Source organism: Mauremys reevesii, linkage group 3, assembly GCF_016161935.1.
Source record: "Mauremys reevesii isolate NIE-2019 linkage group 3, ASM1616193v1, whole genome shotgun sequence".
NCBI classification, from domain to species: Eukaryota; Metazoa; Chordata; order Testudines; family Geoemydidae; genus Mauremys; species Mauremys reevesii.
Genome location: NC_052625.1, coordinates 189,124,618 through 189,196,706, shown reverse-complemented (window position 1 = coordinate 189,196,706; position 72,089 = coordinate 189,124,618). Strand labels below are relative to the sequence as shown.

General features: G+C 44.7%; 1 protein-coding gene across 1 annotated transcript; it reads right to left on the bottom strand.

Moving 5' to 3' along the window:
- Positions 1-53,457: 53,457 nt before the first annotated feature.
- LOC120401188 lies at positions 53,458-66,185 on the bottom strand. The gene is made up of 6 exons (XM_039530841.1): positions 65,934-66,185; positions 59,008-59,056; positions 58,708-58,762; positions 57,825-57,926; positions 55,146-56,210; positions 53,458-53,509 (listed from the first exon to the last, which is right to left on the bottom strand). Exons 1-6 carry the CDS (start codon positions 66,183-66,185, stop codon positions 53,458-53,460), a joined length of 1,575 nt encoding a protein of 524 aa, XP_039386775.1.
- Positions 66,186-72,089: the final 5,904 nt, after the last annotated feature.

Sequence of the window (72,089 nt, the reverse complement as noted above, 5' to 3'; positions counted from 1 at the left end):
AACAAAAGGGAAAATAGAATGTTTGAAATAAAATGTTTCAGGTATTCCGTATGTGGATTCATGTTTCACTAACCTCCTAGAATGTTCTGGACAACTCTATTGGAAAAGGCCAAACAAAACGGTATATGAATGTTTTGAATGAGAATTAAATAAAGCTTCAGGCCTGCTGCAGCCAAGGCTATGACAATGGTATGAACATGAAGATGCCAACACTTGAACATTTGCACGGCCAACTGTACATGTCAAGGGGAATGTTCGAATGGCAATGAGAAGACCTCTATGTCGAATTGGACAATATCCATCACATTTTGCAACATGGGAAACACTCTCCACTCCAAGTTCTCCAGTTCATTCATGATGCAGAGCTGAAGGACGCTTTTCCTAATGTATGGATAGCTTTAAGGATTCTGCTCATGCTGATCCTTAATTCTGAATGTGACAGTCACAGTCACAGTCACAGTCACAAGTTGTGAGTGCAGCTTTTTGAAGCTCAGGATCATTAAAACATATCTTTGATGGACGATGCCTGACCAGAGATTGACATCATTTGCTATTTTATCACTTGAAAATGCCTTTGGCCAGTCTCTGGATCTCTCTGATGCTGAATTTCAGTTCATGTGGGCAAAGGCAAGAAAAGCAACCTTTTGAACCAAAGGACTAGGATTAACATTCTTAGGCTGTCACCTATTGTAACACTATTTAATATGATCCACCCAGTGCTGGTGCACAGTTCAATATCTTGAACTTAGTTCATTTCATTTATTCTTAAAATTGAAAAGTTTCTATAAGCTTAGAGGAAGCTATTATTTTATTTGCTTATATATGGCATGTTTAAATAGAGATGTACAGATCCTAGTGCGTAAATCATGTATCAAAGTCATGAAGTGGGCTACAAATGCAATAAAAAATGAGGATTAAAAGTTGAACAAAAGGAGGTTTGGGGGCACTAAAGACACTCCTCACCCGGAGTGCCATTTGGTCTAGGGCTGGCCCTGCATTCAGTGGTTAGGGTTCTAGTGCACATTTAAAGCCAAGGAACAGATTATTTCAGAGAGGTGAATTTCCACGGGTAGGCAAATACATTGTTGCTGAAAGACTAGCATGGGATTCAGGTAAACAATGCTTTCCTCTTCATATATATATATGGCTTTTTGTCAATGGCTCTAAAAGCAGTTTGCAAAAGTAATTGATTGATTACGATAACCCTCTGTGAGGTAGTCAATTATAACACTCATTTACAGCATAAACAAGAATTCATCTTAACTGACTAGCCCAAGGTTAATCAATATCAGAGACAGAACTCAAGACTCTTGACTCTCAGTTCACTTCTGTATCTTCCAGACTATACTCTCTTCCACACTCATTTAAGCTGGGCAGACCACAAATATGGTAAGTAGATTTATACCTGACTTACCCACTAACCACCTCTAGTCATCTTCTAGCTAGAATTACCTGCTCCAAATGAATCCTGAGCTGAAACAAAGGCCTCTGCCAAGTCAAAAGGGAGCTCCCTGGTGACTGCAAATCAACAGGGCATACAGAGAAATAAAAATTATTTTAATGATGATTCCTTTTGAAACAACCATTCAAGTTGCATGAGAATTCATGGCTCAAATAGTGTTGCATGGTCTTATGAATAATAATGAAATAAAAGCCTAAGTAGAGGTATTAGATTTTAATCGAGCTATCCTTTAAAGAACTTTTTTACACCGTGTCAAGGTCATTCTCATAGATGAGAAGTTTATTATACAAGAGGAGCAGTGATAATAGGCACAGGAGACATATTGAGGACAAGTGGCATGCTACATGAAAGAAGAGCGAAAATATACTAAAAGCAATACTTGAAGTATACACAGAAGACATTCCCATTGATAATTAGTTTAAATTATTAAAGCACAGAAGAGGTTATCAACTAGAGGGTGTATGAATTACTTTTTTGCTGAATATGACTTTTCAAACTCTCCAAACCTTACTCTTTTTTTTAAACAGGTTTTAAATATAACTCAATTAAAAATGTCTTTGAAAATTACCCACAAGATGGATGAATGAATAGTTAATTGATGCCTGGTGAATTTGTAATCAGATTACCTGCCCAACGTGTCTAAGACCTGTAACAGTGAGCTTTAACATTGCCAGGTACCCTGCCTGTGCTGACCCTAGAACATTGGGGGAAGAATCCATGGGAAAAAAAGGTAACCTTATGTAACAAGGGCTCAGAGAACTCTTTGACCTTCATTCAGTGAAGCACTTAAGGATGTGCTGAACTTTAAGTACATGAGTAATACCCTGTTTATTTAGCAGGGCATTTAAGCAACTGAAAATTATTGACGTCAATGAGCATGTGCTTATGTGCTTTGCTGAATCAAGGCACCGTTGATTTTGTTACTTCTCAACATTTCATTCAGATTTGAATCCTGCCACCCTGCATTTCCTTATGGGGTTCCTGGCACTCATTCTCTGCCTTGTCCAATATTTGCACTGCCACTTTGCCAATGTTTATTCACACCCTTGTCCTTTCTACACGGCAGAATATAGCCTACCATCGGATATTTTTCAAAATACTTGCCCTGGTGCAATCATTCCAAAGGCAAATACAAATAATGCTGGGCAGACATCTTTTTATGAGCAGCAGGGAAAGGACATCGGTGGCCGGTTGGCTTACCACAAGTGGGGTGAACTCAGTTAGATTATGGTCAGGGGCAGCTCTAGGCACCAGCAAAGCAAGCACGTGCTTGGGGCAGCCCATTTGCAGGGGCGGCAGGGATCCAGCATGGGAGCTAAGAACCAACAGGGGGCCCTGGGAGCTGTAGTTCCTTGGTTAGTTCCCTGCCTATAGAGCTAGCCCTGGAGCAGGGAAAGAACTATATTTCCCAGCATTCCCTTGGCCACTACCAACAGGAAAGGAAGGGGGAGGAAGTGAGGTAGCTGAGACCTCATGCTGCAGCTTGCTGTGAATGGAGAGCTGCACTGTGAAGGGTATTGATACCATATTTTAACATTCAAAAAATAGGACACTCCACAGGGAGGGAGGGTAGCCCCACCCTGCCACCATGCCCCACCCTGCCACCATGCATTCCCTCGGACTGCCCCCCATAGAAACCCCAACCCATCCAACCCCCTCTGCTCCCTGTCCCCTGATCACCCCCTCCCGGGACCCCTGCCCCTAACTGCCCCTTGGGACCCCACCCCCTAACTAAGACTCCCTTCTCCTTGTCCCCAACTGCCCCCTCCTGAGACCCCCCCCAACTTCCCTCCCTAGGACTCCACCCCCTACCTGACCCCTGACAAACCCCTGGGACTCCCATGCCTATCCAGCCGCTGCCTGTCCCCTGACTGTCCCCCCCGAGCCCCCGACCCATCTAACCCCCACTTCTCCCTGCCCCTGACTGCCCTCCTGAACCTCCGCCCCATCCAACCCCCCCAGCTCCCTGTCCCTTGACTGCCCCCTCCTGGAACCCCTACCCTTCTCCAACCCCAACCCCTTACCGTGCCACTCAGACCAGCGTGTCTGGCTCCACGCAGTGCCAGACATGCTGCTGCATACATGCTGCCGTGTTCCCCGTGGAGCCACAGCCCCCGCATCTGCCTTCCAGATTTGAACACCTCAAAATTCAGGAGTGCTCAAGCTCAGTTTGGGCAGCTGTTACTTCATTTCTCCCAAATCAAATATACTGATCCACTGTAACTTGCTGTAGAAAAAGTAGGATAAAATTGAGCAAGAAATGCTTCCCAGTGGTTATTAGGACTGGAATTGCTATTTTCAACAGCCATTGCCTTTTTTTTGTTTGTTTGTTTAAAAGGAAGACAGTGATATTGCATTAGCAAATTCCCCATAGAAAGAAAGAGTGGAACAAAAGAATAATAAAGGCACCTCAACTTTTCCTCATTTATGGAGGAGAGTCTTATAATATGCATCCAATCACACAAGCTGAAAATTGTTCCACTTTACTGCAGTTCTGTAACCATATGGGAACCAATCCTGTCTGTGTTCTGTGCTCATCTAAATTTCCTGCTGAATGACCTGTCCTGGAAGCAAGTTACCAGTCACCCAGGGCTGCGGTGGAAGGAGAGTGCATGTGTGGGCGGGGGAGCCCAGGCCTGGGGCGGCAGGAGGTGTGTGTGGGTGGCAATGGTGGGGGGGGGGAAGGAGGGAGCCCAGGGCTGGGGCAGCAGAGGGCTGGGACGGGGGGGGGGGGCAGCCAAAAATTTTTTTTGCTTGGGGCAGCAAAAACCTAGAGCCGGCCCTGATTATGGTGTTTTAACATGAGGTGCCAAAGACTAAAGAAGAAAGATAGAGAAAGATAGAGAAAGATGAGTCTTTCAGAACGTTACATGCTTGTGAAAACAAAATGTTATAAGTGAAACCATTTTTCATCCTTACATTTAGACTTTAGTACTGACCCAATGCTGTAGTTTAAATTTTTTAATTAGTTAAACTACTCTACTTCCCTTCCTCCATCCTGCAGCTAGAGCTTCCTGGCTTGTCCATTTCCCATCTTCCACCAAGAAGTTGTTTAAATCCTACCAAAATATATCTTATCAAATAATGGAAATAAACTGTAATTAAAAGAGGGCTAGAATTCTGGAGCGGCTTGGTTTTAAAGATAGCTATTTGCTGAGTTGTTAAACTGACAATTTCTGGTGCAAAGGCTCAAGCTAGCTCTCAGAAAATGGAGTCCATGTATTGTACCTTCTCCAGAACATTCCTCCTGAATGCATACTGCACCATCTCCTTTTCGATATGCAGCTCTTAGCAGATAATGTGCTGGAAACATTGTGCGTGTCCCAGTTCTTTATGATTCATTGGTATAATTTTCATTGTCTTTTCTCATTTAACCTTCTGATAAGCATATTTTGTTTATTTCAGCCAGGGGCAGCATTAATAATTATAATAAAATGTGTTCATATAAAGAGAAAGATAATATTCATGCAGCAAAATTAGAAAAATATTCATGTGCCCATATGGAACAGAAATTACTATCCCATTAGCTACTAGCTTTCAGTTAGTAAAAATTGGAATCAATTTACCAAACTGTCATGTCCATGCAGGAACTCAAACTTCCATAATATTCAATAATTTCCTAGACATAAGTCAGTTCAGCTGAAAAAACAAAGTATTACAAAACCAGAATTGTAAAAATTTCTCTCGTCTCTTCGCCTCATCTACGACTATTGACACACACTAGTAATCATAATTGACATCAGAATTTGCAGAGGGATTGGCCTTATCTCAGTATTTGTCTCATTCACAGTATTTGCATACTTTCTGTATTTGCTTTATTAAAATATTTGTCTTATTTCAGTGTTAAGCTCAGGAATAAGCAGCTGTCTATATCAGTCCCACATGCAGATTGTTTATGGATGAATACATTTAAAGTAAGATACTCACTACATTTCTAGTTTTCAGATGAAAGCTCACTGAATGTAGGGATTTTACAATATTTTTTTTTCTTGGATGGCACCATCAGAAGTATTTAGAAATACCAAATTAAATATTTTGTTCTTGCAACCAATGATGTTTTCAAAAATGCAGATTATTTAGTAATTCAGAGTGATAGAATTTAAAGGTAAAAGGGACCATTAGATCATCTAGTCTGACCTCCTGTCTAACCCACACCATGGAATTTCACCCAATTCCACCAGTAATGAGCCCAATAACTTCTATTTGACTAATTCTAGAAGAGGAGATTGCTGAAATTAGCTTTTTCCCTACTCTTCTTCTCTTGCACCTTATCGTTATTTTCCTCTGCACACTCTTTGAAAAGTTCTTTACTCTATACTGTAATAGCCTATTGCATGTCTGTGATGTTACACCCGATATTCTTCATAGAAATATACTAAGATATATTTTATGCAAGATGGCTCATGTAAGGTATCATAACAAAGGTTCTAATTTACTGAATGTGGTTATCCAATTTGTATGCATGTATCATTTCTATATCTAAAGTTAGGAATATTGACCATGTATCTGTATTTCAGATGTGCTACTTTGGGTGACACCCACAACTAGCCCTTCAGGTAGAACAATGAAAAAGTTAGACAGGGCTGATAGACTGAGATAATGGACTGCGAAAGAGTTTAGTCTTCCTGTGGACGCTCCAGACAGCCTGTGAGTAATGGCTGCTACAACTCTGCAGATACATGTGACTGAGTCACCTGGTACTGGACCCCCTTTGGTATGCCAGTGTTTTTCCACTGGAAGACAATGGGTTCCTGCCATACACAAAAGCTATATAAGGCAGGGGAGTGACATCATCATGTTGCTCCTCTGCCTCCCCATTCAAAGAGACACTGGAAAACACCTGGAAACAAGAACTGAACTGGGGAGAGAAGAGTTGAGCCCAGGCTGGAAGGTTGTCTAGCCTGTGAGTAATAATGCCTGCCGTTTCAAGCTGCAGATCAGTGCAGCTGGCTTTCATGAATCTTTGTAATCTGCCTGAAACAACATTTAGGGTGAAAAATTACATTTAGTTACCAGTTTCTTTGGTGAATCAAGCTTAGTTTGCATGTTTTGTTTTATTTACTTAGTAATCTGCTTTGTTCTGTTTGCTATCTCTTATAATCACTTAAAATCTGCCTTTTATAGTTAATAAATTTGTTTTGTTTATTTTTAAAACTGGTTTGTGCAATTTCTACCTGGGGAGGCAAGAAGTTGTGCATATTTATTTTCACATTGAGGGAGGGTGCATTTTTATGAGTTTGTGCTGTGCAGATTTTTCTATACAGCACAAGACATTATACCTTTGGATCTGCACTCCAAGGGATGTGTTCACCTGAGTGCTGGGGCAAGTCCCTTAAGCTGAGTCTTCCTAGAGCTGATCTCAGTGTCTGTGCCTTTCTGCAGCTGGGTGTGGCCCTGCCCATGTGTGTGCTAAAGGAAGCTTAAGAGCCTGGCTCAGCAAAACAGGTTAAAGGGGGCCCAGGCTGACAGACCAGGCAGGCTTAGTGGTACCTCAGCGCCTTAAAGGGGGCCAACCCATCACAAAGCCATCCATGTTTCAGCCAAGAAACTCTAATCTAATCTAACATTTTCTGATTACTACTCACTGATTACTGATTGCTCCATGAGAGAAGGAAATCCTCTCTGAGATTTCACCGGAGCATTCTGAAATTCTTGTGACATTTTTAGGATAGGTGAATACTATCAAGCTAAATTCTTCCCTGCTTTGCACCCCACATACTCTACTTGGTTCTGTTTCAACCACTGTAAAAGCAGAGTGTGGCCCTTATTCCTAGTCTTCCATCAACAGGAGAATTTACACATTTTTTTTATGAACTTGGCATATTCAGTGATTGACAATAAACGAGATCAATATTTCCAACAATTCTCACACATTGGTATCTTCTAGACATTTTCATCATGGCTACAATTAAAGGTAACGATGAGATCTTACATACCATTGTGTGGTAAGTGGTAAATGATTACTTTAAATGGTGATAACTAATTTCTGCCACTGAGCTTTATGCACGGTGCCCCACTGAAGTCAGTAGGAAGCTCTGTGCCCAAACTGATGACAAAACGATGGCCTTCTGAGAAGTACATTATTTCTCTGTCATTAAATACCTTCTCTTTAATTGCACATACCAGTGTGGTCTTTTTAATAAATGTGGAGTGCCCAAGACTTGTCAGCTGGAAGCCCGGGCTGAATGCAGCTTGAAAATCAGGACCCACTCACTGTGCTCAGAGCAGTCATGCAGCTAGATCAGCACCATGTGTCTGACAATGGCCAGTATCAACTGCTTCACAAGAAAGTGCAAGTAGCCTTGCAGTTGGCAATTATAGGATAAGTTTCCTCCTAACCTCCAGTAGTTTGCCACGACTTAGCAGGATTTATATCCCTTTCTTATTTTTGTTATTACAATTCAATTAAAGCCATTGTAGTTGTCTGAAAAGCTATATTTGACAGATTGGATTTTAGGGAGACATAACAATTTGCATTTGACTTTACAGCAGTAGCTAACTGAAGCAGAGAATGCTGCTTTTTGGTGGTTATTTATTTTTGGAATGAACTTTTGATTTCCTGGATGATCACAAAATCTTCTTTGCTGTTTTTTTTTTTAAGTATCTATTAAGACCAACACTTGTTTTTAGAGCTTTTGCATTTTGTCTCCTGATATCAACATGGAAAGGCCATTTTCTAAAGAAGGAAGACACTTTGTCTTTGCTATTATGTGGCTGGGCACCTAATAGTGGAAAAACAAACTTGGGTGCCATCTTCCGACTAGAGATTTCTAAGTGGTGACTTTCTGACATTTAGTCCATGGCTTCTTTTGAGGGCGATGTGGAGTTGCACTGCCAGAAGTGGGAAAGAACTGTGTCTCCTGAATAATGATTCCAATGTGATCTCCAGAAGGGGTGTGCGTCTTGTACCATCTCTCTGTGAAGGTGCAATCTGCTCCTCATATTGCATCTGGATAGCCACATGGTATGTTACAGAGCAGATTTGGGATGAAAACGGTTCCACTTCTCTCCACACTGTCTCTTCTCCATTTGAGGTGATTTATGGTCAAAAAGGTGCCCAGCGGGAGCAGCTGTGGGGTGTCCCTGGCCCTTGTGTTATATGAAGACATAGTGAGGCTCTTCATGGCCTTCATCCTTCCCATGCATCAGCACAACAATCCAGGGACAATCTGATCCTCAGTATGATGTGTACTATGTGCCCAGGAATTTGTGGAACTGCTTTGTATAGATCACATATATACAACTGCACTTCATATATCTGCCAGAATCATGGACTGAATTCTCTGATCTCCACTTAGTATTACACCATCACCTTTCCCCATGGTCATTAATGTGATGTACCTGACCAGGTCTGTGCATGGCTTTGTGCTAGAAGAGCACATAGGGGGTGGAGCAGCAGCTTCAGGAGAGATACAAGCATATTGTTAATTGTCCATTACAGGCACAGAGTCAGAATGATTCAGCAGACCTTTCATGAGATCACTTGTGCTGCATAGCACAGGAGCAGAAGCAGCAAGATTTGGTGCAGCAGCAAGTCCAGGACTGAATTACTGACATCTGCCTCTTCACAGCAAAAAACAGTGCAGCCTCTTTCTGCCAGGTGGCCTGCAGCTGAAGCAGACGCTTGCCCTTTTCTAGTTCCTGCTCACACACTGCCTGCAGCCCCATAGGTTTTTTTCTAGAGTGACCACTGCATTTCTGGTCTCTCCAATGATGCTGACATCAAAGCAGCAGGCACATCCTCTGTCTTCACCACCACCTCCTGCTACTGCAATCTCTCTCTCCCCCTTATTCTCATGCTCCCACTATACTACTGTGCCTCCCTAATCCCAGGAAATGCCACTGCCTGAATACCAGTCAGCTCTCTCTGTGTAGGCAATGGTCAATGAATATGGTGAATGCTACTGTTAATGCACATCTGTTACAGAGCTCTCATCCCCCCTTCTCACTTCCTGGTCACTGTCCAGGCACACCGAAAAATGACCAGGTGAATCTCTGGTCCTGAAGAGCAGCCACATGTTGAATGTCAGCCCCAATGGTGGTAAATGTTTGTGCATCCCATTCTATTTTCTCTGTGATGTTACACCCCATATTCTTCAGAGAAATATGGTTGATATGAATATGGCATAACTAAGAGATCTTTTATGCAAGAAGGGGCATGTGAGATATCATTGGAAAGGTTATGATTTACTGAATGTGATTATCCAATGTACATTCATGTATCGTTTCTGTATCTAAAGTTAGGATTATTGACTATGTAACAATTACAACTGTGTGTGTATTTGGGAGACACCCACACGGCAACAGGCCATCAGCCTTCATGGGCCATTAGGAAGAAACAATAAGACTTGGAAGATACTAATCTTTCTCCTTCCTGAGAGGTGTCCTGAGACATACTTGTGACACTGTGGTGATCCGTGGTCCTGTCACCTGGTACTAAACATCATCTTGAACTTCTAGTGATTTTCCACTAAAAGGAGGGAGAGGTCAAGACTGGGAAACAAAAGGCTCCCACCTTATTTAAATTTTATTTAAGGCTAGGAAGTAAGTTGATCAATGTTGACTCTTCACTGAATCCCCACCAAGGATGGATGACAGATGGAAAGATCTGAGAAACAAAGCCACAGGGGGTTGAGAGTTGAGACCAGGCTGGAAAAGGGATCTGGTCTATGAATATGGTGTCTGAAGATTTGAGCTTCAAGCAGGGTAGTTAACCTTCAAGAATTTCTGCAACCTGCCCAAAAGGAACATTTCGGGTGAGATATTACTTCTTGAAACCAGTCTCCTTAAGATCTTAATCTTAGTATGCATGTTTTGCTTAGTAATCCGCTTTGTTTTGTTTGCTATCCCTTATAGTCACTTAAATTCTGCCTTTTGTAGTTACCAAACTTGTTTTTGTTTATTATAAAACCCAGTTTGTGCAATTTATAATGGAGGGAGGGGGTTCAAACAGTTGTGCATATCTTCCTTCAAATTGAGGGAGGGGGCAAATTTATGAGCTTACATTGTATAGATTTCGCGACAGCGCAAGACAATGTTACTTTGGGTGTACTTTGCAGGGGAGAACTGCACTTGAGGGCTGGGCAATTTCCTAGCTGAGTCTTCTCATAGAGAGCTGTTTGCAGACTCTGTGTGATTCTACAGCTGGTGCATCCCTACCTGTGTGTGTGTGCTGCCAGGGGCCAGAGAGCATGATTCAGCAAAACAGAGAGAGGGAGCCCAGGCTAATGAAGTAGGCAGGTGCAGTGAAACCCTAGTACATCAGGTGGCACTCAGGAAGCAGGGTCTAACCCCATCACATTCTCCACAGTTGTTACTCAGTTTACTGTATTTTTTGCCAGGAATGTTATTCCAGTTGTTTCTCTTCAGTCAGGAATTTTTTGACTTTTTATGTAAATGTATCATATTTGATGACAATTGAGTTGGGAAGGTTTCTGAGGTCCAGGATGGTTGACTGGAATTAAAACAAATTTTAAAACCTTGTCATTTTTGCAAAATAAAATTCTTGTTTTCCAGCCAGCCCTATTTCTCTGTTTTAGTCTCCCTCCTTCCCTTTCCAACTCCCACCCCAAAAAGAGCTTTCCCATGAGCCATGCAAGTACTCCTGGTATCCATGTTTGCAAGACTATGTACTTGCTTGTGTATTCATGACAATTTCACATTTTACAAATATTTCCTGTGATCAAAATTTCGCGCATATGAATGTTCATGAAAAGCAAATAAAAGGGATCATGAATATTTACAAAGTGTGTTTATCGATGTTATTGGAAAGAATATTTGCAAATACTGCACTGTATTCATCCAGCTATAGCCAGAATGGGCCACATCCTCATCTGATGAAAATTGCAGACAGTGAGCAAATAAAGTTAATGGAGCTACCCCAGTTTATACAGCTAAGTGTTCTTAGGAAAAGATACACTATGTGTACTGCATGCAACATACCCAATACAACATTTCACCAAGATTACAAGAGTTTGTCTGTACATCAGATAGTCCAAGCCTAGAATACTGCAACTTTATCTTTGCAAAGTGAGGCTGCAGCAAAATGTTATTAAGAAATTCGTTACCACAGCCCCACTCCTGTGAGAACACCAGAAAGGAATGAGGAACAAAATGATGATAATTTGATAGACAGAATGTCCTCTCTCATATAGAGTGTCGTACAGGAAAGATGCACAAGAGAAAGCCAATACACCTAAACACAGGGACAGCTAGAAAACTCATTAGAAAGAGCTCCATTTCCTCACTGCAAGTCTCTGAAGTCCCACAGAGCTTTATGAGAGTTTCTCTGTGGGGTTCCATAGCCCTGTAGAAACTCCATGCGGAGACTCCGGTATGAATTCCTGAAGTTCGGGTTAGTTTGCCATATTTTTGCATTCATGACCGTCTAAAGGCAGATCTTGACCGCTACTTCTGTGGTAAGTGGGAGTAAACACACTTGCACTAGCTATGCCCACTCAGGCACATGACCGTCAACTAAATGAATTAAAAAAGCAACAAGCAAAAAGACATGAACTAACATACAACATATGCAGTAGGGAAGGCAGTGTGGTCTCAGGGACAGGGCACTCACTGGGAGCTACGAGCCCCGAGTTCTTTCTTTGGCTCAACCACTGACATCCTCTGTTCTTCTATTTCCCCTCCGACTCTTTGTCGGCTTAGAGTGTAAGCCTTTTGGGGCAGGGACTGCTTCTTTCCATGTTGCTAGTGTCCAAGCACAATGAGCCGCAATATTGGATGCGCAAGGCTCCGTGTCAGAGGGCAACCCAGCTGGAGTGTCCTCCTCTGTCAAGCCACAGCATGACAAGTGTGCCTGCCTCAGTTTCCCTCCTCCTCAATCACCAGAAATAGTCGAAACAGTCTTTCTTAATGCAAAGGGCCCTGGTGTGTTAATTTATTACAGAAAAAAAGCTCCGTGCACACGAGTCCCATAAGCCAAATACAACTCCAGGATCCCTCATCATACCCTAGCTCTCCAGCATAACTCTGGCATCCCTCACCATGCCCCAGCTCTCTGGTTTCAAGAGCCAGCAGGTATCTTCCTCTGTTGCTCTCAGCCTTTAGCCCTGTCCATCCTTCTCTGACCTTGGCTCTCTTGGGCTCACTCCCCCTCAGTCAGTTCCTTCTCATATCCAGCCCTTCACTGGAACACACTTTAACCCTTTATAGTCTCAGATGCTGCCCTGCCTCCTTTACTGGCCAAACTGAGAGCACCTGCTCTGGCACAGGAGAGCTGGACCTACTTCAGATACAAGGGCCAGCCACCCTATGTTACCCCAATAAGTAACAAACAAACAAACATGCTCTTCGGAAGTACCAATGCTTTCCCAACACCATTAGACCCTTTCCTTTGATTTATTGCCATCTTTCTCCCTTGGCTTCCCACACAATGCACTATGGTCTGTTATCACAATTTTTCTTTTCACAGCTGGCTAACTTGGGGTCTGGTCCCGAATGCTTCTCTACACCTGACGCCCGTTGGTACTAAATGGAGATGCCAGGGCTCAGTGCCTCTGAAGAACTGACCCTGGAGCGGTAAGGGTGCCTAAGGGAATTTAGAGATCAATTCCCACTGCTAGTCAATCCCTAAACTCCTTGATGTCAGGACCTCCTCTTCATATGTCTGCAAAGTGTCGTCTATATCTACCATAAGGCATAATATAATTAAATATTATAAAATGTACTTAAAGTAAAAAAATATTAGACAAATTCTGCTTGCAGTTACACCTGTAGAACCCAAAGAAATAAATAATAATAATTGGAGATATACCAATCTCCTAAAACTGGAAGGGGCTGTGAAAGGTCATTGAGTCCAGCCCCCTGCCTTCACTAGCAGCACCAATTTTTGCCTCAGACCCCCAAGTGGCCCCCTCAAGGATTGAACTCACAATGCTGAGTTTAGCAAGCCAATGCTCAAGCCACTGAGCTATCCCTTGTTTCCCCCCAATTCAACTGGATTGCATTGACCTAAACTTAGAACACATACCTGCATTTCTATTTATATTGTATCCTTTATCATGCAAGCAAAATTAAGGCAACTATTCCAAAGAAAATTCCCAACTACATTCTCAAAAAAACTACAGGGCAGCTAATGCAAGTGCCAGATGGGCTGGTTGCAGAAAAAGATTGGAAGTCTGATTTTAGTTTTAAAGAGCTGGCTGAAATCCACACCAGTCTACCAGTACTTGGGCTTGTGGGGCTTGGGCTGCAGGGCTGTTTCATAGTTGTGGATCATTCCGGGTTTAGGCTGAAGCCTGGGCTCTAGGACCCAGCAGGCGACAAAGGTCCCAGAGCTCAGGCTTGAGGCTGACCCTGGAAGGCTAAGTAGCAATGACTCAGCCCTGCACTCCAAGCCCCACGCACCTGAGTTGGCTGGCATGGGCCAGCCACGGGTTTTTCTTTGCTGTGTAGACATACCTTAGGAGGAAAGGGAGTGTTACAGTTAAGAAACAGCCTTTTACAGGGACATGATGTTATTGTAGCTGAGGAAGAGAATCAGCACATATGTTGGCTGTGATGCTATACATTTAGGTAGGTGCCAAACTCAAAACATCTAGGTCTGAACATCTTGGCCATAAAAAAAAGAAACTGAATGTAATATCAAAGCATCTTTACACCGCAATCTATCTACTCTATAGATAGCAGTAAAATTGCTGTAAAAAAAAAGGGGGGGTATGAAAAGGAAAAACATAGTTGCCTTCCCAATATACCTCCATTTGGCTCCCCACCAAAAATAAATACCAGTTGAAAGAGCTTCTGAATTTGGATGTCAAGCTTTGAAAATATTCTCTTTTTAGAGAAAAATCTGCACATTTTTGTCAGTATGTTCCTTCTTCTGTGTTTATTGTGTGGGATATTTTCCTGAAAGCTCTGAAAGCTTATTTTCCCCACATGAAGTCTTCATCTCATGTCTGTGGCAGCTGTGATCTCCTCAAATCAATCAGAATGATGTCACCAACAGGATGAGTGTTTCAAGTGATTAATAAGCAGCAGGGGGGAAAGAACACCTATGGAACAAAAGGTCCTATTTTCAAATAATCAACTCTTGTAATAATATTCAGGAGAAAGAGAACTTCCAAAAATATACAGCAGCTGGGTTCTCTAAGTAGAATACTTTTCAGAGTTTTCTGTGATATGTCAGGAGCTCTTTTAGGACGACAGTTTGTCAAGAAGGTAAACATGGGGTGTAAATCCATCCCTATTCAGTTAAGCACTTGACCATGTGCTTAACTTTAAGCAACTGCTCAAATGCTTTGCTAAATGGAGTCCTTTATGCTCGCTCCGGCTAAGTGCTTCATATGTTCAGAGAGGCAGTAAGCACCCACAATTCATACTGGGTGAATTTCATCTAGGGAGAAGCTATATTTTGAAGTGTGAAGTTGGAATTAAGTGGTGCATTGGAAGCTGGTCCTCTGCACATGAATGAATATCACCCATTGTGGGTGCTAATCTCTTCTCCCAGGAGGTATTAAAACTCTGAAAGATTGTGGCTAATCTGCGCTCCTGTATGTAGAATTGGGGGTCAGGTAACAGCTACTTCCCTTTGGCTCTGCGGAACTGAGAAGTTTTAGTATCATTCTTTTTTTCCCATAAGCACTTTGAAAAAAAAAGAGCGCTAATGTCATTAATAAACCCAGTATAACTCATGAATGATGGATAGAGTGCTGCTGTCTTTTGGTTGTACATTGCAGATAAAGAAATGTTAGAAAATGAGTATCTGGTGTTTTAACTGGCAGGGAATGGTGTGTTTAATTCTGTTTATGGAGGAGAGGACCATACAATCTATAATTCCCTGACGTTTTTTTCCTGGTTAATGCTTATCACTCATTTGTAGCCCTGGTAAATCATGAGATTTGAGATGAAGCCATAATCTGACAATGTATTAAAAAGAATCAATCCCGACTGTGCCTTTTTCAGTCTCATTAAGCGTGGAGTGTACATCCTTACGTGATCTTTGCTCTTGGAATCGGGTTTTAGGAACTGTGATACAAATCATTGTTGAATGGAGTATCTCCACCTCTCATTTCTGTTCAGCATATTTTGTTTAAAATTTTTCTATTCAAACCAGGATCGCTGCATTGGATTTAGTTCAGAGGTTTGTTAGATTAAACAGCTCAGTGCTGAAAATTGAGCCTAGTTATGTTGAATCGTTCAGTTCTACCTTTCAATATTGACGTGTGTGTGTGTGTATTGTTACCTTGTCATATATATATATTCAGTACTGTACAATTTGTCCCCCCATCTGAGAATGTGATTCTAACAACAAGACAAGGTAAGTAAAATAGGCTAATGTGTAGAACATGTAAACTCTAGCACTGAATAAGCAGAGCTTAGCGTCTCTGTGCAATCACTCTGGTCCACTTACTGGCATGTTTTATGCTGCAATAAAATAGGGTTTTCTGGAAAGAAAAATTACAGTATTTTGCAGTGTGTGGAAATTATTCTGTAGTTTAATGCTCTGGTTGTCATTGTATTATACCCTCAACAGCATCCATTGTACAGCTAAAGCCCCTTCACAATATACCTTAAGTGATACTCTTTATGAGAAAAGAAACAACGTGGTAACTTTTTTCCTCTTGACATTATCAATCTTTTCTATTGAACTATGGCTAGGGATGGTCAAATACTATTCAATGAGTCCACTAGTCAGTGCTTTGGCTGTTTTGTTTTTGTTTGTTTGTTTGTTTTTGGTCATGGAGTTTATTTAAATCATTTTTGCTGTATTCCATTACCATGTCTAGAATATATTATTTATCAAATACCGTTATTTGATAAATATTTTATTCCAGTATTAGCCTAGTTCTATGTGAGGTCCCTAATACTAGTGCACATATTTTCTGCTGTTGGCCCATTCGCACCATTTTTTATGGCCAATATGGAATTGCTTGGTAGCCATAGGGTTCAGAAGGAAGAGGAGGCACATGGCAATTCACAGAAGTTCTTGCACTAATTAAAGTTCTCACGTATCAAGGTATTATTATTTTTAAATGGTTCTTTGTATTACAGGAGCACCTACAGAGCCTGGCTGAGATCAGGGCCCCATTGTGCTAGACACTGTACAGACACAGGGTAAAGGACAACTCCAGCTCCCAATAGCTTGTGCTGTTATTAAACAAGGCAGTCAAGTGGAGGAAGGAAGGCTCACTGTCCCCACAAAACAGATGGGGAACACAGACATGGAGAAATTAAGGCACAGTCCTGCATTCAAATACATACAGTTGTGCTTAACTTTAAGCACTTCAAAAGGACTGCTCGTATGCTGAGAGTATATACAGACCTACAGGATCGTGGCTAAAATGATTTGCATGAGGTCACACAGAAAGTCTGTGGTGGACGTGGAAATGAAACCAGATCTTGTGAGTCCCAGAATGGTGCCTTAATCACAAAACCATCTTCCCGCTCTATAATCTTCTGGACCATGGGGTGTTTCAGTATCTATAGTGTTTACTGTTCTACTACTATGGCATCTACTGATAGTTACCTTCCTTGAGAGTGCAGTGACTGCAGCCTTAAAATGTTCACTAAATGTAGACCTTCTTCAAGGTGAAGCTGTCTCCTCTTTAGATAAAATGATTATAAGTGTTTGCTTTTGAGACTGTAATATCCTCTGTATCAGTTCTCCTGCAAGTACATAATTAACCTGTCAGCCCACCCTGCAGTAATAAATGTGATAGACAGGAAATATATTAGGAAGGAACTTGTGTGTGATATGCTTTCAAGCCCTTCTTTATCCTTCAACTATCTTTCCCTTTAATTAGCGTTCAGGTAACAGCTGACTTAAATGAATTACCATATAACCGTTATCAATATAAATTATTTTTTTGTTCTGAAGTAGTCAATAAGATGAAATGTATAAGACATGTTCTGGATATTTTGGGGAAGGTAACCACTTGAAATAAGACTGCCATTTTGTGATGTAAACTTAAAAAGAACTGAGCGCTCCAATTCTTGTGAAGCCTTGTTTGATAAATAAGAAGCAGCACAAATTGCTGTCTAAAAATACCGAAGAGGAAACTCTGAGGAAAATATTGTCTCAAAGAAGAAATAAAATCAGAAATAGAAAGAGTTTAAGCGTCATGTCGGAAGCATGCACAGAGTCAAACTCTGAGATTAAGCATTGTCACAACTACCGGAGGGGAAAACAGATGCAGTTTGGAGGAAGATATCAGAGTCGGCTGAGAGTTTGTTTATACTTTTTGCTTTGTGCACTCGCTTCTCCAGTAAACATCAGATGAAAATACTTGTCTTGTCTGACTACCTACCCCAGTCGATAAACATTTTGGAAAGTATGTGACTCCCAGAATCATGGGAACTCACAGCCCCACTAAGGTGGCTTTAAGCTAGTTTGGTGCCCTCTCAAATCTGGGCTACTCCACAGCTCCTCATGCAACAAACAACCCTGAGAGGTCGCCTATGGACTGCGTTGCTGCTTGAAATCTCAGCCCCATGATGCAACCCCATCCCCAACAGAGCCCTCTATTCTTAGACATGCCCCTCCCATCCTCAACCCTGCCTCCTGCATGCCCCCTACACCAGGGCTTGCAAGAGCGTGATTGGAAAGCAGCCTAATGACTGTCTTCCTCAGTGCCTGTGCAAAGGAATCCTTGCCCAGACAGATCCGCATAGCAGTGACCACTATATTTGACCCTGTGTTCACATTTCCATTCTAGTCCTCTATTTTCAATGGCTGAAAATTCCAAAACATTTCCTTTAAGACTATAATTTTCCAGGCTTGGTCTTGTCCCTCAGGTAAATACATATGAAATGTGGGCACCCCCTGTTAGAGGGGCCTCTGAACTTAACTGGGGGTGTTCCAGTCAGAAAGATCCCGAGTGCTGCGGTCCAGCCTTGTAGTCTACACCTCCCATGATGCCTTGGGGAAGAGAGAGACTTCTGCTTCCAGGTGAGGGGATTTTCCTTTTGGATGCAAAGGCAACATGGGGTGGGCTCCATTTTGTGAGGAGCTGAGATCCTTCTCAAGGGATGGGAGATGGCTTGGCTAGCGCTCCACCAAGCAAGGTGCTGCTGCTGCTAAGAAACTGCTTGGCCTTTGACCAAGCAGGGGACCCATGGAGGGTATTGCTGTGCTTCACTGGAGCCAGGCAGAGACTGTTGCTGAGACCAGAACTGACTGAGGTTGGCCTGCAGTGAAGGCAGCATGAGTAATTACCATGTTTGCTATTTGTGGAACTGCTTTCAGAGGAAGGGGGACAGTGAAGGGACCTCATGGAGTTTCCCTGAGACTGAGAAGAGAAGTGGTCTTATTGGCTAACCAGGATCAAGGGTTACTGACCTCTTGTTATACCAGCTCCCATCTTCTGAGGGGTTGTGCAGCTTGGATTGATCCCCAGTTAAAATTACTCTGCCCCTTGGGGCTGGACTACTTTTCTGGACCAATAAAGTGTCCCCAGCTTCGTGATCTTCAGGCACACCCACACACGCAAGCATCTCGAACTGTGAAATTCAGAGGAGTGCACACTCATGGGCGCGGTACTGGTGGCAGAATAAATGTAAATTTGTTATATTTTATTTACTACTGTAAACTGCATTTATTAATTGATTTAATGAAGCACCCTCTACTGATTTAAAGTGGTTGTGACATTTTAATTAATCTCAGTCATTATATCCCTCTTTTTGAAAGACAAGGTGGGTGAGGTAATATCTTTCATTGGCCCAACTACTGTTGGTGAAAGAGACAAGCTTTCCAGCTGTGCTGAGCTCTTCATGTCTGGGAAAGGTATTCAGTGTCACAACTAAATACAAGGAACAGATTGTTTAGCATAAGTAGTTAACACATACTCTAAGAAACCATTCAAGCCGAAGTGGCCCATTTAACCTCTCCAGTAAAATGACAAAAAAAGGGGAGTTGTAATAAACCATAAATCCAGTGTCTTTATTAAGACCATGATTTTTGTGTGTAACAATGTTATGAATTTAAGCTCCCAGGCTCGTCTTTCGAAGGCGTTATGCAGGTGTTATGCAGTCCTCTGAGAATGAGGACTGAGAGGTCAGTTACGGAGTGATTGCTTTGTGAAAAGTGTTCTCCCTTGAATGATATGTTTGTTTTCTTTCTTTTATCATTTTTCTGTGTGAGTTCATTCGAGAGTGTAGTGATTACCTGCTTTCACCCTTCAAAAGATGAACCTGGCATCTTAAATTCATAACTTTACTAGACACTAAAAATCATCATCTTAATAAAGACTGGACTTATGACTTATTACAACAGTCTGGAACCCACTAACTTTCTTCTATGACTGGAAAGGGGATAACTGGTCATGTCACCTTGAATGGTCTCTTAGAATATATGTTACTAATAATGCTAAACAATTGGTTCCATCTTGTCTTTAGCTGGGTGTCTTCCTAGACCTGAAGAACTCTGTGTAGCTAAAAAAGCTTGTCTCTCTCCCCAACAGAGATTGGTCCACAAAATATATTACCTCACCTATCTGGTCTCTCTAATACCCTGGAACCAAGATGTCTACAACAAACAGAGCAACCAACACAGCATGATTTTCTAAGTTGTTAAGTAAAGGTGTGTTAACTCTAATCTAAGAGTATATTGTTTGTATAACTTGTACTTTTGGGTTAGACCCAGGGCATAGATTAACTCAGATTTATTCCTGGAGATTCCCAAACCACACAGTGTGTGTGAACAGGGCCCAGCCAGGTGGAGCCACCACCCAGATTAATTTCTTTTATAAGCAAAAGGATAAAGGATTCCCACCTATTTAACATCACAACTGGGATACTTGGCTCCCCTTTAGGGGGTGCCTGGGAACACAGGTGAGTGTTGCCTACCCCTTAGTTACCAGGGAAGGAAAAGGGATGTTACATAATGTGTAAGCAGAAATCTTTTGGCCATTTCTGTGTATGAGAATAACAATTACCTGATTATAAAAAGCATAAATCTTGAGACTTTTCAAGTGAACCTAGCTTCTTATTTGAACAAACCTTGGTTCCAGATAAAAGCCACACTAATCTCCATGGGAATTTGCAGTTGGTACTTCATGCAGGGATTGAACACAATAAATTTTAGGCCCAGATTGTCTGTCTATGACCCTTCCTATGGCTGTGCTAGGTTGAAGGAGAGAGCAAGAAACTCCTCCTGCCTTATTTTTGTTTCTATGTCTGTGCAACAGCCATGCAATATTGTGGTCCCTGCCTTCTAAACAGCTCAGCCCTCTCTTCTTCCCAGGGGAAGGACTCCAAAGAGTTTATACATCATCTGGCAGAGTGGGGTTGGTTGGTGCACCGGGGGAATAAACCACACCAAAGGAGAATACTCAGGAGGGGTTGTGTTCATTTGGGGTGAGCTGGCTAGGCAGAGCACTCATGCTGGGCTGGGGTACAAAGTCACAACCTAGCCCTAACGAGCATTGTAAATACAATCTTCTGCTATCCCAGAGGTAATTTTGTTACAGAACAATGCAAGGGATAGCACTAAAAGCCCTGGATGTGGGTCAAACTGTATCCTACTGACCACATGACAAAAGAGACATTTTATATAGGAGTCACTTCTTGCACCAAGCATTCACAAACAATGGAGAACTTCCTACTAAGTTGAGGTAGCTGTGTGGAGAGAAACGGTGAGGTTCCATTCGGTTTTAACTTGAACCTGTGCCTCGGTTATCTTGTCAAGTGTTCATCTGGGAAAACAAAGGAGAAGAAAGAACAAGAGATGAGCAGCATTTGTATAAACAGTCACAATTTTAAAAAGGTTTTAAAACTTCTGTGGGAGATAAACTTGGCTCACTCTGACCACAGTTACCAGGGATTAGAAGGAAAGAACTCATTGGTTATTTTTTAGCCATTTCCCCTTTTTAAACTATACAGTTTAAAATACACAAGGGTCAGTCAAGAGTTCATCCTTGGTAACGTTTTTCAGCTAAGATAAGCCTACAGCAGACGCCATGGGATGGATAACTGACATGCTTTCATACATACCTAATATTTTACACCTTATGTTTGTCCTCCAAGGTGATTTTCCTGTTCATTTTATTAAACCCCATTAATACTAAAGAGAGAAGAATAAAATACAAATGTGTTTTTTCTAGAATGTATAAATGGTATAGCTAATAATTTCCCAACGATTATGGTAAAACAGCAGTGACATTTTCAGCTCTTTAAAATTATGCAAATTATTGAGTGGGTAAGTACAGCAGCTCTTTTCTCTAGTGTTTAATGTGGTATTGCATGTCAAGCAGGGCAAGGTGTGAGAAGTTTGATTAGACTAATCCAATCCCCCACCCTGTCTTTCCCTTTCATGTAACCACATGACATACAGTCATCCACTGTCCTTAAAAAATCTGACTGTGATTTAATAACTCCCAGAGATGTGTCAAAGAGGCAGTGTTTTTGTTTCACAAAGCTCAAATTATTGCAGGGATGATTCAGATCTGGGTTCCTTTAGACTTAAAGCATCACAATTTAGTGTGGCTGTAAGGATTGGAGGCAGAGTTTCCCCTTATATATGATGGGCAAAATTGGGGTCACTTGTCTATCAAGTTTTGCAAAAGCTTTCAAGTGAAGTTTGGGTTTTGAAAAAACAAATCGAGGGAAGCCTGATTCTCTGATCCACTAATGCTAATTTGCACCACGTAAGCATTCATGCTCCTCCTATCTGTTTTTTATATCTGTTGTCTTTTAACTGACACTAATGCTGCCTTTTGACGCACTGGTGCAGCAGTCTGGCTACTCAGATGGCAGTGGAGGATAAGTGCCTTAGATGTAACTCTGCGGGGTAGGGACTATCTCATCAATATATGCTTATATCATCTAGCCCAGTGGTGCCCAACCTTATTAAACAGGAGGGCCACATAAATCTAAGCACAACTTTATGATGACCAAATAGATTCTGTTTTGTATGGTATTTAGATAGATTGTTTCTATATACAGTATTGTCTATTTAAAAACAAATAAAGAAATCAGTGCATAAAATGTGTCTCAGAATTATAAAAAACACAGTAAAGAACACATAGCTAAACTAAAATAATATAAACATGATGACAAGGCCATTAATATATTGTGGCCGCAGGCCTTATGAATATACCGGTGGGCCATGTACACCCTGCGGGCCATAAATTGGTCACCCCTCATCTAGCACAATAGGGCCTCAACCCCTGATTGAGGCCTCTAGATCCACCCCAATATAAAATAAAATACCATTCATTGGAGGAGGTTCTTTATTGTTTAAAAACTAAATGCTAGTGGCTTTGCCATGTTCTTCTGAACCAGTCACTATCTAACATTGCTAATAAGTGGAACGATCACTCCATTTAACAAACTATATATGAATGCTGTTAGCACTACCCAATGTGTATTTGCATTCTCATGTACTTTGACACATTCAATTCTAATAGTTAAAAGGTCTAATTTCTTTTCCAGCATTTTGGACAGATTGATTTTTTTTGTACAATTTTTCAATAGAAGAAATACAGCCAACTCTCACCCTTATCTTTTATTTTCAATTTAGCTTCAGAAATTAAAATTTCTGCTATATAATTGAACCAAAATTATCTACAGCTTTCCAGGGCTTTTCATTTTGTATAACCGTACTGGGAATAGCAATCCAAGCCAGTGATCAAGTACAAGTCACCTGTTATCAGTGAACAGTGCATTAGAGCACAGTGAAGTATTCCCCTCCATTTTAGCTGCTTTTCCAAAAGGATTTTAACAGTCACAATGGGCTTCTATAGAGCTAGAAAAAACTGTAGCTTCTTCCCCCCTTCCCACCCCTCCAAATACTACTATTGCATTTATTTCCAGTTCACCCAAAGGAAAATGATTGGCAAATGTATGCCATTCATGCTTGGTCCTCTGCTGCACAGCACTAGAAATTGAATTTGTTACAGAAAATGTTAGAAAAGAAAGGTCTTTGTATCCAGTTTATCCAGAGCAAATGGAAAAATCAAATCCAAATCTGTAGTTACAAGCTAACTTGGCCAAATACTAGAGCCATTGGACTAGCTGCAGTAGCAGATGATACACATTACAGGAATGGATTGAAGTGATGTAATCTGATGATAATAATAATTAGTTCTTATATGGCACAAAGAACATGATATTTGGGATATTCCAGTGTTTTTATTTAAGGGACTGCTTTAATCAGTTATCGTCTGTTTATTCAGAACATATATATGTGGCCTATAATGAAAGCAACGGACCAAAGTAAAGTGGTAGGGAAGATGCTTGTAGTATTATCGGATCTGCGAGCTACCTTGATCAGAGTATAAGTGTTCAGCTACTTCCCACCCCATCCCCAAGTGGGATCATGTCTCAAAACACATTCAGGAAAATTATGTGTTATGGGAACAAATCTGGATTTTGAATTATATGAAACAAAAATAAACACACTAAAGAATATGTTATTTGGGAAAGAGTATATTCCAACAATATATTAACATTAGCTAATACATATAGGTTTTACACACACACACACACACACACACACACACACACACCATTAATAGGTGTTCTACTCATGGTATTATTGAGTGTGTATGTGGAGGGGGAGCTAATCATGCTAAATAATATTATGCTTACTCATGCTATGTATCCCACAATGCCTTGTACAGAACCACTCAGTATCTGGTACAGGCAGACAGGAACTTTGTCAGGGACAAGATACGTTAATGTTGTACAGTGGCAAAGGTAGGGGAGTGCCTTTGTGGCCCAGGTAGTTTGGAATGCTGTGTTCAAAAACAAGAGACGAGGGAAACACCATAGCACAAGAAAAACAAGATCACTGGGCAATATATTCTGTGTAACATATAAAGTGCTATCTAACATTATCTAATCTAGCTATCTATTTATATATGATGCTCGTTTACAAGTGGTTTTATGGCCATATTGTGGGGTGCATATAATCTGTATAAGGTGAACTGAACACAGTGCGAGACTGAACTTACTTCCTGGGAAGGATTGGTGATGTATTAACTTTCTTTCCTGTACTGTATTGCTTTGTCTTTAGACAATACATTTGGCTGATCTTGGTTATTTGGTCTCTTGAACAGTCTTAATATTGAACCTCAAGTATAGTAAATCAATTGCATGTACAATTATTAATCAATAATAAATTGGAAATTAAGTCAAATATATGAAGCTATGCTACTGTAGCCAGATCTCACAGTAAATGGAGGAAAAGCTCAGACTGCACAAAGATGTTGGGTATATCCATAGGGAGTATGTCTTTACTGCAGAGTTAACTCATGGGATTGGCACCTGGCTCTCCTGCATCCATCTCCTAGCAACTACTAGTAGTAGTGGGCATGGTGGGGCCACAAAGAGGGGACATTTACAGCCAAAGCAGCCCAAGGCCCAGAGCTCACAGCTTTTACATTGAGTGGATTCCCTGGGACTTAGAGTTGCATCCCAGTCTCCTACACATTTGATTTGTCAGATTGTGCCCCCGTTTAGTATGTGAAAAGGAAGGGAAGCATGAAGTACAAACACAAAAGTTGCCAGAATGCATGTGTCTAGGGGGAAACATCTATTAAAAAGAGTGTATTGGTGTGCGGAAGAGTTTGTGGGTGGAAAAATATGTGAAAGGTGGATAGTGTGGATGTGAATGTTGACTTTCCTTGATTTTCAGTGATTGCAGTAATAAGAAATGTAGTTTAGCAACCCTGGTCTGATTTTGACAAGTGCTGATGTCAGTGTGTGTTATGGGTAATTTTATGCGCTCTATCCACAGTGGATGAGAGTTTATTACTACCCCCAGCTACATATGCTGGATTGTTAGCTCAAGTTGTAGAGATACATGATTTTAGCTCTGGAGATTCCTGGTTCAATCCCCAGTGGTTGCCACATCAGTAGGGGCATGCCTGGGATTCAACTACTGTGGGCCTCACTTAGGATAAGCTTCCTCTATCCAGAGGAAGAATGTAACTTCCTACTCAGTGTGCATTAAACAACTGGCTTTTGGGAACAGGCTCATTATAAAATAGAGCCCATTCATACAGTTCAGATCAGGATCCAAATTTTCAAGTACCCCTAAAGTTTTAGGGTACTTAGTTCTGGGGTTTTAGTTCAATGTATCTCCCAGCTGCAATAAACATTATTTGAATTATTACTAACTATAACTGAGAAAAGATGGACCCTGGATGCAACAGAGGGGAAAACGGCTAATGCTTTTACAACGTGAGCTGATTAATGAGGCTGTTATACAACTTATTATCACTTAATATCACAATCTCTGGGGAGATTTACAACAAATTAAAGACATCACACTTTCAAAATCACATTGATTCACCTCGAAAAAAAAATCCTCATGGACCATGAGAGAAATACAGCTTACCCAGGCAACCTACTGAGAACAGGCACTCTCAAACTTGTCTGTAGTGTAGACCACATCTTAACAGAGAGATTGTCTCAGAGCCCACCTTCCTCTCCCACTCATGATTACATAGAACATCTCACCTCCCACTGATGGTTGGATAACATCCGTGGGGCAACAGCAGAAATTCTTTGCTGTGAAAAGCAATATTGGAAAAGTGTTTAATGTCGTTTTTGCTTCTTTTAATTTAACATCTGGAAACAAGAAAGAGGCAGCACCGTGTCACAAGTCATCTCTCTGTGGACCACTAGCAAGTGCGCCATGAACTACTGAAAGTGCATGATCTGCCATTTGGGAGCCACTGATCTGGAGAAAACTGGAGTAAACAGATAGGCCTTGCAGCATACCTTCAGGGTCAATAAACATGAGACTCAAACAGGCCCTAAAGTAATGTGCAGAGGAGCATGAGTAATGTGAAGGGGAGCATTTGATGTCATCGAAAAATCAAGAATCATATCTTGGAATATTTTGGATTTAAATTCAGAGGAAACAAACAACATCTGCAGAAGTTAAGACTACAAGAGCTTTTGGGGTGTAGTACTGTGACACAGCAAAAGGGATATGGTAAAGAAAAGATGACAAGGCACTTTCAGGAGGAATGGACCATGTAACACAAACTCTCTTGAAATCTTGACTTTTAGTGAGCTGGTAATCTGAAAGGCTGTTGGTATTTCAAAAATTAAGGAGCCAATTTTGCCATCAAAGAAATAGGGAGTATAACCAGGCTAATTTCATGAATATATATCTGAGGGTAAAATTGGGCCCAGAAAACAAGTATTTGCTGATCATCCTGAGTTTAAACCAAAAGAAAAAAGAAGAAAGTTTAGAAGTGATTGATTTCCTAGGCTCCCATAACGTCTTTGGATGTCAATATAACATTTGATTATACCAATGTCTGCCTCTTGCTCCTCTCACTGCTTTATGGATGTTAACTAGAAGGCAGCCTTGCTTGGGCTGCAGCATAATAATATATAGGCTTTTTGGTCTATTGAGCATTGGATAATTTTGATGACTTCTAAAACTCTTCAGCCTCACAGTGCTTTATTTTCAGATCCCACTATAATTACTTACAAAGGTTATTTGAGTAAGATGTGAAGCAAGGCTGGAAGGTTATTGTTAAATGAAATCAATTTCACCTACTCTGTTTTCTTGCTGTTACATTTTCTTTTTAATCTCCATGGAAGAAATAAGGTATTCAGACATTCATTTACCAACAATGACTCATTTAGTCCTTTCAACAAAGCTTTCGAAAAGAAAGAAAATTCTGTTGGTGCCAACTTTTTGTCTTACAGTTCTGTGTTTGACAGACTGTGTTCCTGCTTACATTAGCTATTCCAAGCATGGCCAGCTTCTTTAGCTTTAAGAAAGGTACCGCTGACCTATATAGACTTCTCATGCTTGAACTGAGCTTTGAGCCGATGCAGCACATCCTGCCAGCTCTCTTCAGTCTCCCAAGTCCGAACAGCTTCATGCATTACTGAAACTCAGGAATCCTAGAAATCCATTTGATGTGGAAAAACACGGAATTTGCATTTTTACAGAGAATCTTTAGTTTTTTCATTTTAACTATTACCAAAATTTTACTGAAAGTACCAGTGTCACTTATTCAATGTGCACAACCTCTCCCTCTTGTGGTTGCTTTTTGAATGCTGTTTAAATTTACAGTGGAACCCCATTTATCCAATTTAATTGGGACCGGGGCCAGATTGGATCATCAAAAATTCAGATAATCAGGGGAATTGGTAGAGTTTTCTATCTCTTATTTTAGGGAAGGAGCTGCTTAGAGGGTATCAACCCTACTGTCAGCCCCTGGGTGGCTGGTGGTTCGGTTAATACAGAGACCTGGATAATGGAGGCTCAGATAAATAGGGTTCTTTTGCATATCAGTAAAACATTGTGTTCAACTGATAAATATATATATTGTGACTAGGGATACTAAAGTTTAGTATTTGATTTTAACTGAGGAAAAATACAGATTTTTATGTTTTATTATCAGAGAATTTTCACTTTTTATCACAGAAAACTAGGATTGCTGCTAATACTCTATAGTTTGGCAGTTCAAAAGGAAGAAGATGCTGCTCCAGAAGGTCTGTGGGGTTTTATAGTGCATGCGTTCTAAATCGGGTGACCAGATAGCAAATATGAAAAATCAGGATGGGGGTAAGGGGTAATAGGTGCCTATATAAGAAAAAGCCCTGAATAGCAGAACTGTCCCTATAAAACCGGGACATCTGGTCACTCTAGCTCTAAACCACTCTGTCCTTTTGTGATGGGGTTCACTCACCACTTCAGCACCTCCTGCTGACTGTCCTGAGGATTAGCTCTGGTCACCAGTGGACCCTCTTCTGGTGATTTCTTGCCACTATCACTTCTGCTCCAGGACCCATGTCACTCCAAGAACCATAGCATCCTCTTCAGGATACAGCCCTCTGGCTATGCCACAGTCTGCGCTCCCCCATTCCAAGGGACAGTATCACAGTCCCTCAGTTCAGCCACTTTCTCAGTGGCAATGGGGGGTTGGGGAGACAAGGCCCAGCCACTACTCTGGGTCCTGGCCCAGGAACCCTGTAAATGGCCACCACTTGCTGTGTCCCCTCCAACGCCTCAGTTCATTTCCCTGGGCTACTTCCCCATGGCCTCCAGCACCTTCTTTGCCCTTACCTCAGGGCCTCAGCATGCCAGTCTTAGCGGCTAGCCAGGAGCTCTCTCTAGTTTCCTCAGTCCCTACTGGCAGCGCAGCTCTGTCCAGGGTGCTGGCACTGCTTTGTCATGCTAGGAGCCTGGTCTTCCCTCCTTGAGCTCCAGGCAGCTACTAAAGCTGCTCTGCCTTGTAGTTCTTCTTATATGGGCCTAGCAGACCCTGATTGGCTGCTCCTATAAGCTCTTCTCTGATTGGCTGCCTTCTGTGTAGCCTTCCTGGGGCTCTATTAACCTCTTAGAAACCATTGTGGGCCAGGTGCTCCATTACACTTTTCCATAGTGTTAAAGGGGGTGTGAGGTCCCAGCTAGATGACAGCAGGGCTCCAGGGAAGAGTCTATATAAGGAAAAGGTTAAGAACCACTGTTAAGGCATGAAAGCTCGCTCACCATGCCACAGAAGCGGTGTCTGCTAACAGAAAAAGTGAGACCCACACACAGTGTTCATACTCCCAGTTCTGAAATTGATATTACTGTGTGTGTTTCATTAGCAATGAGTAAAGCAGAATGCAGGTTAAGTTGACATGTAGAACTTTATTAAATGCCAAGAACTTCTTTGTCCATGTAGCTTTGTTGCTTCCAGCCTCACTCTACCCATTTCATTCCCCTGGAGTCCCATTAACAACAGACCCTCCATGGAAGATCATAGAATCATAGAATCTCAGGGTTGGAAGGGACCTCAGGAGGTCATCTAGTCCAACCCCCTGCTCAAAGCAGGACCAATCCACAACTAAATCATCCCAGCCAGGGCTTTGTCAATCCTGGCCTTAAAAAAATATATAAGGAAGGAGATTCCACCACCTCCCTAGGTAACTCATTCCAGTGCTTCACCACTCTGAGTGAAAAAGTTTTTCCCAATATCCAACCTAAACCTCCCCCACTGCAACTTGAGACCATTGCTCCTTGTTCTGTCATCTGCTACCACTGAGAACAGTCTACATCCAACCTCTTTGAAACCCCCCTTTCAGGTAGTTGAAAGCAGCTATTAAATCCCCCCCTCATTTTTCTCTTCTGCAGACTAAACAATTCCAGTTCTCTCAGCCTCTCCTCATAAGTCATGTGCTCCAGACCCCTAATCATTTTTGTTGCCCACCAGTGGACGCTTTCCAATTTTTCCACATCCTTCTTGTAGTGTGTCCACTAAGAAAGGGCTTTGACATGATCGTCTATAGGTGTTTGCAGTCTGATTACAATATTATTGGATGGCCATAGTGTGCTGATGGAATCCCTCCACTCTAAATACCACAGCCAGTAGCTCTTTCTTGGGCATACATACATTCAGTCTCTGACAAGGCTATTCTTACATGAATGGCTGGCTCCTCCTGCAAAAGCGCTAGATCTAATCCTTTGTCCGATGCATCAAACTGGAGTGTCAGTGCCTCTCCAGGCTAATAGTACTTCAAGTGCATCCATTATCAATTGTTTCAGTGAGTCAATTGCTTGCTGTTGGGGACCTGCCCAGTTCCATTTCATATCCTGTCTTGTGAGCTGATGTACGGGTTCCACTACTGCAGCCAGGTATGGACATAATTTGGACATAAAACTTATTGTTCCTATGAAGCACTGTACCTCTTTCACATCCACTGGAGCTGGCATGTCTCTGACTACTTTGACCTTGTTGGGATCTGCCTTCAGTCCCTCTGCTGTGAGCAGATGTCCAATATATGTCACCTCACAGTCTCTGAGCCACATTTTTTCTGGATTTTGTTTAATGTTCTTGTCCCTACGTTACTGTACAAAAGCTCATAATTTTCTGTCATCGTCTCATTTAGCTTTTGTGACGCTGCTCCCTTCACCTACAATAAACATTTTATCTGCAATTATTTTCAGCCTAGGTAGCCCTTCCAGTGCTTAGATTAATCTTCTCTGGAACATCACAGGTGCTGGGCTTATACCAATTGACTTGTGCAGACATCTGTAGCAACCAAGTGGTTTTGCAAAGGTTGTCAGCATGCTGGACTCTTTCTCTAGACTTCTGTGCCAAAATCCATTTCTCACACCAGAGACCATAAAGATTCTGTCTTGGGAAAGTTCTGGCAAGATGTCATCAATTGTGGGCAGTGGACAGTGGCATCTTTTCAATGCCCCATTGAGTGGCTTTGGGTCAATGCAGATGCGTAATTTGCCTGATGGCCTCTTTACTACTACCATGCTGCTTATCCAGGCTTTACTGGCTTCTATGAGTGCTATGATACCCCTGCTTTGCAGACTTTTAAGCTTCTTGTGTACTGGATTACATAGTGTCTGAAATTTTCCTTCATGGTATGAACCTAGGTTCCACTGCGGAGTCTACTTCCACTGGTAGCTTTCCTATGAGGAACCTGTCACCCCATATGCTTTTAAAATTGTCTCCATTATCCATGGGACTGCCCTGTCAGTCCCTAGAACTTTATTAAACCCTGTGCACAGGTCTGCCCATGTGGCTACATTTCTTCCAGCTTAACTCCCTGCATATCCTGTTCCCGGTATTTCCTCAATCATAGCCCCTCCAGGGAAGAGGGGGCCCGCTGACTCCATTTCCACCGATCATGTTACAGAGTGTTCACAACATTTAGCAAACAAGCTTCCATCTTAAAAAAAAGGACCAAATCTTAAGTGTGCATGTATGTATATACCCAGACACAGACAATTTCAATCTCTCTCTGTATATACGGGCTGGGGGGGGATGTATATATGTATAAAGGACTACTTTTTCTGCTTGCACATTTAGCCCTGATTTTCTCCTCTGTGTGTGTGTGTGTGTGTAAGGACCATATTATTTTTATACACACACAGGATCAAAAAATACACACACACACACAGGGGAGATAATTGGGATAAATCTTAAAGTTGAAAAATGTTTTCCTTTAACGAAGTGGAGTTGATGATATAGAAGGTGACGCTCACCCCTAAGAGTCTTTACTGAACCAATTACATGGCTCAGTGTTATAGGTCACTAGTGGTTATGGCTACTAGTGTTGCTGTGTTTTGGATGAGATGTAAAACCAAAGTCCTTCAGACTTCTTGTTATTAGAGATGTTTTTGCAAGAGTAAAGGGGTTAGCTCCAGCAAGTCCTAATTTGGGTAATAAAATTGCGCACAATGTGTTAAATGGATTAGCCATGCAAGGTACTGAAAATATCATGGTTTATTTAACTAGTAACTTGAGGGAGCCTCTTCTTTACTAGGTAATAGCCATATTCTGAACTAAAAGTTCAGTAATGTATAAGCCAGTAAGCAGTTATTAACTCACACGTGGTTATTAGGTAACAAGTATAGTGGTGATGGCAATTATTTGCAGAGAAAACCTATTTAAAATAAATTGTAATGCTTTTAAAAATTCGTGGTTATATTTTATCACCTCCTGAAAAGTATGTGTATGAAAATGTGGGACCAGATCTCAGCAGGAGTAAATCAGCAGATCTCCTGTGAACCGGTGGATTCTCTCCAGCGCCAGGGAATTCAGCAGATGGTTACTAAGGTGACTTGGCCCTCCAGCTGATCCCTAAATCCAAGAGTTCCAAATGTCTCCAAGCCACTGCCTGGTGGGCCAGGATGATCTAACCACCATGGCAAGGGTGGCAGGAAGGGAGCGGGGGAGGAAGAGACACCAGAGACAATGTCATAGTTTTAAAACAGGGAGTATGTCAGATTTAAATTTAGCACCATCTACACCAAAAGTCTTTACTCCCATTTATCCAGGCATGTTCAACGTGTCCTAGGTAGGCAAGCCACAGCCTGTGCCCAGCTCTCCTCAATCTCAGTATGTTTTCCCCAAGGTGATTGCCCCTTTGAGGAACGTTTTTTCTCTTGTCACTCCTTCAGCATCACAGTCTTCTTGAATGTTCCCTTTGTGAAGAGTAAGTGGTGTCTAGTTTTTAGAGAGCCTCAGATCCTCCCCACTCCCAGCAGCTTCTGAGATGACTTGATAATCGAAGTCAGCTTCTCGGATATTTTCCCCCGTCCAACCATTCTTTTTGTGGTCGGTCAGGTCATTGTGGCCCACCAGGCATGCAAAGCCTTGACGACATTTGCAGCTGTGAGATTTGAAGTTTAGCCAGAGGGCTAAGCCTTCTTAGTGATTGTCTGTTGAAATCCCTGAGGTTGATGAGAATCCACCAGTTCACAACTCCATTGCAGTCAATGGAGTTACGTCAGTTTATACCATCTGAGGTTCTGACACATGGTACTAATAGATTCTTGTTTTGCAGGAGAAGGGATGCAAGAAATAGTTTCAATCACATTTGTAAAAAAACTAATACTCTAAAACATTAATATTCTTCTCTGTTAAATACTTGGTATATACAGATTATATCATGTTATGGTGTTGTATAAAGGCTGTATTGGCGGAATGTTCTTAACGGCTTTGCCATTCATAAATAATGCAGTCATATCCAAATACATGCTGGTACTATTATAACCACACCACAAATTCATTTGTGTGTAGATGAGTGTGTGTGAGAGAGAAATGCATTTATAACCATAGAAAGACACTAATTAAGCAAATTAAAGTACATACATTTTTAATCAAAATTTCAGATATTTTCCCTTTCAATTTATTGTTTACCAGAGACAGTTCTATTTTTGTACGGCTACCCACAATGGCTTTGTGAATTTTGTGGCTTACATTAGCTGTTTTGCAATTTATACAAGTGTGTAAAATATTCCCAGCACATACACTTAATCAAAACAAGCCCAATTAAGCTCAGTACTCCAGATTCCACCTCATTAGCTTTCTGTTCCTAAAATATAACAGATGTGATTGCTGCGGGCCATAAGTTAAAGACAAATTTTTCAGCTAAGCTCTTACAATGCAACCTAAAGTTATATGAAGATTTAATTATTACTTTAATTTTCATGGCTTTCTATAATACCTCATTTTTCACTTAATAGTAATAGTATTCTATCACCATGCTTCGATGCTCACTGTTACAGGAGTAAAGTATCTTTATAGCTGAAAATGCAATGGTCAAAGGTCACTTTTTCACTACTGGCGTTACTTACCCGATGGGTGAAAGCACAGTTTAATTTTATGGTGTAATTGCCCCTCCTGCAAAAGTACTGCAAATTATAAAAAGTCAGGGTCCAAGCATGTAAACCACAGTGCAAGTCCATGAAAGTCAAGGCATTTTGTTGCATGTTTGCTTAGAGAACACTAATGATCTACTGACTTATGCTTGCAAACTTACTTGTAAAGGATAGCCACTACCCACTTCAAATAATTCTGGGCATCTGTAAAATGTATTCAGCCAAATTTCTAATGTAAAGGGAACAAAATTCTCCTTTGTTCCCTGCCAATGGCATAATACATTAGCATCTTTTGGCACAGCAGCCAGCATGATCTTTTTTTTTTTTTACTTAATAAAGATAACTTCTAAGGGCCCCTGTCCTGGCAGCATGTGGGGAAACCCTGGCCTCTGGGTGTGGCGCTGAGAACAGGCATGCTAGGAGCATGTACCAAGAACACACTGCTGAGACCGGGCATACCTGGGGCACATCACAGGCTGCTGAAGCAGGGGGAGTGGGGATGGGAACTGAGATAAATGAAGTAGTGCACACTTCCCAAAACTGTTGTTTCAGGCTGTATACATCTCCATGGTGCTCTCATTCAAGCTGAGGCCATCACATGGATGGGCCACATCACACCCCACAGACCGTCCCAAGCTTTCCAGGTTCTCCTGTGCTGGGAATCTGGATATAGAAGAACTATGGCTATTTTTCTCAAAGATTTTTTTGTGCACAACTGGCTTCTAATTAATGGCTTAAGGGGAAGGGAAGGGGAGGAGGGTGAGCTGGCAATGCCGGCCGGAAGGTAGGGCCAAATATTTGGAGAGTGCTTGTTATACATTACAGGGGACGGAGACACAGGCACCAGCCTTCTTTCACAGGTTTAAAGTTCCCGTAACCATCACGTATAAAAGTGTCACACTCTTGGTAGCTAGACCCGTGTTTGAAATCTCTCTGCAGCCCTTGTCGGAACTGAACACTGCAAATATTCCAATCATGGCCATTATTCCCAGTCCACGATAACAAAGGGCAGAGGGGTGGGCCACTTAGGGAATGTCTACACTGCAACTTAAGCCTGTGTTTGAGCCTGGGCTCTAGCCTAGCCTCACCTTGCGTCTACACTGCAATTGCTTGAGCCGGGTCCCAGGATTCCGCCAGAAGTATCCCACAATTCCATGGGATAACCTCCTTAGTCCTCTCTATCCCAACACTCTGCAATCCACTCTATTGAAAATGAAAGCCCCCCACCCTCTGTGAACAGCAACAACTCAGGTCAGCATCAGCCCATCCTCTGCTGATCACCAATCTGCAAGTGCGCTGTCAGAGCGCCTCCTGGGTCTGCAGTGTAGAGCGAACATATCAAACCTTTTGCAAAGTGAGCAGCTTCAACCTTCCCATAATGTGCAGGATGGGCAATAAAGATTTCCCCGCAGTGCACCTTGGTCCTAGTACTAGAGCGGACACATTTCGGTGGGGGTTGAGGGTGCTAGGGACTCTGGGATAGTTACTTGGACTAGGGTCTGCGTACTGCAGTGTGGACGCTAGAGCCCTAGGATCAAGCACAGATTAGAAAACTCTTAATGTAGGGTAAAATACAGTGTAGACACTCAGGCCCAGGGTTCCCTAGTTCAGGTCACCTGACTGGAGTCCCACTAACCCTGGGCTTACATTGCAGTGTAGACATACCCTCTGGCATCACATCACTAGCCCACACGGTTGCTGATGGGGACTCAGGAGCCCTGGGCTCTATTCCCAGCTCTGCCACTGGCCTGATGGGTGACCTGGGCCAAAATTGAGATGTACTCATAGAATCACAGAATCTCAGGGTTGGAAGGGACCTCAGGAGGTCATCTAGTCCAACCCCCTGCTCAAAGCAGGACCAAACCCAACTAAATCATCCCAGCCAGGGCTTTGTCAAGCCTGACCTTAAAAACCTCTAAGGAAGGCAATTCCACCACCTCCCGAGGTAACCCATTCCAGTGCTTCACCACCCTACTAGTGAAAAAGTTTTTCCTAATGTCCAACCTAAACCTCCCCCTCTGCAACTTGAGACCATTACTCCTTGTTCTGTCATCTGCTACCACTGAGAACAGTCTAGATCCATCCTCCTTGGAACCCCCTTTCAGGTAGTTGAAAGCAGCTATCAAATCCCCCCTCATTCTTCTCTTCTGCAGACTAAACAATCCCAGTTCCCTCAGCCTCTCCTCATAAGTCATGTGCTCCAGCCCCCTAATCATTTTTGTTGCCCTCCGCTGGACTCTCTCCAATTTATCCACATCCTTCTTGTAGTGTGGGGCCCAAAACTGGACACAGTACTCCAAATGAGGCCTCACCAGTGCTGAGTAGAGGGGAATGATCACATCCCTCGATCTGCTGCAAATGCCCCTACTTATACAACCCAAAATGCCATTAGCCTTCTTGGCAACAAGGACACACTGTTGACTCATATTCAGCTTTTCGTCCACCGTAACCCCTAGGTCCTTTTCTGCAGAACTGCTGCCCAGCCATTCGGTCCCTAGTCTGTAGCAGTGCATGGGATTCTTCCGTCCTAAGTGCAGGACTCTGCACTTGTCCTTGTTGAACCTCATCATATTTCTTTTGGACCAATCCTCTAATTTGTCTAGGTCCTTCTGTATCCTATCCCTACCCTCCAGCATATCAACCACTCCTCCCAGTTTAGTGTCATCTGCAAACTTGCTAAGGGTACAGTCCACACCATCCTCCAGATCATTAATGAAGATATTGAACAAAACCGGCCCCAACACCGACCCTTGGGGTACTCCACTTGATACCGGCTGCCAACTAGACATGGAAACATTGATCACTACCTGTTGAGCCCGACCATCTAGCCAGTTTTCTATCCACCTTACCGTCCATTCATCCAGCCCAGACTTCTTTAACTTGCTGGCAAGAATACTGTGGGAGACTGTATCAAAAGCTTTGCTAAAGTCCAGAAATAGCACATCCACTGCTTCCCCCTCATCCACAGAGCGGGTTATCTCATCATAGAAGGCAATTAGATTAGTCAGGCATGACTTGCCCTTGGTGAATCCATGCTGACTGTTCCTGATCACTTTCCCCTCCTTTAAGTGGTTCAGAATTGATTCCTTGAGGACTTGTTCCATGATTTTTCCAGGGACTGAAGTGAGACTGACTGGCCTGTAGTTCCTTGGATCTTCCTTCTTCCCTTTTTTAAAGATGGGCACTACATTAGCTTTTTTCCAGTCATCCAGGACCTCCCGCGATCGCCATGATTTTTCAAAGATAATGGCCAATGGTTCTGCAATCTCATCAGCCAACTCCTTTAGCACCCTCGGATGCAGTGCATCTGGCCCCATGGACTTGTGCTTGTCCAGTTTTTCTAAATAGTCCCGAACTACTTCTTTCTCCACAGAGAGCTGGTCACCTCCTCCCCATATCATGCTGCATAAAGTGCTATGTCAGGGCTAGGTGTTATTGTCTGAGCTGCACTTCTACATCTGCCTAAGTGACCTGAACTACCAACATCACATTTGAAGAAACTAGGAAGTTCACTGACTACAACATCATCAATGCAGAGGCGCAGTCGTCTGGTGGTGTCTTGCACCTTTCTAGAATGTTGAGTTCACCAAAACTCCAGCTTCTGAAAGCCAGGAAATACTGAATTAGGGTACACGCCCATGCAGCCTTAGCTCTGCCCTCTGAGCAACACCCCAACAGACTCATTAAATGCTTACTCACACTCTCCCTTTGCATGGTACTGAACGGGAGGGAGCTCATTCAAACACAGCTTGCTCCATAGAAAGACCACCACCCTGCTACATTTCACAGCACCTTCACCCCTACGCACTTGGGGCCATCCAGCACTCTGCTTCCACTCACCCTTCATTAAACCCACAGCCACTCACCTCCCACAAACTGCTGGCAATCCCCATTGCCAGAAGACCCGTGCTGGTGGCTGCCCTGGGCAGGGGATGGGCTGGGTGCCCTGAGGTTGGGGGGGATGGGCTGGGTGCCCTGACAGGAGCCCGTTGGGGAGGGGCTGGGTTCCCTGAGGGCGGGGGGGCTGGGTACTCTGAGAGGAGCCTGTGGGGGTGGGGCTGGTTGCCCTTGGGGGGGGTGGCTGGTTCCCCTGACAGGAGCCCGTGGGGACCTTCTCTTTTATCCCATGACAGCTTAATTTACATAAGAGCCTTTGGTGAGGGACCTTGTCAAAGGCTTTCTGGAAATCTAAGTACACTATGTCCACCGGATCCCCCTTGTCCACATGTTTGTTGACCCCTTCAAAGAACTCTAATAGATTAGTAAGACATGATTTCCCTTTACAGAAACCATGTTGACTACTGCTCAACGGTTTATGTTTTTCTATGTGTCTGACAATTTTATTCTTGACTATTGTTTCAACTAATTTGCCTGGTACCGGCATTAGACTTACTGGTCTGTAATTGCCGGGATCACCTCTAGAGCCCTTTTTAAATATTGGTGTTACATTAGCTAACTTCCAATCATTGGGTACCAAAGCTGATTTAAAGGACAGGTTACAAACCTTAGTTAATAGTTCCGTAACTTCACATTTGAGTTCTTTCAGAACTCTTGGGTGAATGCCATCTGGTCCCGGTGACTTGTTAATGTTGAGTTTATCAATTAATTCCAAAACCTCCTCTAGTGACACTTCAATCTGTGACAGTTCCTCATATTTGTCACCTACAAAAGCCAGCTCAGGTTTGGGAATCTCCCTAACATCCTCAGCCGTGAAGACTGAAGCAAAAAATCCATTTAGTTTCTCCGCAATGTCTTTATCATCTTTAAGCGCTCTTTTTGTATTTTGATCATCAAGGGGCCCCACTGGTTGTTTAGAAGGCTTCCTTGGTAGGTCAGGCCTTTGCAATCACACCTCAACTGCGGGGGACAGAGCCCTCTACAACCGCGCTGGGGCACCGAAGCCAGCCCTGACTGCAGGGGCAGAATGTTCCCTGCCCAGCTCCCTGCAGCACCGCGCCCGTAGCACTGCACTGGGGCCAGCATGTTCCCTGTCGAGTCCCCTGCCCGGCTCTCTGCAGCAGGAGAAAGAGGAAGTAGTTGATTCAAACACAGAGCTGTGTGAAATGGAAGACAGGGTGGGGAGGAGGCGGGATCCAGGGCAGGAGGGGGACAGATAGGAGGAGAGAGGGACATGGAGCCTTACAGTTCTTGGTAATAGCAACACATTAGTTACAAAAATTTTCATTAGTAATAACAAATTTATAGCAAGTATTTATTGCAAATCAAGTTGGTGTTAGCTCCGCCTAGCCTGCTTGGTGGCCTATTAAGGACCATCAGCTACAACTGACCCATGGAGAGCAGGCAGATACGCTTTGTAACTCAGCAAAGTGCAGGGACTTGCCCATGTGACTCCAGAGTCCATTTTGCTGTAATTTTCCACAGTAAGAACAAAGAGGTTCTTACACCTGGAAAAGCCTATATAAGGCTAATGCCTCATCTCCATCTTGTCTTCAATCCTGCTTCTTACCTCTGGAGGGACTTTGCTACAAACTGAAGCTCTGAACAAAGGATTGAATGACCCATCCCAGCTGTGGATGTTCCAGAGACTTGATTTGAACCTGCAGTTTATTTCATCGCTGCTACAAGCTTGAACCAAGAACTTTCCCATTACTGCATGTAATTGATTCCATTTAACCGATTCTAGCTCTCATCTAGATCTTTTTCCTTTTATGAATAAACCTTTAGATTTTAGATTCTAAAGGATTGGCAACAGCATGATTTGTGGGTAAGATCTGATGTCTTTATTAACCTGGGGCTGGGGCTTGATTCTTTGGGATCGAGAGAACCGTTTTCTTTTATTGGGGTGTTGGTTTTCATAACCATTCATCTCCAGGATGAGTGGCACTGATGGTGATACTGGGAGACTGGAGTGTCTAAGGGAATTGCTTGTGTGACTTGTGGTTAGCCAGTGGGGTGAGACCAAAGTCTTCTTTGTCTGGCTGGTTTGGTTTGCCTTAGAGGTGGAAAAACCCCAGCCTTGGGCTGTAACTGCCCTGTGTTAAGCAATTTGTCCTGAATTGGCACTCTCAGTTGGGTCCCGCCAGAACCAGCATCGTTACAGTTCCTCATAGACTTTAAGGCCAGGCGGGACCATTGGGATCATCTAGTCTGAGCTCCTTGACCTTGCAGGCCAAAGAACCTCACCCATCCCCTCCTGTAATAGACCCATAACCTTCCCGGGCCTTTATGGCTTGGGGCAAACCAAGCAGTACTTGGTGTTGTTATAAATTGATCCCATCAGGTTCCTTGGGCTAGATACCTTAATAATTCCCAGGCTTGAGAAGCTCCTTGTAGAGGTATCAGCTACAACACCTTCCCTGGGCCCTAGTGCCACCCCATCCAGCCTCTCCCTCCGCGCAGTGATGCTGGGGATGGCTAGCCAATGGGTTGCTTGTGCTTGAGGCTGCTGTCCCTTTAAGGCCGGAGAGTCCTGCTGTAACAGTACCTGCCTCTCGAAGGGGGTTAGGAGAACCTTCTCTCCAGGCACTCGATAGATGGCTCACGTTCTGCTCTCCAGACCTCGGCCTTGCTCCGTTCCTGGGCTGCAGGTACTCGAGCCCAGGAAGCTCAGCTAATATGTGGAATGCAGGTGCAGTGGACTGGGGTTTAAGTTGCAGGGCACCTCAGCTATCCAAGCCTCAGGTCTTACGATCTGTTTTCCACAGCTTGGCTGTGGCCATTCATTATACTAAAGCCTCCTTTAATTATTAGCAACTTCCTCCCCTGCTCCGACACCCCAGCCCCATGACATCTCAGCTCTTGGACGGCGTGCTGTAGAGAGGGGAAATGGGGGTCACAGTTGTTGGTGTCACTAGGCATAAATCTAGGTAACTCGGGAGGATGAAAGACCACGAGTGTCGATGAAGTCTTCTTGCTCTAGGCCTGAGTGAACCAAAGTTCTTCCATGTTGTGAACTTTAACCAGCCGAAACTGCTAACAGCCAAAAAGTAAAAATTTGTAACTGTCAGCTTTCTTAGCTCGCAGCTGCAGTACAACTCGAAACAGCAAAAAGCGGTAGTGATACAGGGGAGAAGGGGAGGGGAAGTCTGCATGCGTCTGTGTCGTAAAGGCCAGAGATAAACTTGCGAATGGGAAGGTTTCTAACAAGCTACAATTTATTGCTTAATGTATCTGCTGCAAGGGGAGGGAGGAAGGGGGAGACAGGGAGAAACAAAGGCCAGTACAGACAACTTGGAATATAAAAAGGGGAACTTGCTTTTATCAGTGCGCTTGATTTGAGATATTGCTTCTCCTAGTGCCTTTTCAAGATCTTGAATAAACTTGGTTTGCTTCTCCACCCTGGTGTGTTAATTAGTGCAACGCACACCGGGCAACGAACCCCGCTGTTGCCCCCTCGGGCCCTCTGGGCCGGCAACACACATACTCCATTTGGATGGCACTCCCCTCGGGTCTGTGGCAGATCTCGCCTTCTTTCGCTTTTTGGGTCAAGGGCCTCACTTCCTTCCTGCCCCAGCCCCTTCCTCGGGTCTTGTGTCTGCCAACTTGGAAAAGTCAAACTCCATCTTTCCATCACCCCAGGAAAGCCCTGCCCCTTATCTCCTAGGAAGTTTCTCTTCTGAGCCCTGTGCAAACCAAGTGCCCCATGGAGTCCCCTGCTTTCCATCCGCTAGTATAAACATCTCTGGGGCATTTCACCTCACTGCTGCCTCCCTTCGATGTCTAACACCAGGTCAGCTTCTGAAAACTTAGAGAGTTTGCTGTTCTCCTCCTCCATGGATTGTTGGCTTTTATTCACACATGTACCAAAACATCTGTAAGGAAGAGACTTTGGCCATGCATCTGCCAAGGAAGGATTGATTCTTGAACCAGAGGAGGTCAAGTAACAAATCCAGTGAGCTGTTCACACCATCAGTCTCATCCAAGCCCCAGGCCCTGCTTTCATCTTGGAATCCGGGGTTAAACGTCACACCCCAAGGAGAGTCTCTTATACGTCAGTCTCTGTGTCCCAGGACAACACGCCATTGTTCTCAGCCACTTTGGCCCATGCTTACCAGGCCCGCTGGATGGTAGGGAGATGGTGGAATTTGTGGGCCCTTCTGTTAGTGGGCCTGCTGGCAGGATGGGATTCAGTAGCATGGGAACCGGAGGGAGTATAAGGGCCCTTCCATCAATCAAACCCTAACCCTGCTCCTTGGCCCCTAAACCCTGCCCCTTAACCCCTTAAGCCCCGACCATCTGTCACCGGAAGTCCCACCCATGGGGGATATTACTTCCGGGGTCAAGGCGGACACATGACCGGAAGCAAAGTGTGTCATGTGACCCCTCTAAGAACTCCTCCCACTGCCCTCTACCAATCAGGATGGGTTTCGCCCCTGTAGGCCTGCCCTGAGAGGAGATTTGACCAATCAGGGGGTGTTCTGGGGCGGGGTGACCCGTCCGAAAGTGGTTCGTGTGACCTCTCTAAGAACTCCTCCCACTGCCCTGTACCAATCGCAATGGGTTTCAGCCACATAGGAGCACCCCGAGAGCAGGTTTGACCAATCGGGGGTGTTCTGGGTTGGGATGACCCACCCAGAAGAGGGTCGTGTGACACCTCTAAGAATTCCTCCCAGCGCCTCTGCCAATCAGAGTGCAGCACCATCACCTCATAAGTCCCAGCGCCGGGGCAGAAGAGGCCCTCTTTTACCCAGAACGTGTGCTCTGGAGTTCATGGAGACATGGACTCCTTCACCACCCCCGTGAGAACATCAGACTTTGTTTTAGCCCCGAGGCCTTTGGACTTGTGTGGAAAAAGTGCTACATCAGCAAGAGTTGTGACGAGGGCCCTTTGACTCAGCCATTGATGGATACACCGGAACCTGAAACCCAGACCCTCGTGAAGCACCCCGATGAGTGTGACCACCTCTCATTGTCTGCCCCTCTAGAGGGAGAAGGCGAATACAGCTCGGGGGAGTCACTTTGGCTTTATAAAGCCGCGCACAAGCGACCAGGGAGCTTTGCGAACAGGGGCTGCTAACAGGGAGTTTCGCAAGGGAGTTCTCCAGGTGAAGGAGGAGCTAATACAGCATCTGTGGGGTAAGTGACTGTCTGTAGTGTGTGTTTGTTTGTGTTTGGGGGTTACTTGCTGTGTGCTGAGCTTGTGTTTGTTTGTTTGTTTGTTTGTTTGTTTGTTTGTTTGAGGGACCGTGTGCTCTGGCTGGCAGTTGCAGGCAGGTTTGAAAGCTCGAAGCCTCTGGTAATTGGCTGAGCCTTAATCAGTGGGCGGGGCATTCACTCAGGCCAGGGCTTTATAAAGCCACGCACAAGCGACCAGGAGCTGCTAACAGGGAGTTTCGCAAGGGAGTTCTCCAGGTGAAGGAGGAGCTAATACAGCCTCTGTGGGGTAAGTGACTGTCTGTAGTGTGTGTTTGTTTGTGTTTGGGGGTTATTTGCTGTGTGCTGAGCTTGTGTTTGTTTGTTTGTTTGTTTGTTTGTTTGTTTGTTTGAGGGACCGTGTGCTCTGGCTGGCAGTTGCAGGCAGGTTTGAAAGCTCGAAGCCTCTGGTAATTGGCTGAGCCTTAATCAGTGGGCGGGGCATTCACTCAGGCCAGGGCTTTATAAAGCCACGAACAAGCGACCAGGAGCTGCTAACAGGGAGTTTCGCAAGGGAGTTCTCCAGGTGAAGGAGGAGCTAATACAGCATCTGTGGGGTAAGTGACTGTCTGTAGTGTGTGTTTGTTTGTGTTTGGGGGTTATTTGCTGTGTGCTGAGCTTGTGTTTGTTTGTTTGTTTGTTTGTTTGTTTTTTTGAGGGACCGTGTGCTCTGGCTGGCAGTTGGAGGCAGGTTTGAAAGCTCGAAGCCTCTGGTAATTGGCTGAGCCTTAATCAGTGGGCGGGGCATTCACTCAGGCCAGGGCTTTATAAAGCCGCGCACAAGCGACTAGGGGCTGCTAATAGGGAGTTTCGCAAGGGAGTTCTCCAGGTGAAGGAGGAGCTAATACAGCATCTGTGGGGTAAGTGACTGTCTGTAGTGTGTGTTTGTTTGTGTTTGGGGGTTACTTGCTGTGTGCTGAGCTTGTGTTTGTCAGTCTGTTTGTTTGTTTGTTTGTTTGTTTGTTTGTTTGTTTGAGGGACCGTGTGCTCTGGCTGGCAACTCGGGGGAGTCACTGGAGGACAAGATGAACAGAAAAGATGTCACTCAGGTAAATGAATGAATAAGAAGTGATGGTTGATGATGGGTTGTAATGGGTTAGGAACCGTGGGGTTGCGTAAACCAAAGTGGAACCAGACTGCTGGCACTAAACATTAAAGAGGTTGTAGAGCAGTTTTTAAACTAGGAGATGGGGGAAAGCCGACTGCTGCAGAGGAGCGTGTGGATCGGACACAGACTTCTCTTAGGGGAGAGTCGGATGATAGAGAATCTCCAGGTTATAGTCAGGAGCAGAGGAATGAGAAGTATAATGTAAGGGCCGGATCAGATGATAAACAGTCACATAAAAAAGAATCTGGCACATCAGAAAAAGGCAGGCTAAAAAACAGGGACAAGTTTTTAAAGTGCTTGTACACAAATGCCAGAAGTCTAAATAATAAGATGGGTGAACTAGAGTGCCTTGTGATAAAGGAGGATATAGATATAATAGGCATCACAGAAACCTGGTGGACTGAGAGCAATCAGTGGGACACAATCATTCCGGAGTACAAAATATATCGGAAGGACAGGACAGGCCATGCAGGGGGAGGAGTGGCACTATATGTTAAAGAAAGTGTAGATTCAAATGAAGTAAAAATCTTAAGCGAATCCACAGGTTCCATAGAGTCTCTATGGATAGAAATTTCATGCTCTAGTAAAAATATAACAGTAGGGATCTATTATCGACCACCTGACCAGGACAGTAATAGTGATGATGAAATGCTAAGGGAAATTAGAGAGGCTATCAAAATTAAGAACCCAATAATAGTGGGGGATTTCAATTATCCCCATATTGACTGGGAACATTTCACTTCAGGACGAAATGCAGAGATAAAATTTCTCGATACTTTAAATGACTGCTTCATGGAGCAGCTGGTACGGGAACCCACAAGGGGAGAGGCGACTCTAGATTTAATCCTGAGTGGAGCGCAGGAGCTGGTCCAAGAGGTAACTATAGCAGGACCGCTTGGAAATAGTGACCATAATACAATAGCATTCAACATCCCTGTGGTGGGAAGAACATCTCAACTGCCCAACACTGTGGCCTTTAATTTCAAAGGGGAACTATACAAAATGAGGGGTTAGTTAGACAAAAGTTAAAAGGTACAATGACTAAAGTGAAATCCCTGCAAGTTGCGTGGGCCCTTTTTAAAGACACCATAATAGAGGCCCAACTTCAATGTATACCCCAAATTAAGAAAAACAGTAAAAGAACTAAAAAAGAGTCACCTTGGCTTAACAACCATGTAAAAGAAGCAGTGAGAGATAAAAAGACTTCCTTTAAAAAGTGGAAGTCAAATCCTAGTGAGGCAAATAGAAAGGAGCACAAACACTGCCAACTTAAGTGCAAGAGTGTAATAAGAAAAGCCAAAGAGGAGTTTGAATAACGGCTAGCCAAAGACTCCAGCTCTGGCTGGCAGTTGGAGGCAGGTTTGAAAGCTCGAAGCCTCTGGTAATTGGCTGAGCCTTAATCAGTGGGCGGGGCATTCACTCAGGCCAGGGCTTTATAAACAAACATGTGGACAAGGGGGATCCGGTGGACATAGTGTACTTAGATTTCCAGAAAGCCTTTGACAAGGTCCCTCACCATAGGCTCTTACGTAAATTAAGCTGTCATGGGATAAAAGGAAAGGTCCTTTCATGGATTGAGAACTGGTTAAAGGACAGGGAACAAAGGGTAGGAATTAATGGTAAATTCTCAGAATGGAGAGGGGTAACTAGTGGTGTTCCCCAAGGGTCAGTCCTGGGACCAATCCTATTCAATTTATTCATAAATGATCTGGAGAAAGGGGTAAACAGTGAGGTGGCAAAGTTTGAGATGATACTAAACTACTCAAGATAGTTAAGACCAAAGCAGATTGTGAAGAACTTCAAAAAGATCTCACAAAACTAAGTGATTGGGCAACAAAATGGCAAATGAAATTTAATGTGGATAAATGTAAAGTAATGCACATTGGAAAAAATAACCCCAACTATACATACAACATGATGAGGGCTAATTTAGCTACAACGAGTCAGGAAAAAGATCTTGGAGTTATCGTGGATAGTTCTCTGAAGATGTCCACGCAGTGTGCAGAGGCGGTCAAAAAAGCAAACAGGATGTTAGGAATCATTAAAAAGGGGATAGAGAATAAGACTGAGAATATATTATTGCCCTTATATAAATCCATGGTACGCCCACATCTCGAATACTGTGTACAGATGTGGTCTCCTCACCTCAAAAAAGATATTCTAGCACTAGAAAAGGTTCAGAAAAGAGCAACTAAAATGATTAGGGGTTTAGAGAGGGTCTCATATGAGGAAAGATTAAAGAGGCTAGGACTCTTCAGTTTGGAAAAGAGAAGACTAAGGGGGGACATGATAGAGGTATATAAAATCATGAGTGATGTTGAGAATGTGGATAAGGAAAAGTTATTTACTTATTCCCATAATACAAGAACTAGGGGTCACCAAATGAAATTAATAGGCAGCAGGTTTAAAACAAATAAAAGGAAGTTCTTCTTCACGCAGCGCACAGTCAACTTGTGGAACTCCTTACCTGAGGAGGTTGTGAAGGCTAGGACTATAACAATGTTTAAAAGGGAACTGGATAAATTCATGGTGGCTAAGTCCATAAATGGCTATTAGCCAGGATGGGTAAGAATGGTGTCCCTAGCCTCTGTTCATCAGAGGATGGAGATGGATGGCAGGAGAGAGATCACTTGATCATTGCCTGTTAGGTTCACTCCCTCAGGGGCACCTGGCATTGGCCACTGTCGGTAGACAGATACTGGGCTAGATGGACCTTTGGTCTGACCCGGTACGGCCTTTCTTATGTTCTTATGTTATGTTTAAATCTAAAAACAAGCAGTGGGGGGCTTACACTGTTTCTTTTTTCAGAAAATCTCTCAACAGCTCAATGTCTTTCTAGAGGCCTTTGAGAACTTACAGATCGGTAGCCCCGTGGGAGTAAATATATCATGCATCAGCTGTTTTTGCTCATGTCTGAGACACAGATCTCAAGAGGAAAATCCGGAAAAGGACAAAATGGAAGAATGAACCAGCTCAGACTCCCTTATGGCAGGGGTCGTGGTGTCCGTTTTTACAGGCAGGCGGCTGTAAAAGTTTGTGTTAAACCAGGCGATTAATAAAACGTATTTAAATATGTCAATATGAATGTGTCCCCCTTCATATTTGTGTTAGTAAAAGACGGTGCCAGTAACAGTCATGTCTACACCGGCAGCTCTGTTAAAGAAAATATATTACACCCCCGGGGAAGTTGGGAGCTTCGGCGGGTGACCCTTCTTTTTCAAGTGGCCAAAAAGCCTCGTAAAATGCTTACACTTTACATAAACCGGCTCGAATACGTTTTAAAAGAAACAAGACCATTGGGTCAGATGTGGATGCGCAATGGCAGGCAGATTCGGTGAAGATGCATCGGTTCTCCAAATGCAACATCGTTTTTAAGTCCATCTTAACAGTGATAGACATTCTAACCAAATCTGCCTGGGCCTTAGGCCTAAAAGACCAGAAGCGTGGTGAGGTATCCAAGGCCTTTAAAGCTATTTTCAGCAAAGGTCGCATGCCTCAAAAATTACAAACCGATCGGGGGAAAGAATTTTTAAACAAACCTTTAAGCAGATTGTTAAAGCGGCATGGAGTTCACCAGTTTGTTACTAATAAGGAAGTCAAAGCAGGGGTTGTAGAGGATGTGGAGATATTTTACAGCCCATATCACCTTTTGCTACATTGACGTGTTACCTGAGTTTATAAAGACTTACAACCAGAGTTTTCACAGAACTCTACGTACCAGACCCGCTGATGTTAGCCCTTCAAATTCTCTGAAGGTATGGAAAATGGTTTACAGAGGTGGTTTTAAAATAAAACCGGTTGTTCCCTCTTTTATAAAAGGCGACCATGTGAGACTATTTAAAACCAAAGGAGCTTTTCAAAAAGTTATGAACAGACGATTCCTTGGGCATGCCTAGCCTTGCTCAACATGTGCTTCAACAAGCCCAGACGTGTATTTTGCAATGATTTTCATAGCTCTATTACCCAATAAAGCCCCCCAGGTGAGGGGATTAAAGACAATTGATGTTTGGGGTTTGTTTTTAAAAAATAAAAATAACCAATTCAGAAAAAAGGACACAGATTATTATTTTTTTAATAAAAATAATCGCTTGTGAGGTCCCCTAAATAATCCCCCAGAGGGGGATTCCAGTCACCCTCCCTTTTCACAAATATCACGAGTCAGTGTCGTGGTACAGGCACCGCTCTTGCAACCTGTCTAGGAGGTTGTATAGTTCTAAGCGGGCATAAGCGGTGGTGAAACAGGCTATGAAGACGTTGGTATTGCCAGAGACAGAGTACTGGTCTTTTGCGAGCTTCCAAGACACACACGCGGTTTCATCGTCGATAAACTCGCAGGATGAAACCTCGTAACTGGGGGAAAACAGGTACTGAAAGAGTATCAGAGGGGTAGCCGTGTTAGTCTGGATCTGTAAAAGCAGCAAAGAGTCCTGTGGCACCTGATAGACTAACAGACGTATTGGAGCATGAGCTTTCGTGGGTGAATACCCACTGCACTCCACTTTCAGGTACTGAAAGCGTTCATCAGGGTCTCTCACCATGCAGCTGTTGGGTAGGTTTGTTCTTTGGCCAAATTTACCCCACAGAGAATTTAAAAACAGTTTAGCCATTTGGCACTTAGGGTTTGTCAGTTGGACTGTGTGCTTGATTGTTTGTTTGAACAGTGTGAATTGGGAGGCTTTGTTCCAGGTGGGACTTGAGTGGGCCCGACTGCTATAAAAAGGCAGTCAGCAGCGAACCAGCTGAGCGGCGAACAGCAGAGGCTAATAGAGTGCGTTTGCCTGGGATCTGTCCGAGAGGAGGTCCACTAAGTGCTGCATTGGGGGGCTGTGTTGGTGAGTATCTGAGTGTCTGTTGCAGGGGACAGTTTGTCAGTTGGACCGTGTGCTTCATTGTTTGATTGTTTGTTTGAACGGTGTGAATTGGGAAGGCTTTGTTCCAGGTGGGCCTTGAGTGGGCCTGACTGCTATAAAAAGGCAGTCAGCAGCGAAGCAGCTGAGCGGCGAACAGAGGGAGTTTGTCTGGGGAGAGCCCACTGAGGCTTTCATCTTGCGGGCTTCTGTGAGTTGCTGCAACAGCTGAGGAAGCTCTTGGAAGGAAGAAATTATGGAAGGTGAGCGTTCAGGTGTTGTAACCTGCACAGGTTGTGCCATGTTTGTCTTTCTTCCACAGGACAGAAGCGACTTTGTCTGTACAAAGTGCAAGCTGGTCTCCATATTGGAAGAGAAGGTTCGAGGTCTGGAGAAACAAGCATCGGCCCTGCGTTTCATAAGAGAAAATGAAGATTTCTTGGACAGATGTCAGGATATGCTTCTACAGGCACAACATCCTGAAGAATCGGAGCAGGTTGGGCAGAGGGGAGAGAGGGACGGTGAAGAAATTTGGCAGCATGTGACCTCCAGAAGAAGAAAGAGGAGCATCCATGTACCAGCAATGGAGATGCAGATGAGCAACCGTTTTCATGTTCTTTCCACAGGTACTAATGTGGAGAGTGGACTAGATGATTGTGACGTTATGAGTGTGGTATAATATTTCATTGAAAGGTGACAGGGCCAGAAAGAGTTAATCAACTCACAGACTGACCTGACCCATGAGTGAACCTTAAGGACTGGTTAGGAAGATATGTAAATTAATAGAGCTTTGAAATGCAAGTCTGCATTGTTAGCGGTAAAAGGGTAGATGTTTGCTCAGGGCTTGTGATGTAAGCAAACAAGTCTTGTCTATTGCTATAGTTTGAATTCAAAGATCAAAAAAGGAATATTAACATTTAGGAAGATACTTGAGTGAAATAGTATTATTGTCTATGTGTCTCTTTGAAGGTTGTGGTAACCTGTATCTGAACTGTTTAATGGATAAATTACCCTGTGCTAATTGCCAGGATGTTTGGGAGAAGGAGAGGTAAGCCTATTGTTTTCTCAGGCCGAAAGGCTGCTGGAAATGTATAAAAACCCTGGGACACGATCCTGCTTCATCTCAGATCTGCTTTGGGTTTCAAGAGGGGGAAACCTTAAGCCACAAGGACTGAGATCCCCAGTCACTGACTGGAGTCACCCTGAATACGGACATTGGACTATAACCTATGGACTATTTCTAAAAGGACTTTTGGCAACTACAAGCTCATCTCTGCTATGTATCTGAACCTCAAGAGTTGAATTCAAGTCTTTCTGTATCTTAATCTTTTAACCAACACTCTCTCTCTCTTTTTTCTTTTTAAATAAATTTTAGCTGAGTTAATAAGAATTGGCTGTAGCGTGTATTTTGGGTAAGATCTAAGTTATAATTGGACCTGGGTGTGTGGCTGATCCTTTGGGATTGGAAGAACCTTTTCTTTTATATGATGAGATAAGATTTTCAGGAATCATCAGCATATCTGACAGGTGTGTCTGGATGGAGGCCTAAGGCTGGGCACTTTAAGGGAACTGCGTGGTTTGGACTTCTGAGTAACCAGTAAGGTACTACAGAAGCTGTTTTGTGCTGGTTGGTAAATCTAAGTATTGGAATAACCACCAGCATTTGGGGTTTGTCTGCCCGGTTTGGTTTCCAGTTCACCCTGATTGAGTGACCTCAGCTGGCTCCCACGGGCAGCACTGTCACAATGATACATCTGAGAGAAGGGAGCAGAAGGAGACTCCACCAATTGGAAGGGACAAGATGCACTGTCCTAGGGATGGGGGTTCCACAACCACCGCTCCCAAGAGAAGGAGAAGGGTGGTGGTGGTGGTTGGGGACTCCCTCCTCAGGGGGACTGAGTCATCTATCTGCCACCCCGACCGAGAAAACCGAGAGGTCTGCTGCTTGCCAGGGTCTAGGATTCACGATGTGACGGAGAGACTGCCGAGACTCATCAAGCCCTCAGACGCTACCCCTTCCTGCTTCTCCACTTGGGCACCAATGATACTGCCAAGAATGACCTTGAGCAGATCACTGCAGACTATGTGGCTCTAGGAAGAAGGATAAAAGAGTTTGAGGCGCAAGTGGTGTTCTCGTCTATCCTCCCTGTGCAGGGAAAAGGCCTGGGTAGGGATCGTCGAATTGTGGAAGTCAATGAATTGCTACGCAGGTGGTGTCGGAGAGAAGGCTTTGGATTCTTTGACCATGGGATGGTGTTCCAAGAAGGAGGAGTGCTAGGCAGAGACGGGCTCCACCTAACGAAGAGAGGGAAGAGCATCTTGCAAGCAGGATGGCTACCCTAGTGAGGAGGGCTTTAAACTAGGTTCACCGGGGGAAGGAGACCAAAGCCCCGAGGTAAGTGGGGAAATGGGATACCGGGAGGAAGCCCGAGCAGGAGAGTGCAAGAGGAGAAGACTCCTGTCTCAGACTGAGAAAGCAGGACAATCAGTGAGTTATCTTAAGTGCCTATATGCAAATGCAAGAAGCATGGGAAACTAGCAGGGAGAACTGGAAGCCCTGGCACAGTCAAGGAGCTATGATGTGATTGGAATAACAGAGACTTGGTGGGATAACTCACATGACTGGAGTACTGTCATGGATGGATATAAACTGTTCAGGAAGGACAGGCAGGGCAGAAAAGTTGGGGGAGTTGCATTGTATGTCAGAGAGCAGTATGACTGCTCAGAGCTCCGGTATGAAACTGCAGTAAAAGCAGAGAGGCAGTGACCATGAGATGGTCGAGTTCAGGATCCTGACACAAGGAAGAAAGGAGAGCGGCAGAATACAGACTCTGGACTTCAGAAAAGCAGACTTTGACTCCCTCAGGGAGCTGATGAGCAGGATCCCCTGGGAAAATAACATGAGGAGGAAAGGAGTCCAGGAGAGCTGGCTGTATTTTAAAGAATCCTTATTGAGGTTGCAGGAAAAAAACCATCCCGATGTGTAGGAAGAATAGTAAATATGGCAGGCGACCAGCTTGGCTTAACAGTGAAATCCTTGCTGATCTTAAAGGCAAAAAAAGAAGCTTACAAGAAGTGGAAAATTGGACAAATGGCCAGGGAGGAGTATAAAAATATTGCTCAGGCATGCAGGAGTGAAATCAGGAAGACCAAATCACACTTGGAGTTGCAGCTAGCAAGAGATGTTAAAAGTAACAAGAAGGGTTTCTTCAGGTATGTTAGCAACAAGAAGAAAGTCAAGGAAAGTGTGGGCCCCTTACTGAATGAGGGAGGCAACCTAGTGACAGAGGATGTGGAAAAAGCTAATGTACTCAATGATTTTTTTGCCTCTGTCTTCACGAACAAGGTCAGCTCCCAGACTGCTGCACTGGGCAGCACAGTATGGGGAGAAGGTGACCAGCCCTCTGTGGAGAAAGAAGTGGTTCGGGACTATTTAGAAAAGCTGGATGAGCACAAATCCATGGGGACGGATGCGTTGCATCCGAGGGTGCTAAAGGAGTTGGCGGATGTGATTGCAGAGCCATTGGCCATTCTCTTTGAAAACTCATGGCAATCAGGGGAGGTCCCAGATGACTGGAAAAAGGCTACTGTGGTGCCCATCTTTAAAAAAGGGAAGGAGGAGGATCCGGGGACTACAGGCCAGTCAGACTCACCTCAGTCCCTGGAAAAATCATGGAGCAAGTCCTCAAGGAATCAATTCTGAAGCACTTAGAGGAGAGGAAAGTGATCAGGAACAGTCAGCATGGAGTCACCAAGGGCAAGTCATGCCTGACTAACCTAATTGCCTTCTATGAGGAGAGAACTGGCTCTGTGGATGAGGGGAAAGCTGTGGATGTGTTATTCCTTGACTTTAGCAAAGCTTTTGATACGGTCTCCCACAGTATTCTTGCCAGCAAGTTAAAGAAGTCTGAGCTGGACGAATGGACTATAAGCTGGATAGAAAGCTGGCTAGATCGTCGGGCTCAACGGGTAGTGATCAATGGCTCCATGTCTAGTTGGCAGCCGGTTTCAAGCGAAGTGCCCGAAGGGTCGGTCCTGGGGCCGGTTTTGTTCAATACCTTCATTAATGATCTGGAGGATGGCATGGACTGCACCCTCAGCAAGTTTGCCAATGACAGTAAACTGGGAGGAGTGGTAGATACACTGGAGGATAGGGATAGGACACAGAGGGACCTAGACAAATTAGAGGACTGGGCCAAAAGAGACCTGATGAGGTTCAACAAGGACAAGTGCAGAATCCTGCACTTAGGATGGAAGAATCCCATGCACTGTTACAGACTAGGGACCAAGTGGCTAGGCAGCAGTTCTGCAGAAAAGGACCTAGGGGTTACAGTGGATGAGAAGCTGGATATGAGTCAACAGTGTGCCCTTGTTGCCAAGAAGGCTAACGGCATTTTGGGCTTTATAAGTAGGGTCTTTCCAGCCCTCCTTTCTTTTAGACCCCCTGAGGATATAGCAGCCACCAGTATTCTGAACAAAGCATCATATTTTCCCCAAATCTTCATCAGTTTTCTGAATGAAGCATCATACTTTTCCCAAACACAAGACTATGGGGAAGCTGTGACGAGCTTATGGTGTTGGGAGAATGGTTTGTCAGTCCTTGGTTTTTTATTCACAACCACTAGAGCGCATGCTCCGGGTTTGTGAATATGGGCATTTTCGCACACACAGTTTTCTCAGGGCTTTGTGTGGTGGTGGCCGCTGAGGAACTGGAGTTGTGTTTGTGTGGTTGGTTCTCAAAGGCTTTGATAAAGGCATCGTCGAGCTGTTGAGAGATTTTCAGAAAAGAAACAGTGTAAGCCCCCCACTGCTTGTTTTTAGATTTATGCAACCCCGTGGTTCCTAACCCATTACACCCCATCATCAGCCGTCACTTCCTAATCATTCATTTACCTGAGTGATGTCTTTTTCATTCACCTTGTCCTCCGGTGACTCCCCCGAGGTGCGTTAGCCTTCCTCCTCTAGACAATGGAGCGGACAATGAGAGGTGGTTATGCTCATTGGGGTGCCTCACGAGGGTTTGGGTTTCGGGTTCCAGCGTATCCATCAACAGCTGAGTCAAAGGGCCCTCGTCGCAACTCTCGCTGATGTAGTGCTTTTCCCACACAAGTCTAAAGGCCTCAGGGCTAAAACAAAGTCTGACGTTCTCACGGGGGTGGTGAAGGAGTCCATGTCTCCATGATCTCCAGAGCACACGTTCTGGGTAAAAGAGGGCCTCTTCTGCCTCAGTGCTGGGACTTATGGGGTGATGGTACTGCACTCTGACTGCAGAGGGCACTGGGTGGAGTTCTTAGAGGGGTCACAGGACCCGCTCCTGGGGGGTCACCCCGCCCTGGAACACCCCCGATTGGTCAAACCTGCTCTCAGGGCTGTCCTATGCAGCCAAAACCCATCGCGATTGGTAGAGGGCAGTGGGAGGAGTTCTTAGAGGGGTCACACGAACCACTTCTGGACGGGTCACCCCGGCCCAGAACACCCCCTGATTGGTCAAATCTCCTCTCGGGGTGGGCCTACGGGGGCGAAACCCATCCTGATTGGTAGAAGGCAGTGGGAGGAGTTCTTAGAGGGGTCACATGACACACTTTGCTTCCGGTCATGTGTCCGCCATGGGTGGGACTTCCAGTGACAGGTGGTTGGGGCTTAAGGGGTCAAGGAGCAGGTTTTGAGGGGTCAAGGGGAGGGGTTAGTGTTTTATTGATGGTAGGGCCCTTATACTACTACCAGACACCCTTGGAGGCCCTTGTCTTCCCAAGGGGTGGCTTTGTAAATTTAGCATCAGGTGTTCTTGAACGAGAGTCCTTGGACATTTGGGACTTCACTTTGTTTTGAAGCTTAGTGCAGGTTTTCTTGAGGCACATTAACATCTGTTTGAGAATTGGAACTTTGCTCCTTGAAGGGGATGATGTCCTAGCTCTAGAGGCCTTTGGTGACTTTGGGGGAGAACCGTCAGGACTCCCAGTTGTTTTCTCCCCAGCTTGCGAAAGCTCTGTTGTACTTGTAGCAATGGACACCATCTTTGGTTGCTTACTGGGAACCGTTTTCCCCATTCCATCCTGCGTCTTTCTCCTGTCTGCTGGAAGGAGCCACACCACTGGCATCTTTTTGTGGTTGGATGATGCAGAAGAGTCTCCTGGAGTCCATCGCTGTGGAATTCCATGGGATCTTCCAGGCAAGTCAGCACCTGCAGGGCCAGCTGGTCTCTTCCGTCGAAGCTTACTGCAGTTCTTGCAGACTCTAATTGGCAGCTGATCCCTGAAGAGCTTCGAATTCACAGTTCCATCGAGCCCATGTGGATCCATGTCGTCTCGAAGACCATGCAGCTCAGCAGATGTCTCCTCCTGAGTTTTCTTACCCTTCAGCTTTCCTGGATATGTCTTACAGCACTGCTGGCAGAATGAGACCTGGCCCGCCAAGGGGCGGGAGCTGCTCAACATTTCCATCAGGTGCTTTAGCTGCAGATTGTGTGCAGCCTGCCCAGCAATGAGAGAGTCAAGGGCGGATCTTGTTAGCTGCTCAGAGCCTGGGGCCTCTGGGGCAACCTGGTGGCTTTGGGTCCTGGGATGATCTGCCCTGCCCTCACCTGCCTGTGCCCCTGGCCCCAGACAAGAGCCTTCTCCCAAGAGAACCTTCCTCTCCATGTGCAGCTCCAGCTTCTCTTCAGTCCCTTTGGTGCCACTCACACTGGTAAGGGGCTTTCTCAACTTGCTCCTATAAAGGTGGAGTGTGTCTGTGAGCATCTTCTCTGCTATTGCCGTCTCTCTCACGAGGGGAGCATCTCTGTGCGACTCTCTCACCATCTTTGGGAATGCCTGCATTTGGATCTCTGAGCATTTCTGAGCAATGTGATCCTGCAACTTGACCACCAGCGTGGGCACAAGCCTGGCCAGGATGGCATCAGGGGATGCCAGGATCCTGTGGGCCTTTTGAGGCAGGGGTCCAGAGGGGCAGACACATGGCTCCTGGATCGCCTGTGCACGCTGAGGGCTGGTGTTGGATCTGAGGGGCTCCAGGACCTTTGCTGGAAATCCACATTTGGGCCAATCTGTGTCTAATATCAATTGCTGCTTGGTGTCCCGCTCACCCAGCAATGGCTCCCCCGGGATGGGGGTTTGTGGAGCTGGAGGCAGAAGAGCTGTGTGGGGTTTTTGGGGGGTGAGGGGTAAACCCTGCTCATGCTGGAGTCTCTTTGTGTGCACGTGACAGTCCAGTTCCTCCAGGACTTCACAGCTTAGGAAAGGGACCCTGCTCATGTTGAACTTCACCCTGGGGTCTCTGTCCGGTGGGTGCAGAGCAGGGACGTTAGGGATCATCTTGGCCAGCGACTCTGTGTATGGGGTAGGAGCCCCCAGTTGACTCTGCAGATGCTTCTGGCGGATGTTGAAGTCTAAGCCATGGACTGACGTCTGGTCCAGACCCATGGTCTGCTCTCCCCGGTCTCGTTTGCTGTGGGCAGGAGGCCTGGTGAGAGGCTGGGCTTGGATGGGATGAGCGGATCCTTCCCAGCCCCCGACAGGCATGATCTCCCCCGTGTGGCAGAGGGGCTCTGATTGAATCATGGCGGCTTCTCTCAGGGAAAAGGAGCTGGGACTCCGGAGGGCAGAGGTGGTGGATTCCCTAGAGGAGTAGGAGAACTGGCTCGTGGCAGATGTCGACACACTCGGCCTGTGGGAAAGAGCAGACAGGGACAGATGGGACATGGCTCTGCTGAGCAAAGGCAGGGCTTGGGCACAGCCTTCTAACAGTAGTGCAGTGGGGCAGTGCCTAGGCATGCATTGCACACCACACCCCGACACAAGGACATCAGCTGGGTAACGAAGGACTGAGAGGGGGAGCTGGCACTCATTTTATCTAGAACGATAACCCCTTCATCACATGCACATGTGCAGCACCTAGCACGATTGGGCCTTGAGCATGATCGGGGATCTACTGCTATTTTAATAGAAAGATTAGCTAACAACAATTGGTTTGGGGGAGGAAGATGTGAGCATGTGGGTGTAACCCTTGCCAGAGGATGTTGTGAAGGCCAAGACTATAAACTATAAAAGGAATTAGATAAATTCATCAATGGTTATTAGCTAAGGTGGGCAGGGATGGTGTCCCTAGTCTCTGTTTGTCTGAAGGTGGGAATGGGCGACAGGGGATGGATCATTTGATGATTCCCTGTTCTGGCCATTCCCTCTGCTGCACTGGCATTGGCCAGTTTTGGAAGACAGGATACTGGGCTAGATGAACCTTTGTCTGACCCAGTCTGGCTGTTCTTATGTTCTTACATTCTAACCCACTGGAAAACTGTCCTGTTCTAATGGCTGATACCCTAGAGGCTAACAACTTACTATTGCTCCCAGTTAATGGAGTTTCTCTGGTGGTGGAGGTCTGTGCTATGGTCCTGAAAGTCCTGGCTGATGACTCGTGTTTAGGGTGTATCACGTGGTGTCCCACTCACTGCTTGTCTGGTGCCTACTCTGGGGATGGGATTAGCTCTCGGTGTCAATGCCCCTTCCAATTGTCGCATGTGGTCACTGTCACTCCCACAATGACCCAGACAATATTCCTGTTCACTGCCCTGCCGGTCCATGCCAGGCCCTTGGGGGCTGGTAGGGAAACCTGGGCCCACACTTCACACTGGGGTCCAGGCCGGGGACCCTCAACCCAGCAGTTCTGGGCTTTCCTCTCCCAGCCTGGACTGCTTCCTACTACTCCTGGTTCCCCTCCTTGCTCTGGGTGTACCAGCTCCAAACACTCCCCCCTCTTCCCAGGGAGGGGCTGCCCTTTCCCAGCCGCAGCCCCTGTCTCTTGCCAGCTTCCTGGCTTTATAGGCCCCATCTGTTCCTGCCAGCTGAGCCTGCTTGGAATCAATTCCCTGCTCCCTGGCTCTTCCTGCAGGTGCACCCTGTGGAGTTAATGGGCCTGCCTGGCCACCTGAGCCCCTTCCAGTGCTGTGTGGGGTGGACACCCCCTCGCAGGGTGTCATTTAATTGCTTTTTCTTTCAAACACAGCATGGGCACGTTCTAGACAGTCGCCTGCTGGCAGATATTGCCCTACAGAAGGATTTGATCCTACTCACAACCCCAACTTGTAGTCTCTGCATTTAATTTCTGATCATCCCTCACCTCACTTTCACTGGTATCTCACCTTGGAAGCTAAAGCCTCTTAGTGGCTTTTCCCTGTTATTTTAGGATCCTGGAGAGTCTGCTTTTCCCTGCTCCCTCTTCTCTACATTCACTCTCCCCTCCCACCCAGACCACAGTCTGGTGCCCCCTGATCAGTTGCCTTACGGTATCAGAACTTCATCCAGGTGTCTGGCCATGTACTGTAGCCTCCTCTCAACCAGCCTGAGGTACTGAGCCAAGCCGAACTTCTCCGGGTGCACAGGGCAGCTGTGGAACAGAGATTGCAGATAGCTGAGTGCAGACCCTGCCCTCAGGCCCTCTTTTACCCAGAGGGGAGGCACCGAAAGGCTCCCTGTCCCATTCTCCACTGAGGCAGCCTCCTTCCCTGCAATACCCGGGCCTTGGATGTTCTGGTTTGGGGTTAGCTGGATTGTTAGGTGAGCCCTGTCTAGTGCTGAGGAGGTGAGAGTGTATCCTACTGGCAGTGTGTGTGTCATGTCCCACCCACGGAAGCTAATCAACCTATAGGGTAACAGCCTACTATAGCTGCCAACTAATACAGCTACCTCTTCAGCTCTAAGGGGTGTTTTATGCTGCAGAGCTGAAGGTCCAGGGTTCAAATCCTGCTGGGGGACTGGAGAAGGGGCCGTTACACAAGTGCTGCTGGATCCCTTTCACTCTACTCACTGTACCAGAAAGGCCAGCCTTCCTCCTGATCTGTCCACCTCACCTCCCCGGGGTGCACGGGGCTGCTCCCAGAAAACATTTTCTCCCCCTCTTGGGAGGGGAGGATGGTCCAGTCCAGTTGACACAATCTACCCCCCACCACCACTGCCCCAGGTTAAATGAACTGTATGATGCGTGGGGGTGGATTAGAGATGGAAACTTCTGCTGGGTGGGAATGAATTGCATGAGTCTAAAGGAGAAGAGTTCCTTGTGTGGTACATAGGTCGGGGCAGGGGAGGGATTACTCGGGTGGGGATGAATTGCATGATGCTAAAGGAGAGGACTGACCCACTGCAGATTTATGGAGCGGGGCATTGCTTACCATATCTCTAGGGATGCACCAGCCTCCTCCAGCTCTTCCTCACAGCAACCAAAAGCTGCCAGAAGTGAGACATAAAGGAGACATTTAGCTGCTTGGGCACCCTCTGCTTCCTAGCACCCTAGAGCCCCAGATTTCAGGGGCAGCCTGTGAACGGAGCCCCAGCCAGTGCCTCTGCACGACTCTGGGCACGACTGTGCCTTCACAGGAAGAGGGGAGGCAGGTGGGGGAATAGACCCTATTTCTCTGCTTTGCATGGGGCCTGAGTCTGCCACCGCAGCTGTGGGGTCAGGGGCTGCTTACCTTTCGGTTTCTGCTTTTTCTTTCGGTGTGTCCTCTTCCTCCGAAGAGCCTGCCACACACAGAGAAAGCAGCAGGGTTAGAAGAGAACTCCTCAATAAACCTGAGAGAACAATGAGCCAGAGGGGATTGCCATGTGGGGCCAGGGGGAAGTTTTTCTTTGTGGAAGAGTATTGTACTATGAGGCCTCCTTGGTAGGCATTGTGCTTTCTTGTGATGCAGACAATGTAGGGCACACAGCACAACCCATAACAGGGGTCACTGGAACAATCCAGGGGTTGGAGAAACAGGGATTGCTGGTACCCGGAGCCTGCAGAGTTTATAAGCATTGAAGGAGAGAGCCTGCAAAGTTCTCTTTCCTGCAGAGATGACAAAACTCTGCAGGTTTTAGGATTGCAGGGTATGCAACTAACCCCAGATACCATGCACGAAATTTAGACCTTGGGGGAGAAATCCGACCTCTGGACAACAGTGTTTCCTAGATACATATTTAGGGAATGCATGCTATCAGGGTTTTATCTGCATGCATTTGGGATGGCCATGCTACTCCTGAGTGGTGAAGCCATGAATGGGGTATGCAAATCCACCCAAACAAGTGCTGATATAACTCCAATATCATCCTTAAACGGCAGCTCTTTTACACCAAAAAACAAAAACAACAGTTTGGCATGAGTTCAGCCCACTTGTCTGGGAGCTGCAAAGTTTCTTGAAGGTAAACCGCACTGCTTGCAGCGTAACTAGCCAGGTATTCCCTTCACAGGCTAGATCTTTCTCGCCTGGGCGCAGCCCCTGTCCCCCTCCCCCACAGTTTAGTTCCTTTATTTCTTCAGGTGTTTTCAGCAGTCTTCCTTTTGGGGCAGCGAGGAGGTGGAGAAGAGTCTAGATTAACTTCCTTCCAAGCCTTAAATAGGATTTGGCTATGACAGGAATCCTTTGTCTCCCAGTTTGACCCCTCACTACCTCCTAGTGGAAAAATACCGCCAGTCCCAAATGATGTCCATCTGAGGGAACTGAGATTGTTTAATCCGCAGAAGAGAAGAATTGGGGGGTGGGGATTTGATAGCCGCTTTCAACTACCTGAAAGGGAGTTCTAAAGAGGATGGATCTAGACTGTTCTCAGTGGTGGCAGATGACAGAACAAGGAGCAATGGTCTCAAGTTGCAGTGGGGGAGGTTTAGGTTGGATATTAGGAAAAAACTTTTTCACTAGGAGGGTGGTGAAGCACTGGAACGGGTTACCTAGGGAGGTGGTGGAATCTTCTTCCTTAGAGGTTTTTAAGGGCAGGCTTGACAAAGCCCTGGCTGGGATGATTTAGTTGGGAATTGGTCCTGCTTTGAGCAGGGGGTTGGACTATATACCTCCTGAGGTCCCTTCCAACCCTGGCCTTCTATGATTCTATGAGGTGACATGATCACATGACGCTGCAGTGTCAAAGCAGCATCCCAGGAAACTTCTCAGGAAGGAGGAAGATTAGTATCTTCCAAGTCCTATTGCCCTTCCTAATGGCCCATCCAGGCTGATTGCCCACTGTTTGGGGGCATTCCCCCGGTGCAAGCACTTTTGTAATTGATACAGAGCCCATATTCCTTGCTTCAGATACAGAAATGATACATCCATACAGATAGGATAATCCCATTCAGTAAATCAGAACCTTTCCAATGATATCTCACATAACCCATCTTGCATAAAACATACTTTAGTTATGCCATATTCATAGAACAATATTTCTATGAAGAATATGGGGCGTAATGTCACAGGGGTGAAGAAGCATGTGGACAAGGGCGATCCAGTGGATATAGTGTACCTGAACTTTCAGAAAGCCTTTAACAAGTTCCCTCATCAAAGGTTCTTAAGCAAGTAAGTTGTCATGGGATAAGAGGGAAGGTCTTCACATGGACCAGTAACTGGTTTAAAGATAGGAAACCAAAGGTAGGAATAAATGGTGAGTTTATGAAGAGAGATAAATAGCAAGGTTCCCCAAGGATCTGTACTGGGACCAGAGTTGTTCAACATATGCATAAATGATCTAGAAAAGGGGGGAAACAGTGAAGTGGCCAGATTTGCAGATGATACAAAACTAAAGATCGTGAAATCCAAATCTGAATAGGCCCTCCTTTTTCCCAGATGTATAACTCTGTGTTGGGCTGTGTGAAAATGCATTTTGTTTGAATGGGCCCCATTTGCCAAACCAACTCTCCGGAACTCTCTGTATGACTGCCCTGTCCTCATTGTTATTTACCATTCTGCCAATCTTTGTGTCATCAGTACATTTTTATCAGCAGCAATTTTGTATTTACTTCCAAGTCATTGAAAAAATGTTGAATAGCCTCAGACCTAGTACTGATCCCTGCAGAGCCCCATTAGAAAAACCCACATTTGAGGAGCCCTCTGACAATTACTTTTTAAGATCTGTCAGTTAGCCATTAGCCTGTTCTCAATCCCTTTAACCTGTGCTCCATTGATATTGTATAGTGCTGATTTTTAATCCAAATGTCCTGTGGTACTTGTGTGCATAAACAGGGGAATCTCAAGTTGGAGGAGAGAGGTTATTTTACCTCTGTATTTGGCACTGGTGCAACCAGTGCTGGAATCCTGTGTCCAGTTCTGGTGTCTAACATTCAGGAAGGATGTTGATAAATTGCAGAGGGTTCAGAGAAGAGCCATAAGAATGATTAAAGGATTAGAAAACATGCCTTGTAGTGATAGACTTTAGGAGCTCAGTCAATGTCGCTTAAAGAGGTTAAGGGTGGTTTGAGGAAAAGTCTATAAATACCTACCCGGGGAAGAAACAATTACAAATGGGCTCTTCAATCTAGCAGAGAAAGGTCTAACATGGTCCAATGGCTGGAAGTTGAAACTAGACAAATTCAGACTGGAAAGAAGGCGTCCATTTTTAACAGTGAGAGGAATTAACCATTGGAACAATTGACCAAGGTCATGGTGGATTGATTCTCCATCACTGGCAATTTTTAAAATCAAGATTGGACATTTTAATAAAAGGTATGCAGTAGGCATTATTGTGTGGAAGTTCTTTGGCCTGCGTTAGACAGGAGGGTCAGACTAGAAGATCCCAATGGGCCCATCTTGCCTTGGAATCTATGAAAAACAACACCTTACACAAGTCTAAGTTTGTCACATCTATGTTTGACATGGCCCATTTTCCATAAAACATTGTTAATCTGCTTTAAATATATTCCCGTCCTTTAATTCTTTATTGATTGATTCCCATATCAGTTTGATCCGAGCCTGCTGATTGAAAAATACTTATGTTTGGTTCCTGCATTCAGCTGGCATCAATCCAGCTTTTCTATCTCTCTAGGAGTCTCACTTACCTCAGATCTGGCGAGCCTCAGCACAGCATAAAAGACTACAAAGAGCAGATAGAGAAGGAGTGAACTCATTTCCCCAGGCTCAGGCACTAAGACACTCTCAACACAGGCACTCTCAAAGCAGCAACAAGTACCCAGGCTACACCTGAGGGCAGGTTGCTGCTCTGGCATCAGGCAGGCGCTGATGTCATCTCTAGGTCACAATGGGGTTGCCCTCCTGCAATCTCCCTCTAGTCTGTGAGGTATCAATGCTGTACTTAGATCAGGAGATGGGATGGGGCAACCGCCCAAGTGGGCTGAGCTCAGAATAAGGCAGGAGAGAGGGCATCAGGTTTCCCAGGAAAACCCTGGGTCTTTTCCGAGCTCTATGACTCTCCAGCCCCTAGGCAAGGGACATTTTTTCCCTACTTGTGGGAACTCCTAAAACCCTTGTGACTGAGGCAGAATCTTCCAGCCTGAAGTGAGAAGCAGCCCTGAAGTGATTCTCTAGTGCTACCAGTGCAGAAAAACGTTCATGGTATCGCCAGCCCAAGCATTCCAACACCATGAGCTGGGCCCCAACAAAATCATGAGATTGGCTTCAAAATAATGAGATCTTCAAAAAACATTCATCTGGGGACCTCTTCATTTGCCTTCTGGTATCTGAGCCGCTAGGGTGCACTCAATTCATGTTCTCCAGCTTCTCTTTGCAACCACAAGGGCTTAAAATTGGCTAACAAATAAAATAAAATAAAATAAAATAAAATAAAGAGCAGAGATTCTCAGATAAATCACTTCACTCCAGCAGTGGGCACTTTAAGAAAAGCACCCTATATCATAAGATAATAAAGAGCCCTAACTCTTATCTAACATGTTCAATCAGTAGATCTCAAAGCATGTTACAAAGGAGGTCTGTAGCATTAGCCCCCTTTTCCAGGTGGGAAATTGAGGCACAGAGAAGAGCAGTGACTTGCCTAAGGTCACCCAGGAAGACAATAGCAGAGCCAGGACTAGCACTTAAGTCTCCTGAGTTCCATCTAGTGCTCTATCCACTAGGCCACAATGCATTTGAAGTAAGGGGTCATAGTCAATACATTCCTGTAGCGGTTATTTTGGACTCTTCCAATACCATTGTTATTGAAGTTACACATGTTGACCTGTGGTCTGTGCTGGTACAGGGGCATCCTTGTTAAAACGAATTTCTCACAGCAGGTTGCATCTGAGTTCTTGTTAGGCCTGAACACAAGTTAACTGGACCATGTCTCCGATGTCCCCATGGGAAAGTTTAAAAGCCACTGAAGGCTTTGCAGTGCACTGACATACTGGGATTTTCAGAAAGCCTTTGACAAGGTCCCTCAGCAAAGGCTCTTAAGCAAAGTAAGCTGTACTGGGATCAGAGGAAGGGTCCTCTCGTGGATCAGTAACTGGCTGAACCATAGGAAACAAAGCGTAGGAATACTGCATGCAGATGTGGTCTCCCCATCTCAAAAACGATATCTTGGAATTGGAAAAGGTTCAGAAAAGGGCAACAAAAATGATTAGGGGTGTGGAACAGCTTGCACAGGAGGAGAGATTAATAAGACTGGGACTTTTCATCTTAGAAAAGACAACTACAGGGGATATGATAGAGGTCTACAAAATCATGATTTGTGTGGAAAAAGTAAATAAGGAAGTGTTATTTACTCCTCAGAACAGAAGAACTAGGGGTCACCACATGAAATGAATAGGCAGCAGGTCGAAAAGAAACAAAAGGAAATATTTCTTCACACAATGCACAGTCAACTCCTTGCCAAAGACTATAAGAGGATTCAAAAAAGAACTAGATAATTTCATGAAAGATAGGTCCATCAATGGCTATTAGCCAAGATGGGCAGGGATGCCCCACCATGCTCTGAGGGTCTCTAGGTTCTGTTTACCAGAAATTGGAAATGGATGACAGGGGATGGATCACTTGATGATTCCCTGTTCTGGTCATTCCCTCTGAAATACCTGGCATTGGCCACTGTCGGAAGACCGGATACTGGGCTAGATGGACCTTTGGTCTGACCCAGTGTGGCCATTCTTATGTTACAGCTGTTCAGCCTCCTTGATACCTGTGATGTCATAATCCTGCTCAGTTCTCCAGTCTTCCATGGAGTCTGGAGGGAAAGACAGGGTAGATGTCACCTAGTGAGCGGGGCCTGTGAGAGCAACCGGTGTTCAGGCAGAGAGGGGCTCCTGGGAGAGCAGAGTCAGGGCTCCGTTAAAGAGCCAGAGACAAGGGCCTGGCCTGAGTGTAACCCACCAAACTTTGATTACACCCGTACCTGTAATAATTCCATTGTATTGCAGGGACAGTGAGCAGGTTCAGTCTGTTCTGACAGCGGAACTCCCACCTGTGAAGAACACCACAAATATGCAAATTGGGACAGTTGGGGATGCCAGTAGCCTGAGTTGCTCCGATGTGGAGGAAAGACACCACAGTGTAGTAAAGCTGCTCAGGCTAAACAAAAAAAATCCTTCTGTTGATAAGATGACAATCTGTGGGTTAACTAAGATGCCTCATAAATCGAAACATGCTCTTATCATTACAGCAATACAGCACATACCAGTCAAAGAAAAATAACAGTATCTAACATACAGATTTCTTCAGTACTGAAAGGTACACGGGCCACTAATCCTATGCATTGAAAGCATGCGCTGCTTATTTGGCATTTATGTCCTCACACCCTCCTGAGCTGACCAAGCAGCAAGCACTCTGTTCTTTCAATAGGCTGGGATCCTTCTCCTGGCAGTTATCTGCTTGCTGCAGGTAGCCAAAGCAGGCCTGCGAACATCAGCCCTCGGGGAAGAGATCTTCAGCGCCCTTCCAATATGGCTGTCTCTCTCTGGGGCTGGCGGAACTGGCAGAACTGGAGGTTCAAATCAAGTCTCTGGAGTACATCCACAGCAGGGATCGGTCATCAGTGCTATGTTTAGATGGAGCTGAGGCATCAGCCTTTTATAATCTCTTGCCAAAAGATTAGGCACATTGTTCATTTTTACAGGTCTTGGTAATAGCAGCACATTAGCCAAAAATTACCATTAGCAATAACAACAAATTCATTGCAAGTGTCCATTTACAATCATTTTTGCTATGCCAAACCTTTGGCTCAATACCATTGGGGTTTGAGGATCCCCAACTGACCAAACCCAAAGATCTGTCCTGGATTCCCCCTTTCTCCCCACACCTCTTGCCTGCCCTCTCCCTGGCTGGCTGGGAGGCCAGGGACCCGGAAAGCTTGTGGCTTTGGTCGGGAGCTGGGAGGGTTTGGTCAGCATTCCCCAGCGGAAGGAAATAACTGTCCAGAGCCGGCTTAGTGCCAGGGGTGCTGGGAAGCCTGGGACCACGAGGGAGAGCCCTGGCATTTCAAGCACTAGCCGGTGGTCGGAGCAGTAAGGAACAACCAATGAATGGAGCCACGAGCTCTGTCTGTGGCCCTGTCTCTCTCTGTGGATGTGCCCCGTCAGCCCAACAGGGCCTGGTCAGAACAGGGGGCCTCGGGCCCTCCCACCCTCCCTTCCATGGGGCTGTGTCCAGGCAAGCTCTGCTGAGAGTGCAGGACGGCTTGGGGTTGGGGGGGTTGGGGAGGGGCCTCCTACCATCCTGCTTCTCCAGGAGAAGCTGTGCTGAGTCACCATGGCCACCAAGATGACCAGGACCAGAAGGACGCAGGTGTATATCACCCAGGAGCTGTCCCAGCAGGCACAGAACCAGCTCTGCATGATCCCCACTCCAGCATCAAACATGCTGGGAAGGATGGTCTGGACGCGCACTGGGGATGGAGATGCTACACTCCCTGCTGCTGCTATGGCTGGATCTCTCCTGAGGGGCTGTTTGGTCCAGTGACGCATCATAAAGGGCCAGGACCAGGCAGGTCCTGACATCACAAAAGGACTGCAGGCATCAGAGGTGGGCAAGACCCTGGCTCCCTGCAGTCCCTCCCCAGCACCCCATGAAGGTACTTAGAGACTGTGACTGAGTCACCCCGTAACCTTCTCTTCATTAAGCAAAAGAGATTGAGCTCCTGAGTCTCTCACTAGGCGGCAGGGTTTCTAACCTTTGAATCAGTCTTGAGGCTTTTTTCTGACTTCTCTTTCATTGATAACATCCTTCTGGAAGGGCATTCACCAGCATAACCCCTTGGAGAATGGCATTAAATTGGAGTAACACCACAGTGAATCAGGCAGACGCTGTGAGGCTCTGGATGGGACTGGTCCCCAGACCAGGTGTCTGTCTGTCAACATCCACCGGCCAATGTCAGAAGACGAGATACTGAGCTAGATGGACCTTTGGTCTGACCCAATATGGCCGTTCTTATGTGCCACCATCTTCCACCCTGGCACTGTTCAATTTAGAGACAGGGAGAGGAGAATTTTCAGAAGAAAATCTGATTAAGCAATTCTCTTCTCAGTATGACTAAGGATATCTCCATTTACTGTACACATTCACACAACATTGCCCATGCTTGCATTTTATCAGGAGATTGGCAACATTTGATGCAAAGCCTCAGCTGCTGGAGTAACGTGATTATATGAGTACTTGTGGCAGTACTTAAAGACTAACAAATTTATTTAAGCATGAGCTTTCGTGAGCTACAGCTCACTTCTTTGTTAGTCTTTAAGGTGCCACAAGTACTCCTGTTTTTTTTGCGGATACAGACTAACACGGCTGCTACTCTGAAACCTGTGATTATATGAGACTCTCAGCTTCCATGACAACAGTAAGTAAGTTTCTGGCATTCATGGTTGTTCAGAAAAGAAAAAATGTGACCCAAGTGCATCCTAAAGATTGAAAACCCAGAAGGTGAATAAACAGAATTCAAATTTATTTATTTTTTAATCACGGTTTTGGAACCAATCTCTCGATTTTTATGGGACCTGACTCAAGATTTTTGCACTCTGGAGGGTCATAATACTGAAATTATATAGTACAAACTGTTCTGTTTGCAACACATTTGTGACCTCTTGATTTGATTTAAAGTACATGTTAGGGATGTTAAGTATCAGAGGGGTAGCCGTGTTAGTCTGGATCTGTAAAAGCAGCAAAGAATCCTGTGGCACCTTATAGACTAACAGACGTTTTGCAGCATGAGCTTTCGTGGGTGAATACCCACTTCGTCGGATGTGTCAGGGACTCTAACCCCAACAGCGAAGTTCGTTGTCTGACCGCAGAGAGACAGGCAACACCAGCAAGGTCCGATTAAAAGTTCTTTATTGACAAGTGCACGCATCAGTAAAGAACAGCTCGTATCCGAAAAGAACCAGCAGCCCCCTTTACAGCTTAGTATTAGCCTATATAGACAATTTTATTATGTCATAAATCATTTACTTGAGCAACCCACCCCCTTTGTCTAACAACTAGAAATTAGACACCTTTTAATATATACGCATGCCTAGTCTCTACAGCATTAAATTGTTAATATCTCAACAAGCGCCAAAGGTTAGGAATGTGAGGGAGTTAAAACACACCGAACACTAAACCAGGGAGTTAGAGTCAGAACTGTGAGATGCTTGTGTTTCTTATCAGTTCTTCAAACAGTGTTTCTCAACATAACACAGCTGGTCCCAGCCCCTTCACTTATCTCACTGTTTCCCAGGGCTTTGTGAGACAATGCTGCTTCTCAGTATTTTCCACTCTGGGATTACCCAGAAACCTCTAGATGCTTGACTTCAGTCAGGTTGGCACAACTGGTTTTGTGCTACATCTTTATTCAGGCCTAACAGATGCAAGTCCCAATAGTGCTTGGATGTCCTTACAAATCAAACATCTATCGTGAAGATGGGTCGATGACTAATTAGCACATCCTCACTTCTTCATATCACCGGGGACAGAAGAACCAGCCATCCATCACCATAATTTTATCCCCATGGATGGGAATCTAGCCCTTGTTGCCAGGACTAATCACCTGAAGTTATGATAATGTGAAACCAATATGAATTGGAAGAGCCAAGAAACCAGTGATTATTCAGTAAATAGATTGTTCCCATGCAATGTAAAACCTGCCCTATTGCTTCAGTGTCTAGACATTCTGGTGACGAGGGCCATATAACTACAGTACCCAAACAACATGAAACCTACACGATTGCTTCAAATTCCACCCAGGAGTGGCGCCAGAGTTTCTGGCACCCTAGGCAGAATTTGGGGGGCGGCATTTTGTGCGCTCCCCACAGGGCATGCAGGAGCTTCCGGTTCCACTTCCATCGCGCCGCCGAAGAAGGACCCTCTGCCGAAATGCCGCAGGCGACAGCAGCAGTCATTGAGCTGCTCAGTTGCCTGCCGCTGTTTTCCGCGGCACATCAGCAGAAGGTCCTTCTTCGGCAGTGCGATGGGAGCGGAACCGGAAGCTCCCATGCGCCCTGTGGGGAGCGCACAAAATGCCTCCCCCCCAAATCCTGGCACCCTAGGTGACCGCCTAGGGTCACCTAATGGAAGCGCTGGCTCTGATTCAACCTGTGTTCATGCAGACCAGTAACAGCAACCATGCAGCACACACAGTCCAACAGACAGAATCGCACGGAGATTGATGATCTATGCAACCAATAATCTGAAGCAACAGAGAGCAATGACAGGATTTTCACAGCAGCAGGGGATGGGGCAGCAACAAGCCTGTCTCCACTTAACACATCATTAAGCCAATTATTGCTGATAGGCTAATTTTAGAATTTGTTCACAGTTCTGAGATTGACCAATAGTAGCCCTCTTAACACAGAAGGGCTGCCATAGGTTGGCAGATGCTGTGACACCACCCTGGGGGACTGATCCACCATCCGCCCAGCAAAGCAACACTTGCTTTAATGGCCAGTGCCCCTTATGTCATAGAGGATAGGTCCATCAATGGCTATTAGCCAAGGCAGTCAGAGACAAACCTTATGCTGTAGATCAGAGGTCCCCAAACTGAGAGGCGTGCCACCCCAAAGGGGGCATGGAGGAACATTCGGGGGGTGAAGCAGGCCTGGGCCAGCCCCCTCTGGGGGAGGGGGCAGGAAGGGAGCACCACTCAGCCCTGGCACGCCCCCAGCCATGGCCAAGCTCCTGGCCCTACACCTTGCCCCATGCCCAGCCTTGGAGTGGCTCCGCCTTCAGCCTCAGCCCCTGGCAGCAGCTCCATTCCCAACCCAGGTCCAAGACCAGGAGTGAGGGCAGGGCCTGGAGCAGAGCTTCACCTGGCTGCTAGCCCGCACTACAGTCCAGCTGTGGTTCTGCTCCTGCCCCCAGCCTCAGCCCCTGTCCATGGCTCCATTCCCAACCCTGACCCCATACCCACCCCCAGCCTCCACCCCCTTACCTCTGTCTGAGTCCAGCCCCTTTCCCCCACAAGCTGCAACCCCCTACTAACATGGGGCATGCAGGAATAAGGGGGGGCATGACCCCAAAAAGTTTGGGGATCACTGCTCTAGATATCCCTAAGCCTCTGACTGCCAGAAGCTGGGACTGGACAACAGGGATCAGTCAGTAATTTCCCTGTTCTGTCCATTCCCTCTGAAGTATCTGGCAGCAGCCACTGTCAGAAGAGAAGCTACTGTGCTACATGGACCATTAGTCGGAGTCGGCATGGTCATTCTTGTATTCGCATGTTAAAATTATTCCACACAACTAGAGCTGGTTGGAATTTTTTAATATTTGTTTTTAATCAAAAGATGCTTGATTTATTGAAACCAAAACTCTTTCTAGGAAAGGGTCTCTGTGATTAACTTTTGTTTGTAAAATAAATTGATGGAAAAAAGTTTTGACATTTTTGAAATGACAAAGTTCCATTTTCATGTTGACACAATTTTATATTTTTAAATGTAACTTGTATAAAAAGATGTTAAATAATCTTAAAAAGTCAAAATTAAAATAACACCTTTCAAAATTATTGAAACAAAATATTTTGACCATATCCAGAATTTTTTTTTCTGAATTTCAGTTCAGGAAAATGTTTGAGATTTCAAAATTTTCATTCCAATTTGGGATGAGAAAAACTTTCAAAATTTAAAAACTTCTTATGGGATTTCTTGCCTACCTCTACACCCATGCTAGTATAATTGGGCTTGATTCTCCACTGCCTTCCACTTTGTGTAGTCACATAAACTGTGCAAACTGACTATAGCTGCTACCAAATCACAATAACATCATTTCACATCTCCTTTGCATGTGTAAGTGACTGCACAAGGAGTATGGAGGTAAAGAAAAATTGACACAGATATTCCAATTCACCACCCCAGTACATTCATCTTATGCTGTAATGCCTCTATAAAAGACCCTGAGGCCTAATTCTTGCTGTCTATGGGTGGATAACAGAAGTAACTCCACTGAAGTCAATGGAGATATGCACTGATGTAAAACTGGTGTATGTGAAAGCAGGATCATACCCAGAGAGAGAGAGACAGAGTCAGGAAACCATGATTCCTTGGAAGATTCTCTCATTGCTGAGTGGTTCTCTTATTTTCACTTTACCATCATACTATCCAAATGCTATTTTCCCTCCTCCTTAAGAGATTTATCAAAAGAATGAACACTTTTTCTTTGTGTTTCGAGTAGTAATGAATAAATGGCTTTTCAGTTGGTTAAAATGCGAAAGGAGATAAATAATGATGAATTCTAGTGATTAGTCACTAATGTCTTTATTTATGGAGCCCCGGTACAGACATACTTCAGATCACAGCACAATTCAATATTTTTGAAGTACTAGTTTTTTCTAAATATAGAAAATTGGTCATTATCACTAGTCATGCCTTATTTATTCACTTTTGACTTTTAATTAATAGAAATGCCATTTATTCATTAAAAATTAAAACCACCTATTCTCTACCCCTTTGATGAACATGGCCTTACATGAGCAGTCTCATTGAGGGATGGCTTGAACTAAATGTATAGCCTTAACTCTGTGTTCAGTGCTGGACCCAACAAGCTCGGTGCATAACAAGCACAACAGAGAGTGGGGGCTTATCACCATCCTATGATCTTTCATATTTCATCGTCCTTTTCTTTTTTAAGAGATCTTGACTGTAGATAAATTAAATACCTGTCAAAATCTTTATCTAATTAATAATAAATATTGCTTTATAGAAGTTGCTCTCTCTTTCCTTGGCAGTATAAAGCAGTATCACAGAAATGTTATCTTAAAAAAAACAAAAACAAAAACTTGTCTCCATTATTAGTCAAGTTACTTTTGTAAAGAACCATCTAGATAAGAGTATAAGGTCTAATATGCTAGCATTCAGCAATGTGTTACTAATAGCATCATTAGCATATACCATATATAGCTGCACTGAGTGTCTTCTAAAGAGTTAGTGCCAAGTCCCAGTTTGTCAAATTGGGACACTGGAATGGCAAAATAATTCCATTCATTCCCACCAGCTAATTAAAATGGAGCTTAAAGCATCAAAACAGAAGCTTAGTGGGGCTGCTGTGGCATCCTCAGGGGTGACTTTGTAGGGAATGGTAAAAATACTTAATATAGTCACTGTTGCATGTTAAATGATCATCAGGAAAGTGCAAGCAATACAGGTTGAATAAGTACAGGGTGAACAGTGTCATCAGTTTGCTGCATTCTCTCTTTACTTTTCACTTCTTTGCACTACTTTCCTATTGTCTTGATATTGAAGTAAGAAGATAGATTTATAAAAACAATGCCACCTGCCGTTTACTTAGAACTCAAGTTCCTTTCTGAACCCTGCAAATATATAACATATAACCCTGCCCTGCTGATAAGACAGAGGTAACTGGTAGTGACCATTATATTTAGGTTGCCTAATACTTTCGATTAAAAAGGA

Coding starts and splice junctions, on each gene's coding strand:
- LOC120401188 (XM_039530841.1), bottom strand. CDS start 66,185: ATGCGTCACTGGACCAAACAGCCCCTCAGGAGAGATCCAGCCATAGCA. Junction 57,927..58,707: donor GGTGCATCCCTAGAGATATG/GTAAGCAATGCC, acceptor TCTGTTCCACAG/CTGCCCTGTGCACCCGGAGA. Junction 53,510..55,145: donor GGAGAAGGCTCTTGTCTGGG/GCCAGGGGCACA, acceptor TCCATTGTCTAG/AGGAGGAAGGCTAACGCACC.